Consider the following 69,321-nt stretch of genomic DNA (forward strand, 5'->3'; position numbering starts at 1 on the left):
GATCCCAGAGCTTTGGGAGGCTGAGACGGAAGGATTCCTTGAGCCCAGGAGTTTGAGATCAGCCTGGGCAACATAATGAAACCCTGTCTCTAAATGATAATAATAATAGTAATAATAATAATAAAAGAAGTTCCAGGGGCTAGCAACGTACATGGCAAAAATGGGCCCAAGTCTGGGGCTCATCAGCGCGTTTTCTTAGAACCCCTGGGAGGGATTTCAAAACCCAAGTCCCACATGATTCTGGATCATTAACTCAAGAAACAGCAGACATGCCTCTTTAAGGCAAAAGTTCTGTGTTCCATCAGTGAGCTTCTCAGACCACTGTGTCTCCTATGCTCTTCAGTAAAAGACTTTAATATCTAAAACTCCTGTAACCTCAAATCCTGTTATCCCCAAATAAGGCAATGACTTATTCCGTGAGATACGTGCACCATCCTGCTCAGTTCCTGAATGCATCCAGCTGCAAAATTCAAGAGATTACCTCCAGGCAGCTAGCGAACAACTCAGCACATAGCTGAAATGACGTCAGCCCGTGCTTTAGGGGGACTCAGCACATAACTGAAATGACATCAGCACGTGCTTTAGGGGGACTCAGCACATAGCTGAAATGACGTCAGCACGTGCTTTAGGGGAAGAAGACACAGACCTTGTACTCCTCACAATTCCTGCGTGCCTCCTGTACCAAATTTTCTTTTTTTTCTTTTTTTTTTTTGAGACAGAGTCTCACTCTGTCGCCTACACTAGAGTGCAGTGGCACGATCTTGGCTCACTGCCACCGGTCTTCCAGGTTCAAGCGATTCTCCTGCCTCAACCTCCCAAGTAGCTGGGATTACAGGCGTCCACCACCACGTCCAGCTAATTTTTGTATTTTTAGTAGAGATGGGGTTTCACCATGTTGGTCAGGCTGGTCTCAAACTCCTGACCTCAGGTGATCCACCCGCTTTGGCCTCCCAAAGTGCTGGGATTACAGGCATGAGTCACTTCGCCCAGCCAAAATTTCCCTTCTTAAACTCTTGCCTTCCCTCCAGAAAGTCGAAGTGGCTGCTTTTGATGTGAATCCAACCACTCCCCCATTGCTAGTTTTGGTAAATAAAGTCACTTTCTACCTAGTTATTGGGCTGGAGCTCTCCAAGTGGCATTGGCTGGACCTGCTTGGGTTACATGATCATAAAGTAACTTTGTATTGACTCCCGCACTCCTCACATGCTGATTCCATGCAGGGAGTTCTCTCTCGGCAACTCAGGTTTGCTCATCACGCTTAAGCCATCAGAAGTCCCATGGTCACTTGAGGTCACTGTGGTGGGTGCTGTGGTGTGGGTGCCAGCTGCAGCTGGCACGCGGTGATTTCCAACCTACAGTCAGTGGAATGATGGCAGCCAAGAGATATCAGAGTGCCCCTCTTTATGGGGAGGCACTCAAGGCCCCAGCTGCTGCGAGTGTCGTAAGTGTCTCTTCTGGAATTGACTTCTGTGCTTAGGAGCGGCCTAGCACCTGGTTGTGTCCCCTTCTGGGGACAGCCACATCCAGTGTGGGGGGACAAAGGCCAGGTTGTCTTGTCTGAATGCAGGACAACTCTGAGGCCCTTCCCCAGCCCCCAAGATACCCCATGCATTGCCTGAAGCCTTGAGACAACTGCGTCCCAGTTCAGTGTCTCTCTCTGTGCCCTACACTCCCTCCCGGGTGTGCTTCCTGAAACACCCTCCCCCATAAACCTCCCGTACTCCCTCCCAGGTGCGCTCCCTGAAACATCCTCTAAGAATCTGTTTCCATCTAAGAATCTGTTTCCAGGAAGCAGACATAAAACATTCATTCTCAATTCAGGAGTTGGAAAGTCGACTCCCACACAAAAGACTTGGTTTAATAAAGGGGAATCTTCACCCTTTTCTATGAGGGCTTAATGCAGGTGCAAGGCTTAGAGCTGTGGAAAGGAGGAGCCTGGCTTCTTTCTTTCCTATTCTGCCGGCTGCAGCTGGCATGTGGTGATTTCCACCCTACAGTAGGCGGAATAATGGCACCCAAGAGATATCAGGTCCTAATCCCCGGAACCTGTAAATTATCTCGCGTAGAAAGAGTCTGTGTGGCCGGGTGCGGTGGCTCACGTCTGTAATCCCAGCACTTTGGGAGGCTGAGGTGGGCAGATCACCTGAGGTTGGGGGTTCAAGGTCAGCTTGACTAACACGGAGAAACCCCATCTCTACTAAAAATACAAAATTAGCTGGGTGTGGTGGCAGGCACCTGTAATCTCAGCTACTCGGGAAGCTGAGGCAGGAGAATCGTTTGAACCCAGAAGGCAGAGGTTGCGGTGAGCCGAGATCGTGCCACTGCACTCCAGCCTGGGCGACAAGAGCAAAACTCCATCTGAAAAAAAAAAAAAGAAAGAAAAGAAAAAAAAAAGAGTCTTTGTTTGCAGAGGTGAATGAAGATCTTGGGATGGGCAGATTGTCCTGGACTATCTGGATGGGCTCCAAGTATCATCACAAGTGTCCTCATAAGGGAGAGGCAGAGGGAGATTTGACACACACAGAAGAAAAAGCTATGTGACCAGGGAGGCAGAGATTGACGTGAGGCAGCCACTAGCCGAGGAATGCTGGCAGAAGCTAGAAGAGAAATTCTCCTCCTAAAGCCTTTGGAGCTGGGATGGTCCTGCTGATACCTGAATTTCAGCCCAGCGAGACTGATTTTGATCTCCTAGTCTCTGGAACTGAGAGAGGGTCCATCTCTGTTGTTTTAAGTTATTTAGTTCTTGATGATTTGTAACAGCAGCTTCAGGAACCGCCTATGTGGTCTCTGGGGAAGAGAGAGGTGGGAGCAAGGCTAAAGGAACAGGGAAGTTTTGTTTGATGGGCATGACCAGGGGATGGCTCTGTGCTCTAGGGGGCTGGTAGCACTTTCTCTCCTCCAGAGACACCTCCCACCTGCAACCTGCACGTGGCTGGGGTAACATAGTGCATCTCCATGTCCCCTGATGTCAGGGGTGCCTTATCCACCAGCTTGTCTCTGAGTCCTTCCCCAGCCCTAGCAATGCAGCAAAATCTTCAGTTTTATCTGCTAAGTCCTGTTCGCTGCTCCAGGCAGCCCTATCTGCCAGGTTTGGGACTGAACTCATACCAGCTTCCTCCGTCCCTGGCCCCCTTCTGGTCCACAGAAACACTCACATCCTTTGCTCCAGTACATTTGGGGCTGGGGGAAGAGCTGACTTTCTTCAGAGCAGCGTGTTTTGACCCAGGTTTTATGGATCCCCTTCTCCTTAGCGGGCAGGGCAGAGGCTTTTCAAAAAAAAAAAAAAAAACAGAAAAAAACCCCAGTATTTATTTATTTATTTAGAGACAGAGTCTCACTTTATGCCCAGGCTGGAATGCAGTGGCACAATATTGGCTCACTGCAACCTCTGCCTCCTGGGTTCAAGTGATTCTCGTGCCTCAGCCTCCTGAGTAGCTGGGATTACAGGCAAGCGCCACCACACCCAGCTAATTTTTGTACTTTTAGTAGAAATGGGATTTCACCATGTTGGCCAGCCTGGTCTCAAACTCCTAACCTCTGGTGATCTGACTGCCTTGGCCTCCCAAAGTGCTGGGATTACAGGCGTGAGCCACTGCACCTGGCCCATTTTAACCATTTTTAAGTGTACAGTTCAACAGTGTTAAGTATATTTACGTTGTTGTGAAACAGATCTCCAGAACTTTCTCATCTTGCAAATCTGAAACTCTACACCCATTCAACAACTCCCCTCTTCTTGCTCCTCCAGTACCTGGCAACCACCATTCTACTTTTTTTTTTTTTTTTTTCAGACTGTCTTCCTTTATTGCCCAGGCTGGAGTGTAGTGGGGTGATCTTGGCTCACTGCAACCTCCACCTCCCAGGCTCAAGAGATTCATGTGTCTCAGCCTCCCGAGTAGCTGAGATTACAGGCATGTGTACCCCACACCCGGCTAATTTTTCATATTTTTAGTAGAGATGGGGTTTCACTATCTTGACAAGGCTGGTCTCAAACTCCTGGCCTCAAGTGATCCACCTGCCTCAGGTTCACAAAGTGCTGGGATTCCAGGTGTGAGTCACCTGGCCCAGCCTCTACTTTATGTTCCTGTGAATTTTTCTAGATAACTCATGTAAGTGGAATCATACAGGATTTCTCTTTTTGTAACTGACTATTTCCTGTAGCATAATGTGCTCAAAGCATATTCATGTTGTAACATTGACAAGATTTCCTTCCTTATTTTTGAGACTGGGTCTCCCTCATTCTGTCACCCAGGCTGGAGTGCAGTGGTACAATCACGGCTCACTGCAGCCTCGACCTCCCTAGGCTCAGGTGATCCTCCCACGTCTGACTCTCAAGTAGGTAGGACTATAGGTGAGCACCACCATGCCCAACTTTTTTTTTTTTTTTTTGTACTTTTTTGTAGAGATAAGGCTTTGCTGTGTTGCCCAGGCTGATCTCAAATTCCTGGGCTCAAGTGATTTGCCCACCTCGGCCTCCCCAAATGCTGGGGTTACAGGTGTGAGCCACCGTGCCTGGCCTTCCTTCCTTCCTTTTTAAGGCTGAATAATATTCATAGCCAGGGTGGGCAGATTGCTTGAGCCTAGACGTTTGAGATTAGCCTGGGCAACATGGTAAAACCCCCTGTCTTAAAAAAAAAAAAAGAAAAAAAGAAAAAAAGGAGATCTTGCTTTCAGATATCTACCCAGAAGTGGGATTGCTGGATCATATACCAGTTGTATTTCTAATTATTTTTAGGAACCTCTACACTTTTTTCCACAGCAGTTGCATCATTTCATTTTACAATCCCACCAATAGTGCACAAGAGTTCCAATTTCTCAATATCCTCACCAACACTTTTTTTTTTTGATAGTAGTCATTCTAATGGGTGCGAGGTCACTGCGGCTTTGATTTGCATTTCTCTGATGGTTAGTGATGGTAAGCATCTCTCCATGTGCTTGTTGGCCATTTGTACATCATCTTTGGAGAAATGTTATACTCAAGGGTTTACTTCCAGGCTTTCTATTCTATTCCATAGGTCTATTTGTCTTTATGACCATGCCGTACTGTTTTGATGACTATAGCTTGTAGTATGTTTTGAAATCAGAAAGTGTGAAGGCAGAGGTTTTTGATATTCATCTTTTCCACCATCATATGTTCTCCATGACCTACATGAAAATAACAGGATCCCTGGGTGTTCTCTGAACATCTCGGGCACTTTCAAGCCAATATCTGGTCTCAATTTTAATGATCTCAAGCCATCGAGTTTTATTTTCTACAGAGGAATCTAAGTCTTTATGTCAAAGCCATAAAAGGCAATATACAAAAAGAACACCAAGGAGATGAATTACTCCATTCCACAAAAATCCATCGCTGTCAGTACGTATGTGAATGCCCAGTTGTAGGTGAATTTAAAGAGGGATATGCCCAGACACTCAGTGGGGCTGACCCCTCCTCTGCTCCCTCCTCCTCTTCTTGGAAAGGTCCTGTGGGAAACTCAGAATGAACTAGGATCATGCAAACTTTTATAGCCCAAATACATGTCTGGGAGCAAAACACACACACAATAACATGACCTTCAGCGCAGCCTGTTATCACTTTTCAGTTTGTTTTGTAACAGTCAATTCAACCATGACAAATGAGTGAACGAATGAATGACACCAACAACATCTTGACCTCATGTACAAAGTGACTTAAAAAAACTTTATTGCAGCTTCTTAGAGCGGAACTGAGTGTGCAATGCTAGGACCATCTTGGGGTCTTCAGAGTGGGAAACTGGGACATAGAAGAAGCAAGCAAGCCAGGGCTGGGAGGGCTGGCTGCCCCCAGGGAGCCACAATATCCACAGGAGCTCTTGCTTGCCACACTGCAGAGGACCCAGCGACGTCTGGCCGGGAGGGAGAGCACGCCCGGGAAGATGGACTCAGGGCACCATGTTCCACCACTTGAAGGAGAAGGGCTTTCTGCGCACATTGGTGCCGCAGTGCACCTCCCCATGCCTGATGTGGTAGGTGTAGAAGTCATTGATGAAAGTGCAGTGCAGGCCCAGAGGCTCCAGCAGGGAACACACCTTCTCCTCCAGGCAGCAGCGGCCGTTGATGATGGGCCCGAAGGGCTTGGGGATGCCCAGGTGCTTCCCCAGCACCAGCATGTTCACCTGCAGAGAAATGAGGGCTCAGGTCACAGGCAGCAGCAGGCAGCCTGCAGCGCCATCTGAGCGGCCCCTCCCTTCTCTGACCTTTGGAAATAACAGCCCCTCCAGGCAGAGTGGCTCAGACCTGTAGTTCCAGCACGTTGGGAGGCTGAGGCAGGAGGATCATTTGAGCCTAAGAGTTTGAGACCAGCCTGGGCAACATGGCGAGACTCCATCTCTACAAAAAGTATTTTTAAAAATTAGCTGGGCATGGGGGTGCATGCCTGTGGTCCCAGCTACTTTGGAGACTGAGGCAGGAGGATCACTTGAGCCCAGGAGGTCAAGGCTGCAGTGAGCTGTGATTGTGCCACTGCACTCCAGCCTGGCAGCTTGGGCAACAGAGCGAGACTCTATCTCAAAAATAAAAATTGCCAGGTGTGGTGGCTCACGCCTATAATCCTAGCACTTTGGGAGGCCGAGGCGAGTGGATCACCTGAGGTCAGGAGTTCAAGACCGGCTTGGCCAACACGGCGAAACCCCGTCTCTACTAAAAATACAAAAATTAGCCAGGTGCGCCTGTAATCCCAGCTACTCAGGAGGCTGAGGCAGGAGAATCGCTTGAACCCAGGAGGTGGAGGTTTCGGTGAGCCAAGATCATTCCAATGTACTCCAGCCTGGGTGACAGAGTAAGACTCTGTCTCAAAAAATAAAACGAAATAAAAATAATATCCCCACTTTACAAGTGAGAAAACTGAGACCCAGATGTGGAAAATGGTTTGCCTAAAGCCAAGTCCTATTCTAGGACTACAGCTATTAGACTCCAAGTTCCATCCTCTTATTTATTTTAAATTTAAAAAATTTAGATTCGGGGGTACATATGCATATTTGTTACACGGGTATATTGCTTACTGGTGGGCACAGGGCTTCCAGTGTATCCATTACGCAAATAGTGAACATCGTACCCGAGAGGTAAGTTTCCAGCCCTCACCTCGCTCTCATTCTCTCCATTTTGGTGGTCCTCAGTGCCTATTATTTCCATCTCTGTGTCTATGCGTACCACTGTTTAGTTTCTATCTATACGTGAGAACATGCAGTATTTGATTTTCTGTTTTAGTTCACTTAGGATAATGCCTCCAGCTCCATCATGTTGCTGCAAAGGACATGATTTCATTTTTTTTTTGTTTTTCGAGTGAGACAGAGAGTCTCACTCTGTCACCCAGGCTAGAGTTCAGTGGTGCGATCTCAGCTCACTGCAATGTCCATCTCCTGGGCTCAAGCAATCCTCCTGCCTCAGCACATGCCACCATGCCTGGCTAACTTTTGTATTTTTTGTAGAGACAGAGTTTCTCCATGTTGCTCAGGCTGGTCTTGAACTCCCAGACTCAGGCAATCCTCCCGCCGAAGCCTCCCAAAGTGCGGGGATTACAGGTATGAGCCACCCCTCCTGGCTGATTTCATTCTTTCTGCTCTGTCCATGCTCTTAACACTACACTCTCCTCCCCTGCCTGCCCCCTTCTGGTAAACTCTTTCTGTTACTCAGGGCCCAACTCAAGTGGCAGCCCCTCTGTGAAACTGCTCATGAATCCCTGAGCCCTGGCAGTCACTCCTGCTCTGTGTTCCCATAACTCCCAGCACTGTGCCTTGCACATAGTAGGCACTCGATAAATATCTGTTGACTGGATGGATAAATGACTGCCTCTGTTATGGCACTTTCCATATGTAAATCATGTATGTAAATAACTCTGCTTCCTCCATTAGATTGGCAGGCGGCCCGGTGAGGTGGAAAGGTGAGGATTTTGGCTGTGGGCCTATGTGGGTTTGAATCCCAACTCTGCTATTCAATAGATGTGTAGCCTTAGGCCAGTCACATTACCCCTCTGAGCCTCATCAGCAAAATGAGCCCAACACACATTCCCGTTGCAATGACAGTTAGGTAAGAACACGTAGGCACAGCACTGTGCTGGCACATAGTAGGTGCACAGCCATTTTCCATGGGTCTTTAAGGGGGCGTCTCATTCTTTGCCACCGCCTAGACACAGCCTGTGTGTGCTAAGTGCCTCACACTGTTCATCTCTTTGCCTGTTCCACTCCCTCTTCCCTGCCTCCCACAGCCAGCTCCCAGGAGAGAGGTCTCATGCTCAGGCTCTCTCTGGAGACCTTGAACAGTGAAGGCGCACAGTCAGCTCTCAGCGTTGCTGACTGCCATAGCCATGGGCATCCACTTTCATTCCTGCACTGGGAAGCCTGGCTTGGCTAAACTGGAGGGAAACAAAATGTTTGGGGTCAATAGTTTAATCTCTTTTGGCCAAGGGACCCTTTATCTATACACAGTCTTTTGCAGAATGTCCATACAGAAACAGAAAATCTGAACCACTGGATTTGAGGCACTGCCTTCAAACTCGAGGGCCCTAGGGAACCCAGTTTGAAAACCACTGTGGTAGGGCCTGCTGGCTCCTCCCTGAACTGTAACCCCCAGCTCCGGAAGAAGGGGCTGGCTGGGGTTCCCCAGTAGAACTGGGTGAAGTCTCTGCCCGGGCCTCGGGTATGCTCTGAAGAGAGGGAGGAATGGGGCCAAGGAATGGCAAACACACAGTGGATGATATGAAGACAGCACTCGGGGGCCACAGTGAATGCTCAAGACAAAGGTGGGACCACCCTCAAGGGCAGCCTCCAGAAAGTGAATCCCACCCAGCCTAGGCAGTGCCAGTCCCACCTCCTCACAGGTGCCTTCCCGGACCCCCCAGTCTGAGGTGGTGCCCCCACATGTGTCCCTGTTATGGTGCATAAGGCGACCTGAGGGTGTCATTTGTTGCTTGACTCCCCATCCGTCCCTCCATCCCCTGCACCACCCCAAGCCCCAGGGAAGCTGCTAGGTGGGAAGGCAGCGTGGTGGTTCTGGTGTGGGGTCTGAAGTCAGAGCCCTGGCAGAGGCGGCGACAGACTCTGACTCCCGGAATTGTTGTGAGATACCAGAAGGTGCTCTGGAAGTGGTACAGGGCCACGTAAGCCTGTAGAGAGCACCCTCGGCATAAGTGACTCCATCTTAGAAAAAGACTCCATCTTACATTTCAAAAGGCATCAGGCTAACAGGAACCAGATGTCTGCCTAATCAACAGAGACTGCACCCAACCAGGCAGGGACGTAAGCAGGCACACACTATTACTATCAGTCCACACCAGAAGACTCCAGCTATAAAAAGATCAGGTCTTCACTCGCTCAAGATGACTGTCTTTTTTTTTTTTTTTTTTTTTTTTTTTCGAGACGGAGTCTCACTCTGTCGCCCAGGCTGGAGTGCAATAGTGCAATCTTGGCTCACTGCAACCTCTATCTCCCGGGTTCATGTGATTCTCCTGCCTCAGCCTCCCAAGTAGTCAGGATTACAGGCTCCTGCCACCACACCTGGCTAATTTTTGTATTTTTAGTAGAGATGAGGTGTCACCATGTTAGCCAGGCTGGTCTCGAACTCCTGACCTCAAGTGATCCACCCTCTTTGGCCTACTAAAGTGCTAGGATTACAAGTGTGAGCCACCACACCCGGCCTCAAGGTGACTGTCTTAACAGACACTGTCTTGCTATCACTAGTGATTAGCACCTGGCACCAGCTGTTGAAGGCTCTGCCAACATTACACTCTACCTTGCAAGACGTTGATGTCCATTTAGATCAGCCTAGGACCCTCTCCTTGTCCACATCACTCTCCTTGGACTGGTTCATTGACCCCTTTTCCTATCCCTTTCTCTCTTGATGTTAAATATTGCTTTGTTTGATGTGGAATGTTTCGTCTATAACATTTCTATGTTGATTAAGTACACTACTATGTATGGTTTGCAGTACTAACTGACTTGTGGAGTGGCTTGAGCCTGCATGCCCAGGGCTCTGCCCACCTGAGAACTGCCCCCGGGGAACTCCGTGTGGCTTGTGGATTTTATGATGGAAATAGCATCAGTAGAAGCCTGACCTCGTGGAAAGACACCAACGTGCATGGACCTGGTCACGTCTGACCTTGTACTACTCAGGACAAAGCTACAAGTGATTAAGGAGAGGAGCCAAGCCCTCTGAGACTGCCCAGGTGCCCCGCTGGCCTCTCGGGCTGAGCTACCTCCATGCCATCCCCCGGGGTCTTAAAGCCGCCACCTCCTTACCATGTTGGGGAAAAAGGCTTCGGCCTTGGAGAACTCTTTGAGCTTGAAGAGCTGCGGAATGTCGATGATGTCACTCTCAGCCAGGCCCAGCTCCCGCTTCAGCAGCTCGCGGTTCCAGTCGATGCATCTCTGAGGGGAGGGGCAGGGGCAGTGAGTGGGGGACTGCTGGCGGTGGGGTTGGTGGGGGACAGTGTGGAACTGAGGCCCCCTGGCTGAGGGAAGGACCTGGGACAGTGTCAGGAAGGCAGTGAGGGCAGCTACCCGGGTCCCCTGCACAGAGGGGCCTCTGGCCAGTACTCTCGGGGGACCCTGGGGCTTCCTGCTTCCTCTGCTCCCTCAGCCTCTCCCAGTCTCTGCCTCGCCCCTGCTTCTGTGTCTCTGTCTTCCAGCACATCCTGAGATCTTGAGGGAGACTCCTGCCATGTGCCTCTAATCATTGGGAAAGTGGATGGGGGTGGGGAGTGGGGGGCAGGAAGGGTGGGGTGCCAGGTCTGCTGGGGTGTGGGCACCCAGGCTCCTACCTCCACAAATGAATTATGTTCTCTCAATGTCGTGTTTGACAGAATGTTCTTTATTTTCTGCTGGTTTTTTTCTGTCATGGAGAAAAAGAAAAAGAAAAAAAAAAGAGAAAAAGAAAAAGAAAAAAAGAGAAAAAAAGGCAAATGAATTCAGAGGTCGATTTCCCTCTTCCCAGCCAGGAGGACTCAGTATTCCCACCTATAAAATGGAGGCAGTAATAATTCTTACCGTACAGGTTTGCTGTGAGCATCTGTGAGTCAAATGCCTTTAATACAATATTTTAGCAGTATAAGTTCTCATTAAAAATGTTCTCACCTCATTTAAATTCTATTTTTTAAATATATTTTTATAGTTTAATTTAATTAATTTATTTATTTGAGAGGGAACCTTGCTCTGTCGCCCAGGCTGGAGTGCAATGGCGCGATCTTGGCTCACTGCGACCTCCACCTCCCAGGTTCAAGCGATTCTCCTGCCTCAGCCTCCCCAGCAGCTGGGATTACAGGCACGCACCACCGTGCCCACCTAACTTTTGTACTTTTAGTAGAGACAGGGTTTCACCATGTTGCCAGGCTGGTCTCGAACTCCTGACCTCAAGTGATCCACCTGCCTCAGCCTCCCAAAGTGCTGGGATTACAGGCGTGAGCCACCGCGCCTGTCCTAGTTTAATGTATTTTGATAGCACACTTATAGGAACAGCACAGAAAACAGACAACATTAAAAATATCTATTTGCATGCAGGACAGACAGCTCAGAAAAGTATAGCAAATGGATGGAATCTACTGTGTGATAAAAATGCTACAAATACCATTTAGTTGCCGTCAATAAGAAATTTCCTTGTTTTAAGCTGGGCTCGGTGGCTCACGCCTATAATCCCAGCACTTTGGGAGGCCGAGGCGGGCGGATCACCAAGTCAGGAGTTCGGGACCAACCTGGCCAGCCTGACAAAACCCTATCTCTACTAAAAATACAAAAAATTAGCCGAGCATAGTGGTGCACGCCTGTAATCCCAGCTGCTTGGGAGGCTGGGGTAGGAGAATCACTTGAACCCAGGAGGTGGAGGCTGCAGAGAGCTGAGATGGTGCCACTGCACTCCAGCCTGGGCAATAGAGGAAAACTTTGTCTCAAAAAAAAAAAAAAAAAAAAAAAGTCCAGAAAAATTTAACAGGTTTACTTATAATTATTAAAAAGTTGAGCCACTGAAACTCGTTCACTAAAATATTTTGTCTTGCATTAATGCTAAATTCTCTTGTCTCCAAAGAGATCCCATCGAGAGAGGAAGAAACAGGTCCGCCCTCACCTGATGCCACACGACATACTGAGACCTGAGGTGGAGCTCTCAGCCACAGAGGCTTCTCAGCCCGTGGGCCTGGCCCGTGTTTGTGAGCTCTGCTGAAAGAGTAATATTTCTTCTGTGCTCCAGCCAGACCGAACCTCCCCCGGGTCCTCACACACATCACACTTTCTCCCGCCTCTGAGCCTTCACACGCCCTGTCCCTCTGCCTGCGGTCTCTCTCTTCCTGTCATTTCCCTGCCCTGTTTGCCCAGCCAAGTCCTACTTGCATGCTCCTACTTGGCCTTTGCCTCCTCTAAGAAGGCTTCCCTGAGCTCCGTCCACTCAGACACCCCTCAAAGCCCCTGTGTTGGAGCTGTTCTGTTGACTCACTTCCCCTGGCCTGTGAGCCCACTGGGTAGCGAGCTGCTCTGCCCTGTCCACGCAGTCTCCCCAGTGTTTGGCACAGTTCCTGGCACACAGCAGGTGCTCAGTTGCTACCCTGTTGCCTGGATGATTCCCTCCAGGCAACAGCAGACCACGGGAAGCAGGAAGGTGCACGGATGGGAGAACAAGGCAGGGCCGACTTACTCTTGATCCCTTGGAACAGCAGGGCATCCCCGTGGCCCTCATTCTGCTGCTCCTGGAACAGTTTGTAGCAGGACCTGGGGCTGGCCAGGAGCAGCCGGAAGCCCTGGAGGCGGAAATACTGGGGTTAGAAGTCAGCTTTGCCCCTGGGGTTCCCAAGGAGGGTGGATCTGCTGAGGGTGGGAGGAGTGTGGACTTGGACCCAAGCTGACCACCTCCTCTACTCCCATCCTAAGGGTGAAGGAAAAATAGACTCAGACAAGTAACGTTGCTCCCACCCCAGGCAGAGGGTCTACTCAGGAAGGAGGCATGGTTTCCTGAGGCAGCCCCCAAGACTGTACCTTCCTGTCGGGTGCAGGCACAAAGCTCAGGAACTCGTCCACGTGGCCCACGGTCAGCCAATCAGAATAGAGCTTCACAGGGGCCTGCACCTGCTGGGCGCTGAGGAAGTCCTGCAGGGCCTGGTGCATCTCCCGGCTGTCACTGCTATCATGGCGGGGTTAAAGGGGTATTATTGGCAGCAAGGACTACAGGGAAGTCTCTGAAGGACAACGGGCCTGGCAAAAAGGTCAGGGTTCTCCTTCAGCTGAGAAAAGGATGCAGGAGGCTGGAATACCTTTATTTTATCCCCTAACATTTGAGAAATTAAGGAATTGTCATTCTAGTTTCATTGGGGGAAACTGAGGCACAGAGTCACTAAGGTAAGTAGGACAAAGCTTGGCCTCAGAAAGCACTGCCTCTTGAATTAGACGAGATGCTGGTGTTCTGGGTACACATGGGGTTTAGAGCCAGACTGACCTAAGTTGGTGATCTCTTGTTAGCCATGTGGCCTTGGGGACATTCCTTCACCTGTTTGAGCCTCAGTTTTCTCCTAAAAAAACCATTAGGGTTCCATTGCCTTGCTCTTACTCTTTTTTTTTTTTTTTTTTTTTGAGACAAAGTCTTCCTCTGTTGCCGAGGATGGTGCAATCTCGGCTCACTGCAACCTCTGCCTCCCAGGATCAAGTGATTCTCCTGCCTCAGCCTCCCTGGGATTACAGGCATGTGCCACCACGCCCAGCTAATTTTTGTATTTTTGGTAGAGACAGGGTTTCCTCATGTTAGTCACGCTGGTCTTGAACTCCTGACCTCAGGTAATCCACCCACCTCAGCCTCCCGAAGTGCTGGGATTACAGGCGTGAGCCACTGTGCCCAGCCTCTTCTTCTTTTTCAATTAGTTCTGGCCATCCTGGCCTTGCACACAGGAGCTCATTCCTGCCTCAGGGCCTTTGCACACGCACTTTCATCTGCCTGGAACTCTCTGTCCCAGATCTCCATGTGGCCCTGTCCCTTCTGTCATTAGGCCTCAGTTCAAAAGGCCCTTCCCCAAAGAGGCCCTTCTGGTCACCCTAACATTTCCTCTTCCTCCTGTGCCCCTTTCTTTTGTTTTTGTCACTATTTGAAATTATCTTGTCTACTTTTCTATCATCTATTTCCCCACTAGAGTAGTGGTAAGGACTTGTCTTTCACGTCCACGGCTGCATTCCCAGCTCCCAGAACATTCTGGATGCTCAGTAAATATTCACTGACTGAAAGAGGGTAAGTGGCAGAGCTGGAATTGAACTTGGGTCTATGGGCTCCAAAGCCTGCATTCCTCACCTTGCACTTGGATTCCCCTCACATTGCCTCAAGCCTGTTGCGCCCTCTAGGGTCGGAAGCAGGTAGACGAGGCTTCCACTCTGGCCTCCGCTTTTCCACGGCCTCCCTGGGTCCTGGCCGCCCCCTCCTGTTACTCCGCTCCTTACCTGGGATAACAGCTGTCCCCGAAGAGAATCCTGCCCAACGGGTATTCCTTGCCCCCGACTGTGACCGGAGGGCTCACTTCCAGGTTCCCAAAGGAGTCCAGCCCACTGACACCCCCTGTTTGGGGCCCTCGAGTTACGTAGCCAAAATCTGGACCCTGAGATACGAGAAGGGAGTGCCAAGAGTTAGAGGAATGAGGTCCCTGGTGAAGGGTGTGGGGGTCCAAGTTTAGAGATGAAGTTTAGAGATGAACTTGGGCACAGGAAGTAACTCAGTACCGTCTGCAGCTGGTACATAGCAGGTGCTGTTATCACGTGTGAAATGTTAAAGGAATGTTGAGTTTATTCAGTGGACAAGAAAAGGGACTAGCTAACGCATGCCAGCTGCTTAGGAAACCTTAACTTTGACATAAAACGAATCTGCAAAACATCATTTTTCCCCACCTTAAGACAGAGTCTCACTCTGTTGCCCAGGCTGGAGTGCAGTGGCACGATCTCAGCTCACTGCAACCTCCGCCTCTGGGTTCAAGCAATACTCCTCAGCCTCCTGAGTAGTGGAGACTACAGGCATGCCCCACCACGCCCAGCTAATTTTTGTGTGTGTGTGTATATATATATATATATATATAAATCTAGTTTTTTATTATACTTTAAGTTCTAGGGTACATGTGCACAACGTGCAGGTTTGTTACACATGGATACATGTGCCATGCTGGTGTGCTGCACCCATTAACTCATCATTTGCATTAGGTATATCTCCTAGTGCTATCCCTCCCCCATCTTTTTTTTTTTTTTTTTTTTTTTTTAAGTAGAGATGGGGTTTCACCATGTTGGCCAGGCTAGTCTCAGATTCCTGACCTCAAGTGATCTGCCTGCCTCAACTTCCCAAAGTGCTAGGATTACAGGCATGAGCCACCACGCCCAGCCACATTTATCCTCTTAAAGTTCTGGAGGCCAGAAGTGTGAAATCAGTTTCACTGGGCTTAAGTTCAGGGATGGCAGAGCTAGTTCCTCCTGGAGGCCCTGAGGAAAGAATCTATTATATTTCCTTGTCTTATTCAGCTTCTAACAGCCGCCTTGGCTGGCAGCCCCTTCTTCCACCTTCAAAGATCTCTAGTCTCTGCTTCCATCACCAAAGGCCCTCCCCCATTCCAGGATAAACCAGGATAATCACCCCATCGCAAGATCCCTAACATAATCACGTTCAGCGAAGTCCCTTTTACCATATAAGGAAACATCAGATTCGGGGGGATTAGGATGTACAGGGGCCATTATTCAGTCCACCGCCCATCTCCCCTGCCTCCCAGGAGAGGGTACATCTAGCCTTCTATACATAGATGGTCCATTCCCTGAGGCTTCATGGGGGCCATGAACTTCCTGAGAGTAGACTCCAAATTGTGTGCCCAGGTGTGAGTTTCTGGGAAGATGAGTAGGTCTCAAGAAGGTCTGTGATCTCCAAATTTACTTCTTCACTGCAGTTTTGACCTCCTGGGCTCAAACGATCCTCCTGCCTCAGCCGCCCGAGTAGCTGGGACCACAGGTGCATGCCATCACAACCTGGCTAATTTTTAAAGTTGTTTTTTTTTCCCTGTAGAGATGGGGTCTCACTATGTTGCCCAGGCTGGTCTCAAACTCATGGGCTCAATCTTCCTGCCTCGGCTCCCAGAGTGTTGGGATTATAAGTGTGAGCTACTGCACCCAGCCTGATTCCACAAATTTGAAAACCACACTTCCAGTTCCTCTCTCCGCTTCTCTCTAAAACCCAGACCAACCCGCCTTCCCCTGCTCATCAAAGCTTTCCTTGTCCAGGTCTGCAGGAACACACAGCCAAACCCCAAAGGCAATGCCTGGCCCGCACCTTCCCCCTCAGAAGCCCCTGAAACAGCCGGTCATGCCTGCATTCTCGGCACACTGTCTGGGGGATCCTGGTTCACCTCCAACCTCACTTGCCCCTTCAGTGGTCCTGCCGAGTCTCATGGAATTCCATTCCTGAGCCGACAACCCTCGTGTTCGCATCTCTGGGCATCCTTTCCCTCCCAAACATCAGATGTGTACTGGGGTTCACCTGACTTCCCATTTGGATGTTGACCAACTATCTCCCACTTACCCTGAACAGAACTTTGGGCCCCCTCTTCCCACCTCCTCATTCTCCATCAACCTGTTCCTCCTCCCACAGTCCTCCCCTTCCAGGGGATGGTGCCTGCCACCCACAGAGGTCACAGCCTTGCTGTCAGCTTTGGCTTGCCTCTCTCATAGTGGGGGTCCGAATGTCCTGCTGGCTCCGCCTTCTAGACATAGCTGGAATCTTACAGCTTCTCGCCTCCTCCGGCCACGCCCTGCCTGCACTCCCAGCATCCTTCACCCGCCCTCTCCCCTCCCCCTTGCCTCTGCTCTCTTTACACAACACGTAGCAGGGCTTGTTCTCTTTCTAACAAACCAGATCATAATCCTCCTCTGTTTAAGACCCTGTGATGATTCTCAGTTTCTAAACAATGGCCTTACCAGTAGCCAACAAGCCCAATCCCATCCTGTCATCCCGTCCCTTCCCCATCACCTCTGACCACAGCCTCTCCCACCTCCCATCTCCTCCCTGGCCACCCCTCCTACAACCTCCCATCTCCTCCCTGGCCACCCCTCCTACAACCTCCCATCTCCTCCCTGACCGCCCCTCCTACAACCTCCCATCTCCTCCCTGACCACCCCTCCTACAACCTCCCATCTCCTCCCTGACCACCCCTCCTACAACCTCCCATCTCCTCCCTGACTGCCTCTCCTACAACCTCCCATCTCCTCCCTGGCCACCCCTCCTACAACCTCCCATCTCCTCCCTGGCCACCCCTCCTACAACCTCCCATCTCCTCCCTGACCGCCCCTCCTACAACCTCCCATCTCCTCCCTGACCGCCCCTCCTACAACCTCCCATCTCCTCCCTGACCACCCCTCCTACAACCTCCCATCTCCTCCCTGACTGCCTCTCCTACAACCTCCCATCTCCTCCCTGACTGCCTCTCCTACAACCTCCCATCTCCTCCCTGACCACCCCTCCTACAACCTCCCATCTCCTCCCTGACTGCCTCTCCTACAACCTCCCATCTCCTCCCTGACTGCCTCTCCTAAGGCCTCCCATCACCTCTCTGACCACAGTCTCTCCTACCACCTCCCATCATCTCCTATCTCCTCCCTGACTGCCTCTTCTCCCACCTCCCATTACCTCTCTGACTACTTCTCCTACCGCCTCCCATCACCTCCCATCACCTCCCATCACCTCCTATCACCTCCCTGACCGCCTCTCCTCCCGCCTCCCATCACCTCCCATCACCTCCCTGACCACCACTCCTACCATCTCCCATCACCTCTGGCTGCCTCTCCTACCACCTCCTATCTCCTCTCTGACCGCCTCTCCTACCACCTCCTATCTCCTCTCTGACCACCTCTCCTCCCACTCTTCTGGTTGCTCTGCTCCACCCCTCCAGGCCCTCTTGCTGTTCTTGAACACTCAAGGGAGGCTTCTGCCCCAGGGCCTTTGCACTGGCTATTTCACTGCCTACAACACTCTTCACCCAGACACCGATTCACATGGCCAACTTGCTCACCTCCCTCAAGCGTTTGCTGTAAGGTCAGCTTCTCTGTGAGGCCCACCCTGACCATCCTATTTAAGAATGCAATCTTTTTTTTTTTTTTTTTTTGAGACCAGGTCTCAATCCTATTGCCCACGCTGGAATGCAGTGGTGTGATCATGGCTCACTGCAGCCTCACCCTTCAGGGTTCAAGGATCCTCCCACCTCAGCCTCCTAAGTAGCTGGAATGATAGGCATGTACCACCATATTTTTATTAAAAAATTTTTTTTTTGTAGAGACAGGGTTTCACTCTGGTGCCTAGGCTGGTCTCAAACTCCTAGGCTCAAGTAATCCACCAGCCTTGGCCTCCCAAAGTGCTGGGATTACTGGAATGAGCCACCAGACTCGGCTTTAAGAATGTAACCTAATCCACCTTCCCTACCACACTGGCACCTGTGAGCCCCTCCATTCCGCTCTACTCTCTTTTCCTGCAGCTCTTTCCCCCACCCCCCACCCCGAGACAAGGTCTCATCTGTCACCCAGACTGGAGTGCAGTGGTGCAATCATGACTCACTGCAGCCTTGACCTCCTGGGCTCAAGCGATCCTCCCGCCTCAGCCTCTCTAGTACTTGGGACTACAGGCATGCGTTACCATGCCTAGCTAATTAAAACAATTTTTTTTTTTTTTTGGTAGGGACAAGGTCTCCTTATGTTGCCCAGTCTGGTCTCAAACTCCTGGGCTCAAACAGTTCTCACGCCTTGGCCTTCCAAAGTGCTAGGATTACAGGCATAAGCCACCACACCCCGCACCTGCAGCTCTTGACATCACCTTTTAAGGAACTGTATAACTGCTTTGTTCCATTCATTGTCTGCTGTCTGTCTCTCTGGGCCAGAATGTCCCCTCCGTGAGGTCAGGGACCTTGGCGTTGCTCCCTGTCATATCCCAAGTGCCCAGAACAAGGCCTGGCTGAGTATGTGTTCAAACAGTGATGAATGAATGTAAATTCATCCACATCACTGCCCCGGCTGCTGCTGTGAGAGGGGGTAAGTTATACAGCTTTTAGGCTTGGATTACTACAGGCAAAAGAAGGGGTGTCCAGAGTCTGCAGAAGTGGCCCCCTAAGAGTGGGCTGTGCGGGGGATGCTCACGGGTGCCAGGGGATGCAGCCTGAGGCACACACAACGTTGGAAAGCTGTTGCCCTTATCATTTTCCTCCCGTCTTTTCTGGCTTCCTCAAAAATTCAAGTTTCAGTGATGCAAACACATCCCTGACACCAGCTCATCTCTCATTTTAACAACCAGAGAGCTGACCTCCAGCTCCGAGATGCTGCAGTCACTTGTAACGAGCTGGCTTTGGTAGCAGGATCTTGTTTCAGTTCTGTTTAACTTCACAGTTGCCTTCTATCTGTAGGAAGTGCTGCTGGTTTCCCATTGATGGCAGTGATAGGAAATTGACTGACGATGCTTACGGGAAGAACCACCACTGTGTGAAGCTTCGTGCCAGCTGCCTGATAAGCGTTAAGGCATAACAGCCTCAGGCCCAGCAGCATGGGCAACAAAAAATAGATGAAGGAGTCCATGATTTTAACAAAATACACTGAAGAAGTCAACAGGGGGCTGTAGTGGAGAAGGCTAGGAGTTGGGGTGGGAGTAGGGATCCCTCCTTCAGCATCAGGGAAGGCCTCACTGAGTAGGGAATCGAAGCTGAAACCTGAAGGCTGAGAAGCAGCCAGCCCCGTGAACAGCGAACAGCATTGCAGGCAGAGGGAATGGCATATGCAAAGACCATGAGGTGGGGAAACGTTAGGCAAGTTTGAAGAATAGGACGGAGGCCAGTGGAGGTGGGGCTGGGTAAGGGACAGCGAGAGTGGCCCACAATGGTGCTGGAGAGGCAGGTGGGGCCAAAGCCTGGTGCCGAGTGTGACTTTTTCTCCAATTCTTTTCATTCTGAGTGATTTGGGTGGGTTTTTTTGTTTTTGTTTTTTCTTTAGACACAGTCTTGCTCTGTCACCCAGGCTGGAGTGCAATGGTGCAGTCTCAGCTCACTGCAACCTCTGCCTCCTGGGTTCAAGGGATTCTCCTGCCTCAGTCTCTTGAGTAGATGGGATTACAGGCACACGCCACCATGCCCAGCTAATTTTTGTATTTGTAGAGATTTTTAGAGATGGGATTTCGTCATCTTGGCCAGGTTGGTCTTGAACTTCTGACCTCAGGTGATCCGCCCTCCTTGGCCTCCCAAAGTGCTGGGATTACAGGTATGAGCCACCGCGCCCGGCCTCATTCTGAGTGATCTGAGTCGGAATACGCAGATGTGCTTAGCTGAGGGACCAGTGCCGCCTGCCTTCATCCAAAGTTGTCTGTGGGAAAGGGGATGACAACGGTGCTGAGGTGTCCGTCTGTCTGTCCAGCAGGACTCATGGCATCAGAAAATCTGACCTTTGTTATACTTGGAGCATCAAAGTAGGAGACACAGCCACTGAACCAGGCACGACTGAAAGCAGCGGAAAGAGGGCAAAGTCAGGGTAGCAGCTAGCTGGTTTGCCCCAACGCTGCTGAAACGGGATGGACTCGACCCCATGGCTGAGTACACACTGTGAATCCAACAGCATCTCTGCGTCTCCACTGCTCGGCACACAGCTTGGCCAGGAGGAAGCAAGCCTCGGGGCAAGTCGTTGAGTTTGACTGAAGTTTCATTCTGAAGCCTTCTGTCCGGGCAGGGCCACTGTCCCTTCCCTTGGGGCACAGTACAGATGCTTGTTGGAAAGCCATTTGTCCTAGCAAACCCTGGACCCCACACTCCTTCCGTCGTTTTCCCTGGGCACCTTGAGCCAAGGGGCTGCCAGGGCTCAGAGTGCAGGCCTGGAGTCTTCCTGGGAAAGCAGGGAGAGGGAGGCAGGGCGGGGAAGAGCATGCTCACCAAGCCGGACTGGCCGGGTTTGAATTCCAACTTCACTCTGAGCCTCAGTTTCTTCTTCTATAAAATGGGCCTATTGGTAGCATCTCCATAAAAGTTTATCAAATTAAATGAGTCAGTGCAGGTAAAGAATGCAGCACTGGCTAACACATGACTCATGCTCAATAAATGCAACTATTATTATTATTATTCTGTGCTGAGTTTGCATCAACCTGCCAGGCTAGTCAAGCATGAGTCAGCAATATGTCACTTCTCACCCCCACATGGACAGCCTCTGGCTGGTAGAGTCACACCCAGGAAATGACCACTGATACACTGATCCCCAAATCCCCCACATCCCAGATGGAGCCCCTGAAGGCCAAACCCCACCCATAAGACGGAGCCTCCAGCTGGGCGTTGGGAAAGATTCCAGCCCTGGCCCCACCTCCGCCATGCAGCAAGAGCTTCTTTAAGAGCACAGGGAGGTCCAAGCCTGAGCCACCTCCTCGGCAGGGTTCCCTGGAGACCAAGCTGAGCTCACAGGCCACAAGGGCTTTGGGAAATGAAGAGCCAGATCTTATCTTGGTAATAACAAAAATAACAAGCCCCGCCTACACAAGCCCACTTTGGTAGGAATTCCACCTGCTTGCCCCAGGTTACTCAGCCACAGACGCAGGCTGGGAAGCCAGGCTAAAAGGAGGGAGTTTCAAGACAAGAGGGTTTCGGCAGCCGTGCCCTCTCCCCACCCCAGACAGGTACCATCACACGTTTGACGGGAAACTCCTTCAGGCCTCTGTTCCTTGGAGAGTCAAATACCACGGGCAGCGTTTTGTGTGGGGCTTGGATGTAGCCAATCTCCATTTCATCCTGTGGGAGTGAGTGGAGAGGAGGCTGTTGTGCGTGCTACCCGGGTCTTGGTGCCCAACGCCAGGATGGGGGCATGAAACCATCCATGCACTCTCACCCTGCAGTCAAGGGCACATTCCCATGAGATGTTTGATCTCAGAGAAGGGGCTCAGAAAGCAGAGCTTATTGCCCCATATTTGCCCAGTGCGTGAGAGGCCATGAGCCTGCAGGAGCACCCTTCCCTCCCACTCCTGGTGGTGCCTGGGCTGGTGCTGGTGACCCCTGGTGAGCAAAACTCAGACCCCTCCTCAAGGTGAGAAAACCGGGAGCCAGGCAGTGGGCACCAGGGTTAGGAGGTGATGAGGGGGTGAGGGGTTGAAGGGTCTGTGGGGACACGGAGGAGGGGCTCCCGATGCAGCTAGGATGGGCCAGAGAAGGCCTCTTGGTACCAGGGCTCCCGGCCTCCTCCCCAAAGGAAGGCAGATAAGACCCAGCCTGGGCCACTGCAGCGGGCAGGAGGAGCACGGGGAGGTTTTAGAAATGAATCTGCTGCAAATTCCGCCTCCGCAGGCTTGTATTCTAGCAGGCAGATGTGATGTTGGACATAATCACTACTATAAGTTACTATTAGGATGAACCAGACAAAAGTTCCACCTTGCGAATCAAAAATGGCACCTATCAGCAATTTCACACAAGTCAACCTGGTATCAAAAAAATGGAAGGGCGGCCAGGTGCAGTAAGTCACTCCTGCAAGCCCAGCACTCTGGGAGGCTGAGGTGGGTGGATCACCTGAGGTCAGGAGTTCAAGACCAGCCTGACCAACAAGGAGAAATGCCATCTCTATTAAAATACAAAATTGGCCAGGCGTGGTGGCGCATGCCCGTAATCCCAGCTACTCGGGAGGCTGAGGCAGGAAAATCACTTGAACCTGGGAAGCGGAGGTTGTGGTGAGCTGAGATTGCGCCATTGCACTCTAGCCTGGGCAATGAGAGCGAAACTCCGTCTCAAAAAAAAAAAAAAAAGACGGAATGGCAAGAAAGGAAGAGAGGATGTTGTGTGAGGGTGAAAAGAAAGAGGGTTGAATTCCTGCTGGGGGTGATGGGGGAAATTTATGGATGAGGAATTCACGCTGGGATTCACAGGTATGAATTGGAGATGGGTGATGGGAATGGGGAGGTGGGTCCAAGAGGTAGCACCACAGGGGTGCGGCATGGAAGGGCAGGGTCCCAAGGCAAAGGAAGGCAGTGCTGGGGAGGGTCAGTGCCACCCACCAAATGCCCACTGGCACTGCCCAGTGCCAGGCATTGGGGTGCTGGACTGGATGAGGCCTAGTCTCAGTCCTTGGGGTACTCCTGGCATGATGGGGGAGTGGCACGGAAACAGAGAATGGTAATTGGGTGTTTCCAAGCACAGTGGCAGGCTGGCCTCAGGGGAGGGAGCCAGGCAGGCTGAGAGGGCCCTGGAAACAGACTGAGCAGGAGGAGATGGGAGCCATGGAAAGTGCTAGAGCGCTTCCTCTGAAGCCACGGCCTGAGCTCTACATCAGCTCCTTTTAGCCACGGCTGGAGCAGCTGGGATGCAGGGCACCAAGTCCCTAGGCTGCATGTAGCATGGGGACCCTGGGCCTGGCCCACGAAACCATTTTCTCCTAGGCCTCTGGGCCTGTGACGGGAGGGGTTGCCGTGAAGACCTCTGACATGCCCTGGAGACATTTTCCCCATTGCCTTGGGGCTTAACAGTGACCTGGTTTGGTAGCTGAGCCCAAGATGGACAGCCTGGAGGGAGGACCACTTGAGGGGCTGGTTGAGCATCAATCTCCTGAGCTTCAAGTCACTTCCCGAGGCCACCCTGGTGTTTTCAAGCAGGAAGGTGGCTTTCATCTTGGTGACCGCAGTGGCCTGCAGTGGCCCACAGCAAACGTCAGACAAATCACTTGCTCGAGCCTCCCGTCCCAAGACCTCTCAGGTTCCTACCTCCCTGTCCATCTAAGGAAGGGTGGCCAGTGAGGCACAAGGCTGAACCCCAGGAGCCTGGGTACCCCAAGTGTCTCTTGGCCCTTAGGGACATTCACCCTGCCTGCCCCACAGGGCACATACCTGCATCCACTGGTCATCCATGTTCTCCTCCTGAGGGCAGATGGTCAGCTTACATCTGGCTTTCATGGCCAGAGCAGTCACTGACTTCAGGAAGTCCTCATTTTCAAAAATACTAGAGAGAGCAGAAAAACAGCTGCTTAGTGCTCTGGATTTTGAAGCTCGGCCTGGAACAATGGGAAGGGACACACAGGTGCTCAGGGGTCACCTGTGGCCTGAACAGAGGCTCCTGGCATGTCCAGTCCATCTGTTCTTAGCAGGCATTAGCTCATAGAATCCGTCTAACAAGCTATGAGGCAGGAACTAGTGGGTACCCCTTCCATTCATGTATTAGTCCATTTTCACGCTGCTGATAAAGACATACCTGAGACTGGGAAGAAAAAGAGGTTTAATTAGACTTACAGTTCCACATGGCTGGGGAGGCCATGGCGGGAAGTGAAAGGCACTTCTTACATGGTGGTGGCAAGAGAAAATGAGGAAGAAGCAAAAGCAGAAACCCCTGATAAAACCATCAGATCTCATGAGACTTATTCACTATCATGAGAACAGTATGGGAGAAACTGCCTCCATGATTCAAATTATCTCCCACTGGGTCCCTCCCACAACACATGGGAATTATGGGAGTACATTTCAAGATGAGATTTGGGTGGGGACGCAGAGCCAAACCATATCATCCTGCCCCTGCCCCCTCCAAATATCATGTCCTCACATTTCAAAACCAATCATCCATTCCCAACAGTCCCCCAAAATCTTAACTCATTTCAGCATTAACCCAAAAGTTCACAATCCAAAGTCTCATCTGAGACAGAGCAAGTCTCTTCCTCCTATGAGCTATAAAATCAAAAGCAAGTTAGTTACTTCCTAGATACAATGGGGCTACAGGTGTTGGGTAAATACAGCCATTCCAAATGGGAGAAATTGGTCAAAACAAGGGGGTTACAGGGCCAACGCAAGTCCAAAATCCAGCAGGGCAGTCAAATTTTAAAGCTCTAAAATGATCTTTGACTCCAGGTCTCACATCCAGGTCATGCTGACACAAGAGGTGGGTTCTCACGGTCTTGGACAGCTCCGCCCCTGTGGCTTTACAGGATATAGCCTCCCTCCTGGGAGACTGGTTTCACAGGCTAATGTTGAGCGTCTGTGACTTTTCCAGCCACATGGTGCAAGCTGTCAGTGGATCTACCCTTCTGGGGTCTCGAGGACAGTGGCCCTCTTCTCACAGCTCCATTACGTGGTATCCCAGCAGGGACTCTGTGTGGGGACTCCAACCCAACATTTCCCTTCTGCATTGCCATAGCAGAGGTTCTCCATGAGAACCCCATCCCTGCAGCAAACTTCTGCCAGGGCATCCAGGCATTTCCACACATCTTTGGAAATCAAGGCAGAGGTTCCCAAACCCCAGTTCTTGACTTCTGTGCACTTGCAGGCTCAACACCATGTGGAAGCTGCCAAGGCTTGGGGCTTGTACCCTCTGAAGCTATGGCCTGAGCTCTATGTTGGCCCCTTTTTGTCATGGCTAGAGCAGCTGGGATGCAGAGCACCAAGTCCCTAGGCTGCATATAGCATGGGGACCCTGAGCCTGGCCCACAAAACCATTTTCTCCTAGGCCTCTGGGCCTGTGATGGGAGGGGCCACTGTGAAGACCTCTGACATGCCCTGGAGACATTTTCCCCATTGCCTTGGGGCTTAACATTAAGCTCTTTGTTACTTATGCAAATTTCTGCAGTTGGCTTGAATTTATCCTCAGAAAATGAGATTTTCTTTTCTATTGCATTGTCAGGCTGCAACTTTTCTGAACCTTTATGCTCTGCTTCCCTTTTAAAACTGGATGCCTTTAACAGCACCCAAGTCACATCTTGAATGGCTTGCTGCTTAGAAATTTCTTCTGCCAGACACCCTAAATCATTTCTCTCAACTTCAAAGTTCCACAAATCTCTAGGGCAGGGACAAAATGCCACCAGTCCCTTTGCAAAACATAACAAAAGTCACCTTTGCTCCACTTCCCAACAAGTTCCTCATCTCCATCTGAGACCATCTCAGTCTGGATTTCATTGTTCATATCATTATCAGTATTTTTGTCAAAGCCATTCAACAAGTCTCTAGAAAGTTCCAAACTTTCCCACATTTTCCTGTCTTCTTCTGAGCCCTTCAAACTGTTCCAACCTCTGTCTGTTACCCAGTTCCAAAGTTACTTCCACATTTTGGGTATCTTTTCAGTAAGGCCCCCCCTCTACTGGTAGCAATTTACTGTATTAGTCCATTTTCACACTGCTGATAAAAACATACCTGAGACTAGGAAGGAAAAGAGGTTTAATAGGACTTATACTCCCACGTGGCTGGAGACACCATGGCGGGAGGCGAAAGGCACTTTTTACACGGCGGCGGCAAGAGAAAATGAGGAAGATGCAAAAGCGGAAACCCCTGATAAAACCATCAGATCTCCTGAGACTTATTTACTACCATGAGAACAGTATGGGTGGAACCACCTCCATGATTCAAATTATCTCCCACCAGGTCCCTCCCAGAACATGTGGGAATTATGGGAGTACAATTCAAGATGAGATTTGGGTGGGGACGCAGAGCCAAACCATATCAATCTGGGAGAAGACAGAATATGAGTTCACTGTTCAAGGTCACACCACCTGGAACAGTGCTGGGACTGGAATACAGTCCTTACTGGATTCCGGCCTGCGTCCTGTCCACCAGGTTACCCTCTTACTCTTCTGCCCCTGAAGCAATCAGAAGAGGGGAGGAGAAGGTCTCCTGAGACCCCAGCACACTTGTCAGGAGCTCTCAGACTGCAGGAAGATTGCCTGGACCTCCCCAAAACGCAGATTGGCCCTTCCCCAGGGATAAGACCCAGCAGCTCACAGGCAGCCAGAAAGGTGCATTTTATTTAATTTTAATTGAATTCAATTTTTAATTTTTATTATTTTTATTTTTCTTGAGACAGAGTCTTGCTCTGTCACCCAGGCTAGAGTGCAATGGTGTGATCTTGGCTCACTGCAACGTCGGCCTCCTGGGTTCAAGCGATTCTCCTGCCTCAGCCTCCCGAGTAGCTGGGATTACAGGTGCCTGCCCGCCACCACAGCCGGCTAATTTTTTGTATTTTTGGTAGAGACGAGGTTTCACCATGTTGACCAGGCTGGTTATTTCATTTTTGAGATGGAGTCTCGCTCTGTTGCCCAGGCTGGAGTGCAGTGGCACAATTTCAGCTCACCGCAACCTCCGCCTCCAGCGTTCAAGCAATTCTTGTACCTTGGCCTCCTGAGTAGCTGGGATTACAGGCATGTGCCACCACACCCGACTAGTTGTATTTTTTAGTAGAGACAGGGTTTCACTATGTTGGCTAGGCTGGTCTCAAACTTCTGACCTCAAGTGATCCACCTGCCTTGGCCTCCCAAATTGCTGGGGTTACAGGCATGAGCCACTGTGCCTAGTCCAGAAAGGTACACTTTAAAAGAGTTCCCAGGAGTTTCTGGTGCACAAGGTCCATGGGCCACACTCTACAGGCCCCTGGGAGCTAACGTAGCCTCAGCTGCATCAAGGCAGGACTAAGGCAATGACAACAACAGTAAGGAACCTCCCCACCTTTTTAGAGCCCCCAAGAAGCGGCAAAGCTCTCAGTGGGCAAGGAGGGGTGACTGCTTTTCCATCACACACTGAGTGCTGCAGATGGAACTCGGGCTCTTTGTTGCTGGCCCAGGGCTCCTCCCGAGGTGTCTGGGCCCACCCCAGCACCCCCGGGCCTCTCACCTGCACACGTACACCTCCTGCGGGGGCTGGGTGTTAGGGGTCATGATCCAGGGCGCCACGCGGAAGACCACGCTGTCTTGGAACACCACAGCCTCGGGGAGCTCCTGCAGGGGGTGGGGGGTGGGGAGGCAGGGGCTGTCACCACCACCAGGGCCCAGCACCTACCACTTCTGGTCGTTGTTTGGAGTCCCCCTTCCCCAGCCACGCCACTGCCTGGAAGGTCAGGCCCCCGATGCAGGGCTGCCTTCTCGGCCTACCAGTTTGGACGTGTCCAACATGGAGACGGTGAGGGTAATGAGCCCTGGGAAGTTGGTGTCTGGGAAAGCGAGGGCCTCCACGTAGAAGTCCATGTTGTGTTTTCCGCCTGGGACCATCAGGTAGTGAGAGGGCTGCTTGGGACCCAGGACTACCCTGCACCTGGAGGACAGTCTGCCCCCTAGGAGAGAGGCAGGGGAGACTCGGGTCTGCGTCCCCACTTCTGAAGACCTTTCCTCCTCTCCCCAGTGCTCCCCAGAAGCCTTTCCCAGGGTCACCACGTGCCACCATTAGAGAACCCCTTGCAGCCAAATCTGGTCAGTCCCCTTAGGAGAAAAGGACCAAAGTCTCAGCTGGGACACTGCTCCCTGGCTGAAGTCCCGGAAGGGTGTGTCAGGGGTGCCTGAGCCATTCCAAACTTTACAGGAAGTCCAGTATACACCATTCCTTCACTAATTCCTGAGCATCTGCTCTAGCCAGATGTCAGCGGGGGACAGGGACACAGCAGGGGACCAGGGAGACAGAGTCACTGTCCTCCTATCCTTACCCCCAGAGAGTGCACAGTTCTTAAGGGTGAGTAGGGAGGAGCAGAGATCATAAAAATAGCAGACAGCTGTGATAGAGGAAATCCCTGAGGACTTCCTGGAGAAAGTGATGCCTGGGTAGAGGCAATAAGTCGACCTGTCAGCAAATCAATGTCAGTTTAATCACTTTAAGAATGACACAGGCCGGGTGCAGTGGTTCATGCCTGTAATCCCAGTACTTTGGGAGGCTGAGGCAGGAGGATCACAAGGTCAGGAGATCGAGACCAGCATGGCCAACATGGTGAAACCCTATCTCTACTAAAAATACAAAAAATTAGCTGGGCGTGGTGACGCAAGCCTGTAATCCCAGCTACTCGGGAGGCTGAGGCAGGAGAATGGCTTGAACCTGGGAGGTGGAGGTTGCAGTGAGTCGAGATTGCGCCACTGCATTCCAGTCTGGTGACAGAGACAGACTCTGTTTCAAAAAAAAAAAAAAAAGAAAGAAAAGAAAAGAAAAAAGAAAAAGAAACAGAGGCTGGGTGTGGTGCCTATAATCCTAGTGCTTGGGGAGGCTGAGGCAAGTGGATCATTTGAGGTCAGGAGTTCAAGACCAGTCTGGCCAGCCTGGTGAAATCCCGTCTCTACTAAAAATACAAAAATTAGCTGGATGTGATGGCACATGCTTGTAACCTTAGCTACTGGGGAGGCTGAGGCAGGAGAATCGCTGGAACCCAGGAGGTGGAGGCTGCAGTGAGCCGAGATAGCACCACTGCACTCCAGCCTGGGCAACAGGGTGAGACTCTCCAAAAAAAAAAAAAAAAAACCATGGAGTCGATTAGGCAGAATGATCAGGATCAGAATGATTGTCAGGCCCTGCAGGAAAAACCCTCCCATGGCCTTCTCCATCTCCTTCCACCCAGAAGCCAAAGTCAACATACACCTACCTGACCTCACCCGTCCCCTCTGCCCTGTCTCTTCCACCCTCGTCCACCGCTTTAACCCTTGCACATTCCGCCGCAGCTGCACTGGCCTCCCTGCATTCCTCCAAACCACAGGCACCATCTCACCTCAGGCAGGGTCCACGCACTTGCCGTTCCCTCTGCCTGGAACGCCCTTCCCCTAGGTGTCTGCCTGGCTGTTCCTGTACCTCCCTCTGCTCAAATGGCACCTCATGGGGGACACCTTCCCTGGCCACCCTCTCTCCACACACCCCCACTTCCAGTCCTCACTCCACATCTCCTTCCCTGCCGCATTCTTCTACATAGCAGGTCACAGCGTTGGACACACTAGGTGTTTTATGTAATTATTTTCCCTATAGTTCTCCCAGCCACTAAGATGAAAGCAACGTGAAGGCAGGGACTTGGTCATAGTCATGGCTCTGTGCCTCATGCCTAGGACCAAGTCTGGCACCTACTTAGTTCCAGGTGCTCGTGGGCCACTGAGAAGTTCCTGATGTCTCTGATTAGCAGGATGTTGCCGAACAAATGATCACATGCCACATACCATCAGCTTGCACTCAAAGTCTATAACCAGGAGTGGTGTGTGTGTGCATGTGTGTGTGTGTGTGTGTGAGAGAGAGAGATAGAGAGAGAGAGAAGCAGGGAGCAATAACGAGTCATTTTGTCTGTGTCCTCCATCTAGAAGGTAATAGATGAGATGTTGTCTGTCTTGCCTACTGCTGTGTCTGCTGTTCTTAGAACTCGGCACATAGTAGGTGCTCAGGATTTATCTGCCACACAGCTGTGTGACAGAATTGTGCCCCATTGGCCAGGGCAGGGAGGGAACACAGATGGGGATGACTTACGTGTGGCCTGAAACACCCTCACTTTGTCCATCTCAGACCTGGCCACGTGGAGCACCAGTGTATGCTTAGTGAAGAAGTCCTGGGGGGTCTTCGTGCTCAGGGTCATCAGGGACATGTCCTTCAGGTCTGGGATGAGAAGGGCATTGTCTGAGTCACAGGCCCCTGAGACCACTGCTGGTTTCCCATAGCCACCTGCTGGAGGAGCCTCGCACCCCACCGCTCCCCTGAGACCTCCCTTTACCATGTTGCCTGGTTTTCTTTTCTTTATGCTATTTTGAGTATTTTCATGATGGTTTTCATTTTGGAATGAGAACTCATTAAGGTTTTGGTCTCCTCCCACTAGGATGAGCTGAGGATGTAACCTCAGCAAAGCGGGGACCACATTTATTAATATTTTGTTCCTTGCAATGTTCCCTGAATCTTGAACCTAGAAAGCCGAGAACTCGCTAGAACGATGACCAGCACATGGCAGGAGCTCAGCTGAGATTTGTGCAATGAACGAATGAGAGGTTTCTGTGCTGGTCCTAAGCGAGAAGTGAAGTTTGTGAACCAACTTGAACAATAGCCAAGAAGTGGTAGAGGGTGGGGAGAGTCAAGAGATGCCTTCCGAGGGGACTGACTGATAGCCAAGGGCTTAAAGGCTTTGGGGTCAATTTGATTTGAATCTGGGATCTGTGTGGGCGTAGGAAAGTGATTTCAGCTCTCTCTGCCTGTTTCCTCATCACTAAGACAGGGGCAAGAGTTGCACCCAGCACAGAGCTGTCGTGAAGATAAAGTGAGGTGATACACAGTGCTTATAACAGCTCCTGGCACCCCAGGAGTGCCCACAAAGGGTAGCTGTTGTGATTATTACTGCATGCCAGGTACTGTACAGAGACTGTCCCCTGGCATCGGGCCAGGCCAACTATATGCAACTTGAAAATACATCCATTTCTATGTTATTCTAAGAGCTCCCCAGGAAGGCCTGCCAGCCGGAGCCCCTCAGCACCTTCCTCTAGCGCAGGTGGATAATGTATCCTCCCTTCAACCCCAGATCCACCCTCAGCAGCCCAGAGGTTTGCCTGCAGAGGTCTTGCATCCCCCACCATCCTCATGCCCCTAAACCCGCTCTGGTGTTGGGACGTCTGGTGTTCAAACCCCGAGTCTGCTACGTATCAATGCTGTGACCTTGGGCAAATTGCTTAAGTTCCCCAGTGTCTTGGTTTTCCCATTTATAAAGCTTTGTGTTGGAAGATCAGATGAGTTAATCATTCCAAAGTGCTCAGGGTGGTGCCCGGCCTATGGCAGAGGTCTCAGGGGCTGCTCTGATGTGAGTCTGGGAATGAGAAGCTTTCCTTTCGAATGATTTCAGGCTCCAGGTTTGACCCAAGAGGATTTAGGTTGGGCAGCGGGGTGAGGCATGGAAACTGGGGCCCGTAGGAGGCATCAGGAGGCAGCACTGGCCTCAGCTCTTCCCTGACCGCTGTGTTAGCTTGGAGAGGTCACTTGCCCCCCGCAAGGGCCTTTGTCCATTGCTTCACCTATAAAACGGATGTGCCAACAAGAACATGCTTTCAATAACCCTTATTTAAAAGGACCATCACCAGGTTCAGGCCATGTGGGCAAAAGGGCTTTGTAAAAAACCCTTCCTGTTAGCTAGCTAATGCTCTTTACCTTTGCTGTCAAGCACTTCGTCATCCTCGCAGTCCATGGCAGAAGATTCAGGATTGTCTCTGTCACAGTTCACCAGCAGGATGGCACCCTGTCCACAAGGGCCCCAGGTCCAGGTCCTCTGGACACCAGCAGAGAAGAGTCATGCTTAGAAACTAGCGTAGAGCCCTCCAACTCTTGCAAGAGGCATAGCAACTTCCCATCACCTTTTTTTTTTTCTTTTTGAGACGGAGTCTTGCTCCCTCACCAAGCTGGAGTGCAGTGGTGTGATCTCAGCTCACTGAAACCTTCACCTCCCGGGTTCAAGTGATTCTCTTGCCTCAGCCTCCTGAGTAGCCGGGACTACAGGCGCGTGCCACCGTGCCCAGCTAATTTTTGTATTTTTAGCAGAGACAGGGTTTCACCATGATGGCCAGGATGGTCTCAATCTCTTGACCTCATGATCTGCCCGCCTCAGCCTCCCAAAGTGCTGGGATTACGGGCGTGAGCCACCACGCCCTGCCCCCATCACCTCTTTAGCCCAGTGCCGTTTACACATCTTGCTCCCATATCAATTAATTCTTTGATCTCAAGAGTGGATTTTTGCCTTTTACTGCGAAAGTCACAACTAAATTCACCCAAAACACAATTCATCCATTTAAAAAAAGGACAGTCACATAGATTTTAATAGCTTTCAAGACATGTTAGCCAGGAGGGGTGGGTCACACCTGTAATCCCAGCACTTTGGGAGGCCAAGGCAGGCAGATCACCTGAGGTCAGGAGTTCAAGACCAGCCTTGCCAACATGGCGAAACCCTGTCTCTACTAAAAATATGAAAATTAGCTGGGCGTGGAGGCGCACAACTATAATCTCAGCTACTCAGGAGGCTGAGGTAGGAGAATCGCTTGAACCCCGGAGGCGGAAGTTGCAGTGAACCGAGATGGTGCCACTGCACTCTAGCCTGGGAGACAGAGCGTGACTCCATTTCAAAAATAAATAAATAAATAAATAAAACGTTGAGCTTGACAAACCAAATGCAGCTAAATATGTATGTCAAGATTCTAATCTAAATAGTTACTATTATGTGAACTCTTAATTACTCATTCAGCAAAGTGTGGTACTATTCTTAGAAGCCAGTTAATATCTGTCCAAAGATTAAAGCACATTAAGCAGCCCCACCCTACAGGGATCTAATAGCGATGGCTCCTCCCTTCGCGGGAGAGCGTTTGCCCGCAGGAAATGACTGCGTGTCGGGATGGTTACAGGGATAGGTTCTACTGCTAGAGTTGTAATTTTTCTTCCCACTCTTGCTGACCCCACAAAGGATCTTCATCTTTTTACAGGTCACAGCCCCCAGTGCACACCAGCATAAAATGGTGCAGGCAGCGCTGGGGTTTCAGGTTTACCTGAAGACTCTGGTTTAAGACAGCGTTCACGTGTCCCTTCTGCACATACCACCATCTTGTCTTTCCACAACACACCCTCCGTCTCCCCACCTGGCTCCTTCCCGCCTCTCCCCCTGCCATTTCTTCCTTTCTCTGTTATTGCCCCACGTAGGCAGCTCTGCAGAAATCTCTCCCATCAGTCATAGAACATGGAGTAGGGAGTTTTTGAGCCAGAGTCGAGACCTGCCCACGAATTTCCTCTCTGCTGTGTATTAACTGGGTGACTCAGTAGCGTTTCCAGTTTGTAGGATAACACATTTTCTGAACCCACAATTGGTGAAAATCCGATTTTGTAAAATAGATGGGAAATACATAAACCAAAATATTAATGGCGATGCTAATTTTCTCCGCCCCCCCCCCCTTTTTTTTTTTAACAGTTAACATGGGATGCGTGAGACAGACCAGCATTTACCCCATCACCACAAGGGGGCGCCCGGGGAGAATCCAGCAGAACTAGGAAAGGAGCGTTTGGGTGAGCGGTACCTTGTCTTCCACAGCTCTGGTTGGCTTCACTTTGCCGGTGCGGGTGATGTCTGCGCACAGGGAGATTTCTGAAATTCCACCAAGTAAGAGGAGAGGGTTGGTGAGGGTCCGGGGTTGGGGCAACCAGCCTGGCCCCAAATGGGCAGGTCCTTTCCCCAGGGGACTGTGTGCACCCATAGTGAGAGCCCCTCTTCCTGCCCTTCAGAGGAGACACAGGTTCAAGACATCCCTCCCCCATGGCCCCCAGGAAGTCTGGCTACAGTTCGGACAGCAGAGTTGGGGCCTCTGACCATACCTGTTCCCCTTCAGCGGGGCCTCAACTGTGATGCCCACCAGACCCTGCGCGTCTGGCCACCCCCAGGGATTTTGGAAAGAATTCCCAGCCACCGCAAAGAGAGGTTCGATGTGAAGCCTCTGCAGGCACACCCTGCCAGGCTCTCAAAAGACTGTGGCCCCAGCCCTCAGTGACCTTGGGGTGGGGGACCCAGTGGTGACACCAGCCCCACCGGCTCTTCTTGACATGTGTTGTAACTCTATCTGGGGACAAATTGCAACCCTGAACATGCCCCTACTCTGTCCAAATGGCTTGGCTGAGAAAGCAAACATTTGTTTGTAAATCCTTCCTCCTTCATCCGAATATATGACCACAAGGTCATTCCAATAAAATAGATCTGTGTGCCCCACAGCATGATATGGTGACCCTTGTCCCACGTGAGACTGACCCAGATGACCTTCTAAACATATTCCTAGCCATGTCTTAGGGCCAGGGAAGCATTGTCCTTTTGTAGTCTGGACTTCCCGACACCTTTACTAACTAATTGGGTGACCTTGGACAAGTCTGTTTAACTCTGTGCCTCAGTTTCCTCATCTGTAAAATGGGATAGTAATAATACCAATTTCACTGGACTGCTGTAAGGATTAAATGTAAAGTCTTAGCACAATGCCTGGCAATTAAGTCCTGTATTAGTATTATTTAAATATGTATTAATGAATGAAATGCATTAATGAAATGAAACCTGAAGATTCTATATGCTACATATTATACATATATGTGTGTGTGTGTGTATATATATATTTTTTAGTTTTTGAAACTGGGTCTCACTCTTGTCACCCAGGCTGGAGTGCAGTGGCACAATCATGGCTCACTGCAGTCTTGACCTTCTGGGCTGAAGCAATCCTCACACATCAGCCTCTTGGGTAGCTGGTACTACAGGCACATGCCACCATGCTCAGCTAATTTTCTAAAATCTTTTGTAGAGACAGGATTGTCTCAAACTCCTGGGCTCAAGCGATCCTCCTGTCTCCACCTTCCAAAGTGCTGGGATTGCAGGTATGAGCCACCATGTCTGGCTGCTACTTATATATTTAATACACATAATGATACTAATCATGATATTATTGTTCAAAATGAGGTCAAGTTAAAGAATGGATTTTACTTAAAGAGGAACATTACATAAATATGTGTATAGGTGGATCATTGATATGGCAGAAATGGTGAAGATGAGATATAAATAATGGAATTTGGGGAACACTGTCTATATTATTGTATAAGACAGTGTCATCATCCACTTTTTGTTACAGATATTTGAGGTATCAAAAAGGAATAGAGGGCTGGGCTCAGTGGTTCACGCCTGTAATCTCAGCACTTTGGGAGAGCAAGGAGGACAGATCACCTGAGGTCAGGAGTTTGAGACCAGCCTGGCCAACATGGTGAAACCCCGTTACTACTAAAAATACAAAAATTAGTCGGGCGTGGTGGTGTGTACCTGTAGTCCCAGCTACTAGGGACATTGAGGCAGGAGGATCGCTTGAACCCAGGAGGCGCAAGTTGCAGTGAGCCGAGATTGTGCCACTGCACTCCAGCCTGGGTGACAGAGTAAGACTCTGTCTCAAAAAAAAGGAATGGAGATGCATGTATTGAAAATCCATGTACCTACTTCCTAACTTGAAAAGTAAAATGTTAAGATGTAATTAAAGTTCCCCACACCACCACACCCACATTGTATTTCTTTGTGGTTCACTGACTAGGGATGGAATATTTCTGAACTCCCAGATGTCTGACTGGCTAGAAACCATGCTTTTCCTCTGCTTAGTATAAAATAAGCTCCAGGTATAGTTTCTCCTACAGAGACATCCTGCAGGGATTAGGAGGTGAGTAGGGGATGAGACGGCACTCTAGGATCCTGGTTGTCACTTACCCACCCCGGTGAGATAGAGTACAGCTTTGACTGGTGGAGTCTTGGGTCCATGGTATAAAATCTGAACCTATGGGAGAGCAGATCACTAATGACTTCTCTCAGTCATTCAACAAACACCCACTGGACCCCTGCTATGTGCCAGCTCAGGGTAGGGCACTGGGGAGACAAAGATGGGCTCCTAGCCTGTAAGGAGTGGCCCCATCCGATGGAAATGTAGGGAAAGCAAAAAGCTTGAATGACTGGTGCTACAGAAGAGCGTCCTATGGGGTCCCAGCAATGGAGACACTCTGCCTGGCAGGGTGGTTTGTGAAGGAGTGAGCTTTGAGGTAGATCTTGGAACGGGAGTAGGGGCCCAGCAGCTGGAGAAGGGGCAGAAGAGGCAGTAGAAGGAGAGAGCTAATCATAAGCCACAGAGCTGACTCTGGCAAGCAGAAGGGATCAAGGAAAGACCTGAAGAATCAGATCGTGGAAAGGCCGGGTCCTGGGGTATCGGGGCAGGAGCTTTGAGTGGGTGGAGGTCTCTTCAGGAAGAAATGAGAAAATACCAATCCCCTGTGCCCAAGGTTCAGAAATCCTAGGAGAACACTTCTGATTGGCCAGAAGAGGGTGGAGCATCTGGGTTGACACATCCAAGCAAAATGGTGGTGGGGAGTTTCCCAAAGCAGAGCCAAAGAGCTGCCACCAGAGGAAAAGGAGCTCCTGAGGGGACACACTGAGGTGTTCAGACCTGCCCTGTAGACAGTGGAAATCCAGGAAAATGCCACGGCCATCACTGCCTCTGCCTGGACCATGGTGTCAGCCTTCTGTCTGGTCTCCCTGCTTCCCATTCACTCCCTAGTTCCTGTCTACTTGTTAGGCCACAGTCAGTGGGATCTTTCTTTCTTTCTTATTCTTTTTTTTTTTTTTTGAGATGGAGTCTTGCTCTGTCGCCCAGGCTGGAGTGTAGTGGTGCAATCTCCGCTCATTGCAAGCTCTGCCTCCCGGGTTCACGCCATTCTCCTGCCTCAGCCTCCCGAGTAGCTGGGACTACAGGCGCCCGCCACCACGCCCGGCTAATTTTTTTGTATTTTCAGTAGAGACGGGGTTTCACCATGTTAGCCAGGATGGTCTCGATCTCATGACCTCATGATCCACCCGTCTTGGCCTCCCAAAGTGCTGGGATTACAGGTGTGAGCCACTACGCCCGGCCGGGATCTTTCTAAATTATAAATGCTGTCTTGCTATCTGCTGGCTGAAAACTTTTTGTTGGCTTCCTGTTGTTCACAGAAAATGAGGTCCCTGATACCAAACTCTTCAAACTGACTCCCTCACTCCCTCTCCATCTTCCTTTCTTGCCATACAGAACTTCCTCATTTTCCCCAACACGTGTCTCACCCTTTTCTCATCCAGAGAGTGCACACAGGCTGCCCTTCTGCGTCAAGCTCTCTCCTGTCTCCTGCTCTTAGGTGGGTAGTTTGTGTCATCCTTCAGCTTGCTGCTTCTTTCAGGAAGCCTTCCCTGACCACCCCCTCCCCAGCCTGCCTGGATAGTCAAGCTCTGTGTTCCCCCAGGGAGAAGCCTGCTTGGCTGGTTCTGCTGGGAACAAGTGGCCCAGAGATCTATGGGAACCCCAGAGGGTCCTGTTGAGCCCATCTACAGGCAAAGGGGGTATGGTAGGTGGAATGGTGGTCCCCCAAAAAGATACATCCACATCCTAATCCCTGGAACTTGTGGATGTGATTTCATTTGGAAAAAAAAATCTTGCAGATGTAAGTTAAGGATCTTGAGACCAGACGTGGTGGCTCATGCCTGTAATCCCAGCACTTTGGGAGGCCAAGGTGAGCGGATCACTTGAGGTCAGGAGTTTGAGACCAGCCTGACCAACATGGCGAAACCCCGTTACTACTAAAAAAAATACAAAAATTAGCTGGGTGTGGTGGCGGTTGCCTGTAATCCCAGCTATTTGGGAGGCTGAGGCAGGAGAATCATTTGAACCCAGGAGGCGGAGGTTGCAGTGAGCCGAGATTGTGCCACTGCACTCCAGCCTGTGCAACACAGCAAGACTCTGTCTCAATTAAAAAAAAAAAAAAAAAAAAAAAAAGGGATCTTGAGATGAGGAGATCACCCTGGACTATCCAGTTGGGCCCTAAATCCCATGGCAAGTGCTCTTATGAGAGAGGCAGAGGGGGATTCCACAGAGACGGGGCAGAGGCAGTGTGACCATGGAAGCAGACTAGAGTGATAGAGCCACAAGTCAGACAGCCCCCAGGAGCTGGAAGAGGCAAATAATTACTCTCTCCTGGAGCCTCCAGAAAAATCTGGCCCTGCTGGCACCTTGACCTCAGACTTCTGAACCCCAGAACAGTGACAGGATACGTTTCTGTTGTTTTAAGCAAACCATGGTGATTTTCTTTCTTTTTTTTTTTTGAGATGGAGTTTCGCTCTTTCACCCAGGCTGGAGTGCAGTGGTGCGATCTTGGCTCACTGCAACCTCTCCCTCCCAGGTTCAAGCGATTCTCCTGCCTCAGCCTCCTGAGTCGCTGGGATTATAGGCACTCGCCACTACGCTTGGCTAATTTTTGTATTTTTAGTAGAGATGGGGTTTCACCATGTTGGCCAGGCTGGTCTCAAACTCCTGACCTCAGGTGATCCACCCGCCTCGGCCTCCCAAAGTGCTGGGATTACAGGTATGAGCCACTGTGCCCAGCCACCATGGTGATCTTCTACACCAGACACAGGAAACCGATTCAGGAGCATGGACCAGCGTTTCATGGGGCTACCTGTCTGTGGCCTCCACAGAACTCAGCATCATTTGCAATTGTTTGTTTACCAGTAGATTCTCTGACACCACCACTCACAGGTTATATGAGCCCATGAGGGCTGCACCCTCAGCTGTCTTGTTCATTTCTGGATTCCCAGTGCCTGGCAGTGTCTAGCAGCGTCTGGCACATGCTAGGTACTGACTAAAGATTTGCTGAATAGAGTTTAATCTAAACCCTGACCTCCATGAACCCCCAGCAGCCGTATATTATTGTCCTCGGGGACACTATGGCTGGAAGAAGCCATCATGAGCTTTTGCACAGGGAAAGAGGCTCTGCCAGGTTGGTGCTGTGGATTACGGCAGGACAGAGTGCGAGTGGCTGCCCTGCTGAAATCCATCCACACTGCCATCCCACAGCTATGACACTCACCTTCTGGTCGCCTGTGCTACCACTGGCTGCTTTCATCGTCAGGGTCACCTCTACCTCAGGGTCCAGGGGCCATGTGGAGGAACCTGTGGACTTCTTCTTGGCTGGAGGGCTGTGGGCAATATTCACGCCCACCCCTGGAGAGGCGTTGATGCTGAAGGACGTGCAGTCCTCAGGGGCAGAGCTGTGGATAAGACAGATGGAGAAGCAGAGGATGCGGTGAGGAGGGGCTGGGCCCGCCATGGCTCTCCCAGCATTTCTCCTTGTGATGGTTAATATTAGGTGTGCACTTGATTGGACTGAAGGACACAAAGTATTGTTTCTGGGTATATCTATGAGGGTGTTGCCAGAGGAGGTTGGCATTTGAATCAGTGGACCAGGAGAGGAAGACCCACCCTCAGTGCCAGCATGACTACAACAAAAGCAGGTGGAAGAGGTGGGATCCCCTTTCTCGCTGGGGCTTCTGGCCGCTTTCTTTCTCCCGTGCTGGATGCTTCCTCCCGCTCCTCCTGCCCTTAGACACTAGACTCCAGGTTCATTGGCCTTTGGACTCTGGGACTTGCACCAGCGGCTTGCCAGGGGCTCTCGGGCCTTTGGCCACAGACTGAAGGCTGCATTGTCAGCTTCCTTGGTTTGAGGCTTTCAAATTCAGACTGAGCCACTGCCAGCTTCTCTCTTCCCCAGCTTGCAGATTGTGGGACTTTGCCTTGTGATCGTATGAGCCAGTTCTCCCTAATAAACACACACACACACACGTACACACACCGTATTATTCTGTCCCTCTGGAGAACCCTGACTAACACTCCTTTTCCCAATAGGTAAAAAAACCAGACAGCAGCCAGTGCTTACTCTGACCGTGGGGAGTAAGTACTGTAAGGTTGTCAGGAGGGAATGAGAGTGACAGAAAGCGAATCCCCTGACCTGAAGGATTTGCATTTCAGCTAGAAAACTAGCAGAGGGATGTGCACACTAACGGCTCCCACATACGGATGTAGGCATGGAGGGATGTGTGCACCCAGAGGTTTCCACCATGCCACTGTGCATACGCAGGACTGTGCACGTACAAAGCATCATAGACTTCTGCTTCTGGAATTGTGGCAGACCAGGTACTCTGAAGGATCTTCCTCTTAAGAAACAACAGGATCGTGGAAAAAATATACGTTTTAAAGCATTGCTGAGCTCATGAGAAATAAGGTAGATCTTCAAGGATTAGCCCTCTCCACATGCACATAAACACACACACATGCACATACACAGTAGTCAAAGTGAAGAATATCAAAGACAGAGAGGATCTTAAAGGCATTCAGAAAGGAAAGTCAGATTATCTAGGAGGAGATAATTCGATTGGAAGCAGACTTGTCAACAACAGTGACATCCAAAAAACAGTTGTGTCATCTCTTTATAGTATTTTGGGAAATAGTTCACCCTTGAACAACACAGGTTTGAACTGTGTGGGTCCACTTCTACTCTGATTTCCTTCCTGCTCTGCCACCCCGGAGACAGCAAGACCAACCCCTCTTCCTCCTCAGCCTACTCAACATGAAGACAAGGCTAAAGACCCTTATGATGATCCACTTCCACTTAATGAACAGTAAATATCTTTTCTCTTCCTTATGATTTTCTTTTCTTTCGCTTACTTTGTGGTAAGACCACAGTGTATAATACATGTAACATACAAAATATCTGTCAATCAACTGTTTATGTTACTGGTAAGCCTCCCGCCAACAGTAGTCTATTAGTAGTTACTTTTTGGAGAGTCAAAGTTATACGCAGATTTTCAACTCCATTGGGGGTCAGCGGTCCTATCCGCAATGTTATTCAAGGGTCAATTTTAACTGTTAACCTAGAATTGTTCACTCGTCCAAAAAATATCTTAATAAAGATATTTTTGGATGAACAAAAACAGATATTTTAAAATCCGACTTTCACCAAGGCGATTTCTAAAGGCATAGTTTAGGAAGGAGGTATCTGATGTCGTAAGAACGATCTGAAGTGCAAGAAAGAATGGTGAACAAATAAAATGGTAAATATTTTAGTAAATCTAAACCAACATTGTATACAAAAAAGTCATAAAATAACTGTGGGATAAAAAAGGCAGAATATAATTTGGCAGGAGGATGAGAGAGGTGAAGTATTTTGAGATCCCTGATTAAAAGGGGAATTAAGATATTGTTTAACTCTAGATTTTTTACACTTATTTATTTATTTTTTCTTCGAGACAGGGTCTCCCTCTGTCACCCAGGGTAGAGTACAGTGACGTGATCACAGCTCACTGCAGCTTTGACCTCCTATGCTCAAGTAGTCCTCCTGTCTCAGCCTCCCAAGTGGCAGGGACTACAGGTGAATGCCACCACACCCAGCTACTTTTCAAAGTTTTTTGTAGAGACAGAGTCTTGCTACGTTACCCAGGCTGGTCTCAAACTCCTGACCTCAAGCGATCCTTCTGCCTCAGTCTTCCAAAGTGCTGGGATTACAGGCATGAGCCACTGTGCCTGGCCTAAACTTTTATGTGCCTGGTCTATACTTTTAAAAGTATTTGGCTGAGCATGGTGGCTCATGACTATAATCTCAGCTCTTTGGGAGGCCAAGGCAGGAGGATCGTTTGCACCCAGGAATTTAAGACCAGCTTGGGCAGCATAGGGAGATCTTGTCTCTACAAAAAATAAAACAATTAGCGGGCATGGTGGCTTGTGCCTGTAGTCATGGATACTCAAAATGCTAAGGAAGGAGGATGACTTGAGTCCAGGAGGTCAAGGATGCAGTGAGCCACGATTCTGTGCTCCACAACATCTGCACTCCATCCTGGGCAACAGAGTGAGAACCTGTCTTTAAAAAAAAAAATAAATAGGCCAGGCGCGGTGGCTCATGCCTGTAATCCTAGCACTTTGGGAGGCCGAGGCGGGCGGGTCACGAGGTCAGGAGATCGAGACCATCCTGGCTAAGATGGTGAAACCCCATCTCTACTAAAAATACAAAAACTTAGCCGGGTGTGCTGGCGGGCACCTGTAGTCCCAGCTACTCGGGAGGCTGAGGCAGGAGAATGGCGTGAACCCAGGAGGTGGAGCTTGCAGTGAGCGGAGGTTACGCCACTGTACTCTAGCCTGGGCCATAGGCGAGACTCTGTCTCAAAAAAATAAAAAAAAATAAAAAATAAAAACAAAAGGTATTCACCAAAAGAATAGAAATAGCATTTATAAATTTCTACACTTGGGAAAAATGCAATAATAAGAACATAAATAGGAGAACTCCATTCCAAAAAAGCGAGGAAAGAGTAAAAGTCCACATAGGGAGAAACTGGACAAATAGAAATAAAAGATTAGTAAGAACAAATTCAAATATGTAAATAATCTCCTGTAATCCCAGCACTTTGGGAGGCTGAGGCAAGAAGATCACTTGAAGTTAGGAGTTTGAGACCAGCCTGGCCAACATGGTGAAATCCGGTCTCTACTAAAAAAAAAATACAAAAATTAGCTGGGCATGGTGGTACGTGCCTATAATCTCAGCCACTTGGGAGGCTGAGGCAGGAGAATTGCTTGAATCCAAGAGGCAGAGGTTGTAGTAAGCTAAGATCACACCACTGTACTCCAGCCTGGGCGACAAAGCAAGACTTCGTCTCAAAAAGAAAAAAAAAAGTAAATAATAAAAGTAAGTGTAACAGGATTAGTATTGCCAGTTAAAAGAGAGTTTTCATTAAATAAACAAAATCCAGTAATATACTCTTTACAAGACACGCATCTAAAATATAAAGACCCAGAAAAGTTGAAAATTTTTAGCAAATGCTAACCCAAAGAGAGCTGGGATGGATATATTAATATCAAAAGAATAGATTATTAGACAAAACAGATTGTTATCAATAGAGAGGATTACAACCTAATGATATACAGTTTAACTTACCTAGAAGATATTCTAAACTTGTATGTATCTAATAACAGCCTCAACATATGTAAAGCAAGGCTGGGCGTGGTGGCTCATGCTTGTAATACCAACACGTTGGGAGGCCGAGGTGGGCGGATTGCCTGAGCCCAGGAGTTAAAGACCAGCCTGAGCAATATGGTAAAACTCCATCTCTACAAAAAATACGAAAGAATTAGCAAGGCATTGTGGCATGCACCTGTAGTCCCAGCTACTCAGGAGGCAGAGATGGGAAGATCACTTGAGCCTGGGAGGCAGAGGTTGCAGTGAGCTGATATTGCACCACTGTACCCCAGCCTGGGTGACAGGGTGAGACTGTGTTTCCAAAAAAAAAAAAAAAAAAAGCGTATAAAGCAAACATTAATAGAAATAATTGATAGGGAAAAGAAGTTGACAAAACCACCATCAGAGTTGAAGATTTCAACTCTTCTTTCTCAATTAACAATAGATTAAGCAGATAAAAATTTAGTAATGATACAGATTTTGCTAACATACTCGATTTAGTGGATATATATAGAATTGTGTATCCCACAACTAGCAAATATACATTTTCGCAAGCACAGCACACATGGGTCACGGATCATTTAAAAAAGTGACTATGTAATTGACCGTAAAGTAAGTTTCAACAAACATTAAAGGATAGGTAATATATGGGTAATAGCATATTCTTTGATCATTAGGTAACTAATTAGAAGTCACTAGCATAAAGTATGTTTTTAAAAGCCCCATACATTTGGAAATTTAAAACCAGACATCTCAATAACTCACAAGTCAAAGGACAATTAAAAATGGAAATTAAGTAATAATACTTAGTACTGCGCAATAACTAAAATACCATTTTCAAAATTTTTGGGGAGATGTAAAAGTGAGACTTTATGCCTTAAATGTTTATATTTCTAAAAAAGAAAGTAAAAGTTGAAAATTAATAGAAAAAGAAAGTGTAATGTAATCTCCCAAAATAAAATAAAGTTGGAAGAAATCTGTGAAATAATAAAACAAATCAATAAAGCCAAAAGTTGGTTCTTAGAATAGACCAATAAAACTGACAAATCTCTGGCAACACTGATCAAGAGAAAAAAATATTAGGAAAGCAAATTACTGAAGATAAGGCAGATTTTTTTTTTTTTTTTTTCCCTGTAGAGAGTTGATACAAGGTTAACAAAAGACCCACAGAAAACATCCTGTTTAACAGGGAAAATATGAAAACCTTCCCTTTAAAGTCAGAAACATGGGGCTGGGCGCAGTGGCTCATGCCTGTAATCCTAGAACTTTGGGAAGCTGAGGTGGGCAGATCACATGAGGTCAGGAGTTGGAGACCAGCCTGGCCAACATGGTGAAACCCTGTCTTTACTAAAAATACAAAAATTAACTGGGTAGTGCACGTCTGTAATCTCAGCTACTGGGGAGGCTGAGGCATGAGAACCATTTGAATCCGGGAGGCAGAGGTTGCAGTGAGCCAAGATTGTGCCATTGCACTCCAGCCTGGGTAACAGAGTGAGACTCTGTTTTTAAAAAATAAATAAATTAAATAAATAAATAAATAAATAAATAAACAAACAATCAGGAACGTGGTAAGGATACCCACCCTCACATCTTTTTGACCTTGTGTGGATGATTCTAACCACTGCAGCAAGAGAAAAAAAGACATAAAGTAAAAGATATAAAGAGTGAAAAGTAAGAAAAAAACTTCCAATATTGACAGAAAATACAGTTGTCTGCAAACCCCAGAAGAGTGAATTAAACTTTTTTGAAAATTAAAAATAAATAAAAAGACAAAAGTTTAATAAGGTGACTAATAAAGAGGAAAAAATAAATTACATTTCTATACATCAGCAATAAATAGGAAACAAATATTTTTCTTTTTTCTAGCAAACCATTTCTTCAAGAAGAAAACAATTTTTAAAAAACAGATATAATTTACAAAAGGAAAAAATACTGTAAAGTACCTAAGATAAATCTAGCAAAACATGTATAAGATTTTTATGAAGAAAATATTCAAACCTTATTGAAAGCCATTAGAGAAGATCCAAATAAATAGAAATACTATGTATATGGTTAAGAAGGCTTATTGCCATAAAGGTATGAATTCTCTCCAGTGGATTTATATATTCAGTGGAATTTTAGGGTTTCTCATGGAACTTGATCAGTTGATTTTTAAATCTACATGAGAAATCCAGGAACTAAGTTGGTCAAGGTACTTGTAAAGAAAAGTAGTAAAAAGTGAGGCACTTTCTCAACCAGGTATAAGACTTCCTATAAAGCCATGGAACTTAAGATGGGGTTTTAACAACTCAGGCCAAGACAAAGGAAGGATAAAACTTAAAGGAGATAGGACTTGATCTATGACAGAAATAGGCTTGCAGATGGCTGGAGATAGTAGAGACTATACCATAAATGTTGCTGGAGCAATTGCTCATTCATATAGAAAATACTAAATTGGAAAAATAATTAAATTGATCCCAGCCTCACACCACACACAGAAACCAGCAGGAGACAGATAAAGACTTAAATGTGAAAGTCAGAACTTTGAATCTCTAAAAGAAGATACAGGATAACATATTTATGCTTTCTCTGAAACAAGACACAAAACCAGTAAACATGAAGGAAAAGATCAAAAAATTAAACTAGATGTAAATAAATAGGCCAGGTTCAGTGGCTCACGCCTGTAATCCCAGTGCTTTGGGAGGCCAAGGTGGGAAGATCACTTGAGCCAGGAGTTCAAGACCAGTTGGGACAACATAGTAAGACCCTGTATCTAGTTTTTAAAAAATTAAAATCAATTTAAAAATTAAAAAAGAAAATAAATTCTGTTAATTGAAAGACAATATAAAGTAAAAATACAAGCACAATCTAAGGAGAATATATTTACAACATAAAACCAACATGGCTTAGCATGCAGACTATTTAAAGAACTTAGGCAAATCAATATGAAAACATGAAGAGGCACTTCACCTTACTAACAAGAGAATGAAAAGGTCAAGACCATAAAGAAATAGGATTTTATACCCACTCAATTGGTGAAAAATAACACTATAGATGGTACAATTCAACAGAAACTCTTAACGTACTGCTTACTGGAGTGTGAAGTTAACCATTTTTGCCCAAAAAAACCCAACTTGGTGTTATTAGCCAACCCCAAACCCAGCAATTCAATTCCTAGGCAGACACTCTGGAGAATCTCTTTCATGTGTTCATTAGGAGACATGTTCAAGAAAGTTCAGAATAACCCTTTCTGTAATGTGAACAATGAAACATGGTCTAAATACCCACAAAAGAATAGCTAATAAATCTTAGTGGATTCACAGTGGAGACTCCCTAGAGAGGCAGAACTCCTTCCATATAAGGTCACAGAAACACTTAGGATTATGTGTGGTTTTTGGGTTTTTGTTGTTTGTTTGTTTGTTTGTTTTGAGGTGAGGTCTCATTCTGTTGCCCAGGCTGGAGTGCAGTGGTGTGATCTCAGCTCACTGCAACCTCTGCCTCCTGGGCTTAAGCTATCCTCTCATCTCAGCCTCCCAAGTAGCCAGGACTACAGGCGTACACCACCACACCCAGCTAATTTTTGTATTTTTGTACAAATGGGGTTTGCCAGGTCATGCAGGCTAGTCTTGAACCCCTAGACTCAAGTGATCCGCCACCTTGGCCTCCCAAAGTGCTGGATTACAGGCATGAGTCACAGTACCTGGCCTAGGATTACATTTTCTATTTTTATCTTTGTATTGAATATTTGTCTTTATATTAAGAGTTATATGTATTCATTATAAAGAATTAGGAAAATACAGGAGAAATATATAGTAGACAGACTTCTCAGATGGTCCCCAATAATTCCCATCTCTGCTGTTCACGCCCTTGTGTAATTCTCTCCCCTTGACTATGGGCTGGACCTACTGACTTCCTTCTAACCAATGGAAAATGGTAAGAGTGCTGGAATATCACTTCTGTCATAAGGTTACAATAGAATTCTCTCTGTCTCTCTCTCTGCCTGTCTCTTGCCTTCTTAGCTTGCTCACCTTGATGAAGCAAGCTGCCATTTTGTGGCATGGAGAGGCCAACATGTCAGGAAACTGAGGGAGGCTTCCAGCCAACAGCCATGGAGGAACTGAGGTTCTAACACCCTACAAGGCCCTGAATCCTACCAACAGCCATTTGAGTGGGCTTGGAAGTGGCACCTTCCCTGGTCGAGCCTTAGCATGACTATGGCTCTATCAATACCCTGATTATGAGAAACCTTGGAGCAGAGAACCCAGCTAAGCCATACTGGATTGCTGACCTATAGAAATTATGATATAATAAATGTTATCATTTTGAGCCACTAAGTTTTGGGACAATTTGTTACACAGCATAGTTAGCTAATACAGTATACCAGAAGAAAGAAGGAGTGGGAGGGGAAGAAGGGGAGAAGGAGAGAAAAAGAGAAAGAAGAAGGAAAGAAAGAAGGAAGGGAGGCAGGGAGGAAGAAGACATAAATTGCCTAGAAGAAAATGAATCTTACCACTTAGAGACTGTGAAAGGAAAATACATCTTGGGACCACAAACTCACTAAACCAAAGGGAAGAGTCCTGGGAACTGGGTCCCTCAAACCTGCCTCTCATGATTCATAAATAAAATAACTATAAAGATAAAAATCTACATACTTCCCTCACAATTGGCCCATAAGGAAATTTCTTGTGGGCCCCAAAGATCTTTACCCTAAAACAGTTCTGTTGAATGTCTCCCTAGCAATGTAAATTTATAGCTTATCTTCTTTTTTCTTTCTTTTTTTTTTTTTTGAGATGGAGTCTCACTCTGTTGCCCAGGCTGGAGTGCAGTGGCGCGATCTCAGCTCACTGCAATGTCCACCTCCCAGGTTCAAGCAATTCTCCCGTCTCAGCTTCCCAAGTAGCTGGGACTACAGGCACATGCCACCATGCCCAGTTAATTTTTTTGTAGTTTTAGTAGAGATAGGGTTCCATATTGGTCAGCCTGGTCTCAAACTCCTGACCTCAGGTGATCCACCCACCTTGGCCTCCCAAAGTGTTGGGATTACAGGTATGAGCCACCACCCCTGGCTGATAGCTTATCTTTACAGGTACAGGACAAAGGACAGAACTCAAAGTCATCCCTCTGCTCCCCTGAGACAAATGCATATCTAAGTGCTCCCTCTCCACTATGTTTATGTTATCTTATGTAAAAATGCAGATTCACTGAGTGAGATGAACACATAAGTGACTGTTCCTCTATGTTGCCTCACAAGAAAATTGTGTTTTCAGTGAAAGGCTGATCAAAGACTCAAAAGGATGCAACTATTTGTCTCTTATCCGCCCACACATTAAAAACGTTTCTTCCTCTTCCTCCAATATCCACCCTTTCTCCTTTAAATATCCAAGGCCTCAAAATCATCTTTGGAGAAGGGCAAAGACCTGCCTCCCAGACACATGTCCTTAACTTTGGCAAATAAACCTCCTAAAATGATTGAGACTTGTCTTGGTCATTTTCATTGATTTACAAGACAATGACTAACATTCTGATGTTGATCCTTCAGGAGATGGAATTTGACATAGCCTTTGAAGAACCTGAGAGGTCTGAAGTACACAGAAGAGGAGATTTCATTCCATCTCCTGCCCACCCGGGCTTGGGCTCTCATTCTACTCTCACGAAGTCAATTTCACATTCTTTTTTTTTGAGACGGAGTCTTGCTCTGTCACCCAGGCTGGAGTGCAGGGGCTCGATCTCGGCTCACTGCAAGCTCCGCCTTCTGGGTTCACGCCATTCTCCTGCCTTAGCCTCCCGAGTAGCTGGGACTACAAGCGTCCGCAACCACGCCCAGCTAAGTTTTGTATTTTTAGTAGAGACGGGGTTTCACCGTGTTAGCCAGGATGGTCTTGATCTCCTGACCTCATGATCCACCCGCCTCGGCCTCCCAAAGTGCTGGGATCAATTTCATATTCTTAAATGAAAGCAATTACTTACAGGCAATTTACTCTGCTCCAGGCACTGTTCACATTCTTTCCACACATTAACTAATTTGGTTCTCACCACCAGCTTGTAAGGCGGGTACTATTCATTTTACAGATGAGGAAGCTGAGGTACGGAGAGGTGAAGTCACTTTCCCAAACTCAGGGTTAGGCATATTGGATCTCTGCTTCGTAAAGAGAGTGGGAGTGGGCCCTGGCCTGGCCCCTAGTGGTCCCCCTTGCTGCTCTCCCTGTGCTATGGTCAGACTGAATGGCCCACAGTTCCCTGCACCTGCCCCCTACTTTCCCATTTCCCAGGCTTTCCATATCACCTGTCCCTCATCTGGAGGGCTCTCCCCTCCCACATCCTTCTTGCAGAATCCAATCCAGCCCCGAAGGCCCATCTCAGTGGGTCTTCTGCCATTGAATCCTCCCTTTATCACTCCAACCAAAAGGAATTTCTTCCTTAAAATGAGATCAACCCTCTGTGGTAGGCAGAACAATGGTCTCCCAAAGATGACCCCAAAGATGACCTCAAAGATGACTAGTCCCCGAAACCTGTGAATATGTTGCTTTACACAGAAAAGGAGACTTGCAAATGTGATTAAGTTAATGATCTTGAGATGGGGGGATTATGCTAGATTAGCCAGATGGGCCCAATGTAACCACAAGTGTCAGAGGCATTTGAACAAGAGCAACTCCATCTTGAATAGGGGCTGCGTAAAATAAGGCTGAGATCTGCTGGGCTGTATTCCCAGTAAGTTAGGCATTCTAAGTTACAGGATGAGATAGGAGGTCAGTACAAGATACAGGTCATAAAGACCTTGCTGATAAAACAGTTGGCAGTAAAGAAGCCGGTCAAACCGCGTCAAAACCAAGATGATGACAAGAGAAGACTGCTCATTATACACTAATTATAATACATTAGCATGCTAAAAGACACTCCCACCAGCATCATGACAGTTTACGGATGCCATGGTAATGCCTGGAAGTAACCCTATATGGTCTAAAAAGGGGAGGAACCCTCAGTTTAGGGAATTGCCCACCCTTTACTCCAAAAACTCATGAATAATCCACCCCTTGTTTAGCATATAATAAAGAAATAACCATAAAAATGGGCAACCAGCAGCCTTTGGGACTGCTCTGCCTATGGAGTAGCCATTCTTTTATTCCTTTGCTTTCTTAATAAACTTGCTTTCACTTTATGGATCACCTTGAATTCTTTCTTGGGCAAAATCCAAGAACCCTGTCTTGGGGTCTGGATTGGGACCACTTTCCGGTAATATAAAGTTCTTTATAAGAAGGAGGCAAGAGGGTCTGAGTCAGGGAAACTGTGGTGATGGCAGCAGAGATCACAGTGATGCTGTTGCTGGAAGGGGCCACAAGCCAAGGAATGTGGGCCCCTCTAGAAGATGCAAGGAATGAGTTCTCCTCTGGAGCCTCCAGAAGGAACGCAGCCCTGCCGACACCTTGATTTTAGCCAAGTAAGATTCATTTTTTGGACAACTCATCTTGCAAACTGGAAGGTAATAAATTTGTGCTGTTTGAAGTCACTAAGTTTGTGGTGATTTGTTACAGCAGCAATGTGTTATATTAAGTTTACCCCACAGCTGCCTCCTTGCGTATTTTAAGTTCGGCTGAAAGGTTTCTTTGTACATAGTAAGCTATAACCTAACTGGAGGTGTAAACAACCCGTGACCTACTTTTATACCAACCACTGTTTTGGCCGATCTCAGGCAGCCAACTGTTCAAACCATGTTCAAATGAGGCAGATGCCGAGCTGTCGTCAATCCAGCTGTTTCTGAGCCTCGCTTCTGTGTTCTGTGGGTCAGTTTCCTTTTTCTGTTCATAAATATTGTTCAACCATGTGGCAGCTCCTGAGTCTTTCTGAACCTATTCTGGTTTGGGTAGGGGGGGCTGCCTGATTCACTAATTTTGTTCTTTGCTCTACTAAACTGTTAAATTTAATTTGTCTTGTGTTTCTTTTAACAAACAGGAAACTAATACACCCTCTGTCTTTGAATGTCTCTCTCTCTCTTTTCTTAAGCGATGGGATCTCATTCTCTCACCCAGGCTAGAGTGCAGTGGCGCAATCACAGCTCACTGCAATTCAGCCTCCCAGGCTGAAGTGACCCTTCCACCTCAGCCTCATGAGTAGCTGAGTAGCTGGGACCACAGGTACATGCTGTCACCCCTGGCTAATTTTTAAAAAATTATTGTTTGTAGAGATGGAGTCTCCTTATCTCCAGGCTGGTCTCGAACTCCTGGGCTCAAGGGATCCTCCCATCTTGGCATCCCAAAGTACTGGGATTACAGACATGAGCCACCACGCCACGCCTCTGTTTGTCTCTCTCTTGATCCTAGGTAAAACCCTGTACTCTTGAGTGTGATATGATGGCTGAGGTCTGGAAAAGTGGCAGGCAATCAAAAAAACACTTGAACCAAAATCAGCATCTTCATAAGAAAAAAGAAAAAGCAAGGGGCATGTGGTAGTAGATTTTTTAAAAAGTTAGCGTGAACGCCGGGTGCGGTGGCTCACGCCTGTAATCCCAGCACTTTGGGAGGCCGAGACGGGCGGATCACGATGTCAGGAGATCGAGATCATCCTGGCTAACACGGTGAAACCCTGTCTCTACTAAAAATACAAAAAATTAGCCGGGCGTGGTGGTGGGCGCCTGTAGTCCCAGCTACTGGGAGGCTGAGGCAGGAGAATGGCGTGAACCCGGGAGGCAGAGCTTGCAGTGAGCCGAGATGCCCCACTGCACTCCAGCCTGGGCGACAAAGCAAGACTCTGTCTCAAAAAAAAAAAAAAAAAGTTAGCGTGCTGGCCAGGCACAATGGCTCACGCTGTAATCCCAGCATTTTGGGAGGCTGAGGTGGGAGGACTGCTTTCGACCAGCCTGGGCAAAATAGCGAGATCCTGTCTCCACAGAAAAGAAAAAAAAAGTCTGGGTGCGGTGGCTCACGCCTGTAATCCCAGCACTTTGGGAGACTGAGGCGGGCGGATCACGAGGTCAGGAGATCAAGACCATCCTGGCTAACACTGTGAAACCCCGTCTCTACTAAAAATACAAAATATTAGCCAGACATTGTGGCGGGCACCTGTAGTCCCAGCCACTCAGGAGGCTGAGGCAGGAGAATGGCGTAAACCCAGGAGGCGGAGCTTGCAGTGAGCCGAGATCGCGCCACTGCACTCCAGCCTGGGTGATAGAGCGAGACTATGTCTCAAAAAAAAAAAAAAAAGAAAGAAAAAGAAAAAAAAAAGCATACCAATTTTTGCCTTGTGTGCATATGAACGGCAAAAGGTGAAAATATAAAAATGTTTATATACAGCTCAAAGTCACGGGAAGTCTGATCAAGACATTCAGTCACACTCAGCAGTCAGGTTAGTCTCCCCGCCTCCGTTTGGGAGTTTGAGGTTTAGAATTTCTGTCATCCTCAGTGACATTTCGGTCTTGGCACCTTCTCCCGTCCTGACACTGTTGCCTGAGTTGGCGTTCACATACCTGCAGCAGATGACAAGCTAGTCACCTTTCTCTGTGTGACCATTAACCTTTGTTTTCACAATCATCCTATGAGTGAACCATTGTTATTCTTTTACAGATGAGAAAACAGGTTCAGAGAGGCAAAGTGACGTGTCTGGGTGCCGGCTGATAATGGCAGGTCTGGGTCCTCTTGCAGCCCAGCCTGGTGCCATTCCTACCACATCATGACTGCCTCTTTCTCTGCGTTGGTGCCACCCTGCTGTGCCCAGCATCCAGCACTTCCTAAAGACCAGTGCTTCCCAAAGTGTGATCTTCAGAACAGCAGCATCTGCCTCACTGGGGAATGTGTTAAAAATGCAGATTCTTGGGCTCTGCTCAGACCTACTGAGTTGGAAACTCTAGGAGTGGGGCCCAGAAATGTGTGTTTTTTGTTTGTTTTGGTTTTTTGGAGAGGGGTTCTTGCTGGAGTACAGAGGCACAATCATAGCTCACGGCAGACTTGAACTCCTGGGCTCAAGTAATCCTCCTGCCTCAGCCTCCTTAGTAGCTGGGACTACAGGCACACACTACCACATCCGGCTAATTAAAAAAATTTTTTATAGAGATGAGAGTCTCAGTATGTTACCCAGGCTGGTCTCGAACTCCTGGCCTCAAGTGATCCTCCTGCCTTAGCCTCCCAAAGTGCTGGGATTACAGGCATAAATCACAGTGCCCAGCGGCAATCTGTTTTAACAGACTCTCCAGATGCTTCTGATACACACTCAAGTGTGAGAACCACTGCCAAAGAAGATGCTAATACAAGTTTGTTGAATTACCCTGATTTCTGAGTGGAATCTGAGGGAACTATGCTATGATGCACAGGACAGAATAAATAAAGCATTATGATGGCCAGGCACGGTGGCTCACGCCTGTAATCCCAGCACTTTGGGAGGCCGAGGAGGGTAGATTACCTGAGGTCAGGAGTTCGAGACCAGCCTGGCCAACATGGTGAAACCCCGTCTCTACTAAACTTACAAAAAAATTAGCCAGGTGTGGTGGCGGGTGTCTGTAATCCCAGCTACTCAGGAGGCTGAGGCAGGAGAATCGCTTGAACCTGGGAGGTGGAGATTGCAGTGAGCCAAGATCTCAACATAGAACTCCAGCCTAGGCGACAAGAGCAAGACTCTATCTCAAAAAAAAAAAAAAAAAAGCATTATGTCTGTGGCACGCATTGTTATTGCTACTTTCTTATGCAGAAAAGCCATACACACAGCCAGGCATGGTGGCTTATGCCTGTAACCCTAGCACTTTGGGAAGCTGAGGCAGGTGGATTGCTTGAGTCCAGAAGTTTGAGACCAGCCTGGGCAACATGGCTAAACCCTGTCTCTACAGGCATCTCCATGACAACTCTATGACATAGGTACTATTGGAGTTCCCCTTCTACAAATGAAGAAGAAACTGAGGCTGGAGAGAATGCATACGCTGGTATTTGTTGAGAGCTACTGTGAGCCTGGCGTTCTACACCCATTGTCTCATCAGCTGAACATTCACAGCAGCACTGTGAGGTCCTGCTACTGTGAGGCCGGCATCCCTCTTCCCATTTTACAGATGAGCACACTGAGGCTCTGCCCCAGTCATGCAGTCCCACAGCTTCTGCTGAATGCCCGGCTGAAATGCAGCCACAGGCAGAAGCTGGGGGCAGGGCCGGGGAGACGGGGTGGGTGTTACTGGGTAGGGGGGTTATTTTATTTATTTATTTATTTATTTATTTATTTTTGAGACAGAGTCTTGCTCTGTCACCCAGGCTGGAGTGCAGTGGGCAGTTTCCAGCCAGGAGATGCCCCAGTGGCACTGGTGCCTTTCTGCTCAGGTGCCTCCATTTATGATACACCTACCTGGCCGAACCAAAACTTAACCAAGGCTCTTGTTTCTCTGCCAAAGCCCGGAGGCTCATTCTCTTGGTTCTATGTGCTGTTGTTTTTCTTCATTCTCTGAAAGCCTCAGTGATAAGCCAGGCCTTCCAACTGCCTGGGCACTGTGGTCAGAGGATGGGGACAGGAGAGGGACATGCCATGTGTCTGGCCCACCAAGAAAATGAATAAAGGGCTCAAAAGACAATGGAGACTGAGGGGCGCACGGCAGGTGGACTGAGGGACTAGGTCCGCCTCAGCCCACTCTGTCCTATGTGACTTCCTCAAGAGGGGAACAAACAGGTGGGTCTGGCACAAATGGGTGGGTCTGGCACCTTTATAACCACTCTCTCTGCTAGATGGGGAAACTGAGGCTCAGAGAGGTAAGGGCCAGCTGGGAACTGGGCCACTGGGATTTGACTCTAAGATGTGTGTGCTTCCTCTGTGTGTGTTCCAGATGCTCTCAGTTCCTAAACAAGGAACTTTCATAAACATCTGGGGGTTCACACCAGGCGTGTGCATGCCCTCATGCTTGTGACCCATGTGTGTTATCATAAGACCATCCAGAGCTGAATCTTCTTGTAACTTCCAATACCCTCCGTACAGCCAGCACTGGGAGCTTGAGCCCCAGACAGCGACATCATTCCTCCAACTCCAGCATCTGCCAACTCCTGACCAACCACCCCCATGAGGGCGGCACTCAGTGTCTGCCACCCTCACACACGGAGACTCATGCAGTCCTCACTACTGCCAAAGGAAAATAAATCTCAGGACCCCAAACTCACTAAGCCAAAGGGAAAAGTCAAGCTGGGAACTGGGTCATGCAAACCTGCCTCCCATTTTATTTTTCTTTCTTTCTTTCTTTTTCTTTTCTTTTCTTTTTTTGAGACAGGGTCTCGCGCTGTCACCAGCCTCCGCCTCCAGGGTTCAAGCAATTCCTGTGCCACAGCCTCCTGAGTAGCTGGGATTACAGGCACACACCACCATGCCTGGCTGTATTTTTAGTAGAGATGGGGTTTCACCATGTTGCCCAGGCTGGTCTCGAACTCCTGACCTCAAGTGATCCGCCCGCTTGGGTTTTCCAAAGTGCTGGAATTACAGGCATAAGCCAACATACTTGGCCCGATTTTCTTTCTTACTTTTTATTTTTATTTATTTATTTATTTATTTATTTATTTATTTATTTATTTTGAGACAGAGTCTCGCTCTGTCGCCCAGGCTGGAGTGCAGTGGCAAGATCTCTGCTCACTGCAACCTCCACCTCCCTGGTTGAAGCAATTCTCCTGCCTCACCCTGCTGGGACTACAGGCATGTGCCACTACACCCAGCTAATTTTTGTATTTTTAGTAGAAACAGGGTTTCACCATGTTGGCCAGGATGGTCTCAATCTGCTGACCTTGTGATCCGCTCACCTCAGCCTCCCAAAGTGTTGGGATTACAGGTGTGAGCCACTGCGCCCAGTCCCATTTTGTTTCTAAATGAGATGGCTACAAAGATTAAAAAAAAAAAAAAAAAAAAAAAAGGCTACATACCTCCCTCACAATTTGCCCACAAGGAAATTCCTTGTGAGCCCTGAGATCTTTCTCCTGAACCAGTTCTGTTGAATTTCACCCTGACAATGTCGGTGAATAGCTTATCTTCACAGGCATGGAACAAAGGACAGAAATCAAAGTCATACCTCTGCTCACCTGCAACAAATGCATATCTGATTTCTTCCTTTGCTCTATGTTTATCTTATGTGACAATATAGATTCACTGAGCTCAAGGGATAAGTGGCTATTCCTCTCCCCGCCTCACACGGAGAATGTATTCAGTGAAAGTGATGAAAGACTCAAAAGAATGCAACCACTTGCCTCTTATCTACCCACCTTTTTTGTCTTTCTTCCTTTTTCCCCCAATACCCACTCTTTGTTTTTGTTTGTTTGTTTGTTTGTTTGTTTTTGAGACGGAGTTTCGCTGTTGTTGCCCAGGTTGGAGTATAATGGTGCGATCTCAGCTCACTGTAACCTCCGCCTCCCAGGTTCAAGTGATTCTCTTGCCTCAGCCTCCCAAGTAGCTGGGATTACAGGTGCCCGCCACCACGCCCGGCTATTTTTTGTATTTTTAGTAGAGATGCGGTTTCACCATGTTGTCCAGGTTGGTCTCAAACTCTTGACCTCAGGTGATCCTCCCTCCTCGGCCTCCCAAAGTACTGGGATTACAGGCGTGAGCCACCACACCTGGCCCAATACCCACTCTTTTCCCTTTAAATATTGAAGTCCCCAGACCCATTTAGGAAAAAGCACAGACCACAGAATTTTTCTGTTTCTGTATTCTTTTCCAACCTTGGAAATAAACCTCTGAAAAGGATTGACATTTACCTTAGTCATTTTCTTTGATTTGCATTGGAAAGGGGCCCCTCTGCCAGACACTTGGTGTGCATTATATAATTTAATCTTTGCCATAACCCAGCAAGGGGTGTTAATTTTCCCATTTTACAGATGGGTAAACCGAGGCTCAGAGCCACAAACAGACTTGTCCAGGCTCCCCACTGTCATATCAAGTGGTCTCCTATTCAGAAGGAGACCCTGGGAGGAAGAAGAGAGACCATGGATGGCAGCTTCTGAATGCCCACTGCCCTTTGCAGTTGGCACCTGCTGGACCCCCATTCCTTCTAGGCCTTTACCAAATCCTTTGGAAGCTGAATGAGCTCTGCCCACAGGGAGCAGTGCCCAGGGGGTCCACTCCACAGCATTTGAGGGCAGGGTGTGCTGGGAAGCAGGGTGGGTTTAGGGTCAGACAGTCCTGGCTTTGCCACCTTTAACTTTTTTTTTTTTTTCTTTTTGAGACAGAGTCTCACTCTGTTGCCCTTGCTGGAGTGCAGTGGTGCCATCTTCCCTCACTGCAACCTCCACCTCCCAGGTTCAAGCGACTCTTGTGCCTCAGTCTCCTGAGTAGCTGGGATTACAGGCATGTGCCACTACTCCCATCTAATTTTTTTTTTTTTTTTTTTTTTTTGAGACAGAGTCTCTGTCACCCAGGCTGGAGTTCAGTGGCATGATCTCGGCTCACTGCAGCCTCTGCCTCCTGGGTTCAAGCAATTCTCCTATCTCAGCCTCCCAAGTAGCTGGGACTACAGCTGCGCACCACCATGCCCAGCTAATTTTTGTATTTTTAGTCGAGACAGGGTTTCACCATGTTGGCCAGGATGGTCTTGATCTCCTGACCTTGTGATCTGCCCACCTCTGCCTCCGAAAGTGCTGGGATTACAGGCATGAGCCACTGTGCCTGGCCATCATAATGGTTTATTTATTCTGTCCTGTGCATCATGGTATGGTTCCTAATTTTTTTGTATTTTTAGTAGGGAAGGGGTTTCCCCATGTTGGCCAGGCTGGTCTCGAAATTCTGGCCTCAAGTGATCTGCCCGTCTTGGCCTCTCAAAGTGCTGTGATTACAGGCATGCGCCACCACACCCGGCTTGCCACGTTTAATTTATGTGACCCTCGGGTAGGTATTTTTGTCTCTTGTTTTTGAGACAGAGTCTCACTCTGTCGCCCAGGCTGGAGTGCAGTAGCCCAATCTTGGCTTACTGCAACCTCTGCCTCCCGGGTTCCTGACTTTGGGGACAGAAAGAATGGCTTGAGGGAAGGTATGGAGGTATGCATATGTGGGTGGAGGTGAGGGGGGAGTGGCCCTCCCACCTATGTGGTTCAGGAAGAGGCTGATGGCTGCTCAGGAGATGGGAGGGAGGTACTATCTGGGGCTATGTTAGGAACAGATAAGAAGCGACAGGAAGGGCTGGACTGGGGACCCATGGGGAGAGAGAAGGGTCCTAGAGTCATGCTGCCTGGGTTGAGTCCTGTCTCCCCTACTTACTAGCTGTGTGGCTTGAGGTGGGTTACTTAACTTCTTGGAGCCTCCGTTTCCTCTTCTATAAAATGGGAATAACAATATTAACTGCCTCCCAAGGCCGTTGAATGAGTCGAATGTAGGAAGTGTGATGTAAATATTAGCCATTGTTATGTGAGATGTTCAGGGGGTAGAGTGACAGGGCTCGGTGTGTGGTTGAAGGAGGAGAAAAGAAGGATTTCGAGGCACCTGGGAACTCCAGAGTCCCCATCATTTCTGGGAGAAATGAGCAGTGCCTTCCTCTCTGCCCAACCCTGACCAGCTGTCCACCCACCTCTCCAGGGCCAGAGGAAGCACCTGTGATCTTGATCACTACTCCTGGGCGCTGGGTAGAGGGTTAGCCTGCGCGTGCTGGGAGAGGCCGCTGGGTAGAGGGTTAGCCTGCGCGTGCTGGGAGAGGCCGCTGGGTAGAGGGTTAGCCTGCACGTGCTGGGAGAGGCCCTGTCATTTCCTCCACACTCATCCTCGGAGGAGTTGCAGGTGCCTCAAATGATGTCAGGTGATTTTCTTTTTCCTTTTCTCCCCAACTTCTTGGTCTCCTGCCTCCCCCATGTGGCCCTGGGAGACCGTCCGATATTTACTGCTGTTATCTGGCAGCTGGGCCTCAGGCAGCAAGTGACACTTTCAAGGAAATGTCCCTGACACTCCTATGGGCACCATTCTAGGGCCACCGATGCCCAGCCTGGGATGGGGAAGCCAGGGGCAACCACTCCTATTCCTGACAACAGCAATCGTTGCAGGATAATTCAGGAATCAGAGAGACCGAGGGGTGGAGGAGGATTTATTATTTAGGTGCACTGGCTCAGTCGGATTCACATTTAAAAAGACCGAGCCCTGAACAAAGAGTTAAGTTATATTTTAAGCATTTCACAGGGTGGGGGGAGATCTGTGCAGGTGGAAAGAAATAAAGACAGTTATTTAATTGAGACATGCATTATATTATTTTTTACTTTTTTTTTTTTTTTTTGAGACGGAGTCTCGCTCTGCCGCCCAGGCTGGAGTGCAGTGGCCAGATCTCGGCTCACTGCAAACTCCGCCTCCCGGGTTCACGCCATTCTCCTGCCTCAGCCTCCTGAGTAGCTGGGACTACAGGCGCCCGCCACCTCGCCCGGCTAGATTTTTGTATGTTTTTTTAGTAGAGACGGGGTTTCACCATGTCAGCCAGAATGGTCTCGATCTCCTGACCTCGTGATCCGCCCGTCTCGGCCTCCCAAAGTGCTGGGATTACAGGCTTGAGCCACCGCGCCCGGCCTATTTTTTACTTTTTAAGGAAAAACATGTTTTATGGCTTGAGTGTATCTGTCTAGTGGCCTTGCAGCTGCACAGCTAGAGAAACGGGGTCTTCACCGTGCCTGGGAAAGGAGGCGCAACAAGGCTCCCTAGCCACAAAAAACAAACAGGCAGTTAATTTTCAAGGGACTGTAGCTTTTTTTTTTTTTTTTTTTCAGGGAAAATTGTTTTTTGTTTGTTTGTTTGTTTGAACACAGAGCTGAGTTTCTGCTTACACATTTTTAAATTCCTTTTAATTCCTGTTCTACAATAATAACAATGACCCTGCACACTCCCTGAGAGCGTTCCTCAACTCTCTTGTTTAACCCAGACCCTGCCACAGGGCATATGGCAAACAACGTTTGTTAAATGAGTGAATAAAAACTACCAGGGATGGGCCCACCACTGTGCTAAGTACTCAACTGACATTTGCACATTTTTTCACATTGAATTCCTATAACCAGCCCGTGATGTGAGTATTATCCCCATTTCACAGATGAGGAAACTGAGGCTCAGTTGCCCAAGGCCTCTCAGCTAGCCAGCAGCAGGTCCAGGCTTCCTACCTCAGTCTCTGCCACGCCAGAGAGCTCCGTTTCACCATCCCCACCCACACTATTACACACCCACAGAGAGCCTTAGCTAAGAGATGTGGGGTAACAAACTGTGCTGTGAACCAGGAGGCCCAGGGGCTAAACTTACTTCCAGGGCACACTTGCTGTGTGACCTTGAGCAAATCACAGACCCTCTGTAATACAGTTTCTGTTGCCTCGATGAAGACAGGAAGATGGCTGGCCTAGTTTGCCCCACAATAATTTATCTGTGGTGTGGTCCTGGGGAATTTGCACTTGTACATGGCAAAAAACCCACAGCCATGAGACTGGCACTTCCCACGGCTGCTGGGATCTTCTCTCTCCAGCTGCTCCCCTGGCAGTGGCTGCAGAGCCTGGAGCCTGGAGCCTGGGGCCTGGGCCAAACACATGCTCTGCGTCAGTAGAACTGGCTCATCCAGCATCTCCTGACCTGCCCCCAAAACCCCAGAAGGTCCCCCTCTCACCTGCAGACGTCAAGCTGAGTCAAGGTGCCCAGCACACACACGGCATGGGTGGGCTGCTCTGGGGTCACACGGATCAATGTCCCCTGGGCCATTGTCTGGTTAGCTCGTCCCTCTGGCTGTAGGAAGCCCCTGGGCTGGTTCCTTTATACCGCCCAGCGGAGGCCATGAGTCAGCACCTGCGGTCTGTGGCCCAGAGGCTCAACCCCTCCCCACTCAGGTCAGGGGTGTGGGCTCTCAAAATCTCCTCTGCCCTGGGGCTGCCCCTTGGACCTCCAGGTGGGTGTCCATGCTGGTACCAGTGGCAGGGTAGCTCTGTCAGTTTCCTGAGAAGGATGGATGGCTCAGAAAGCGTGGGGTGGAGAGTGGGGCCTAGGGGTTGGGTCCCAGTCCTACGTGCCCATAGCCCCATCCCTGCCTGCAGGCCCTGAACACCTTGATCTATCCAATCTCACCTATGTCAAACAGGGGTATCAGAAAGGAGAAGGTGGGAAAAGCGGGGATATTTTAGGTAAGCGATCATAGGCCAGGCTACACGTTCAAAGAGCAACCAGGCTTGGGACAAGTCTCTCCACCTGGGCCACCCACACGACAGCTCACATTCTTGGTATTTTCTCTACGCCAGGCATGTTTTCCTGCACCACATGGAATAGCTCAGTAAGACAAACTTGTGAACTAGGTAGTACCATTATCCCCTTATTTCACCCTCATAGTAGCCCTCTGAGGTTGGTGCCATTGTTGTTGTACTCATTTTACGGAGGAGAAAACGGAGGTTCAGAGCACTTCCACGGCTCGAGAGTGGTAGGGCCAGAATTGGAACCAAAGGTGTCCAGTTCCAGAGTGTGACATTCATTCGCTGCCTCTCTGTATGACACGTGCTTTCCAGACTGTATCACAGCTACATCTCGCTACAAGACAAGATGTAGATGGGCTTATTATTACAATCCATTTTACAGAAGGAAAATTGAGGCTCAGAGAGTAAAAGTGACTAGCTCTTGCCCAAAGTGCCAGAGCTAGCATGCAGTAGAGCTGGGAGGAGATGAGCTTCCTGGCGTGGAAGTTGATGTTCTCTGCATGCTCCAGGATACCTGCCTCTTGCCAGGGCCTCTGGCTGTCAGACCAGACAGTGCAGGTGTGGGCCACACCTGCCAGGGGGACGCCCATGTGGCCACGGAGCTGCGGTTGCCCCTGGGCTGTTGGTACCAGGCGCTACGTTTAATAAGGCAATTGGCAGGTGGCAGGTGGGTCCCAACAAGGAGCACTCAGAGGGTGCACGCATGGGGGTCTGGCGTGAACACAGAGTGTTTGGCAGGTTGGATATTTTGTGTTCATTTCTGTTTGCTTGCTTTGGCTTTGAAGCAAAGAATTTGCCTCATTAATTCGGAGCCAGGCTGTGGAATCAAGCAGGCTTTAGTTCAAATCCTGCCCTATGTCAACATCCCCGTGGAGTGGGTCCTATCAGGATGCCCATGTGTAGATGGGCCACAAAGACTTAGAGAGATTGAGTGAGACCCCCAAAGTGTCACGAGCCCTACAGTGGGTGTCTGAATTCAGACCACCTTCTCTAGGCTCAAAAGCTTATCTTCTGTACCAGCAGATGATGACATGGCCAGGTCTGACGTTCTGACGCATCTACGTCACTGCCTGCACACAGTAAGTCTTAATAAACCCGATTTCTCTGGCTGACCACATGATTAGAACTAGTTTGCGTTTCTACTGGAAAGTGGCAGGAGGGAGCTGTCCATTGTTAGAGTTGGGAGGGCCCTTAGAGAACACCCAATCCAGTCCTTGTTCTGCAGAAGGGGAGACTGAGGCACAGAGAGGGGGTGGGACCTGCCCACAGTCACGCAGCCCATCAGTGAGAGGGCTGGCCTCTACCCCAAGTGTTAGGTCTCCTGAGGTTGTTTCTTCTGTTTCTTCTTTGCTTTCTTATTTTCTTCAGCAGTTTGGGGTTTAAATTTGCTGTGAATGAGCCACAGAGGACAAGCCCCAAAGCAGTTTTGTTAATTCAACAAATACTTATTGAGTGCCTGCTGATGGCCAGATACTGTTCCAGGCACTGTGGATACGCTGTGAACAAAACGGACAAAAATCCTGCCTTCATAGAGCCTTTTTGTTTGTTTTTGTTGGGAGAGACACAGCCAGTAAGCAATAAATACAGTAAGTGAATTCTATTGTATGTTAGTGGGGTAGAAAAAGGAACAATGACAGAATAAGGGCCACTAGGAAAACAGGGCAAGGGGCTAATTGCAATTTCAAGTAGGGGGCCAGAGAAGGTGACATTTGAGCCAAGACTTGAGTGCCAATGTGGAAAACTGGAGGGAGAATGTTCCAGGTCAAGAGAACAGCCAGTGCAGTCGGTGCAAAGGCCCTGAGGCAGGGACGTGCCTGGCGGGTTCAAGAAAGAGTAAAGAGGCCAGTGTGGCTGAAATGCAGTGAGGGAGGCAGGAGAGCAGCCTGGGGCGGGAATGTGATCATAAGGGCCTTTCAGGCATCCTAAGAACTTTGGCCTCTGCTCCAAGTAACGTGGGGAGCCTGGAGTCATTTTGAGCAGAGGAGGAGGACTGCGAACCGACTTGCTTGAACGTGATCACTCTGGCTGTGATGTGAGAACAGACTGTAGGCGATCCGCGAAGAGGCCAGGAGACCTGTGAAGTGGCCACTGCAGACAGGCCGGTGACAGACGGTGGGGCTCAGGCCAGGGTGGTTGCAGTGGAGGAGGGGAGGATGGGTCAGGTTCCGAACATTTTGTGATGCAATGCAGCCAACAGGAGGTGCAGATGGACTGGATGAGGGGTGTTAAGAAAGGGAGAGGGATGGAGGCCGCTGCCGCAGTTTGGAGCCTGAGGCCCTGGAGGGATGGGGCTGCTCGCGGCTGGGTAGGGAAGGCTGAGGGAGGAGTGGGGGTGGGCACAGTGGAGATCAGGAGTTTGATCCTGGCTTTGCCAAGTGTGATTTGGTGTGATGATGCCCTGTAGGACGTTTGAACACATGATTCTGGAGCTTAAGAGACAGGACCAGGCTGGAAAGCATACAACTGTGAGATGTCAACATCTCCAGCTCCCCTAGGGAGTAAGTGTGGATGGGGAAGAGAGAAGGCTGAGGGATGAGCCCTGGGGTCCTCCACCAGAGACCCAGGGGAGTGATAAGAGAGAGGAGAAGCAAACGAGAGTACACGTTATTTGCAATTACACAGGGAGCAACGCAAAACTAGGTTTGTAACACACACACGCACACACTCTCACTCAGGGAAAATGGCTGCACTTTGGAAGCAAAGCCTCTTTGTAGAAACACACTTGGTCGCTCACAGCAGAACAAGGGCCATGGGCTCTGTGATAGGCAGGGCTGAGGGCAGTGGAATAAGAGGCCAACAGACATGGGGCTGGTGCATGCCCCACCTGTGCCTGCAGCTCTGGCTGCATCCTGACATGGCTGCTCGCCTACTGATGGGCATGGGGGTTGTTTGCACGTTTTCAGTGTCATAAACCACGTAGCCATGCATCCCTTGTGCCCGTGTCTGTGGTTATTTGCACGGATGTTGTAGATTCATCTTTGCCCCTCTTTAGCTTTTTAGCAGGATGCTTCATTCTTTTTCTGAGATTTGCCACACCTTGTGTTTAAATGCCCGTCTCCCAACTAGCCTGAGAGCAAGGCCAGTGCCTAGACTTGTCACTCAACACTGGTGGCTTAACACCATGGTTGTTTGTGCTCCCAGCACCCAGCCCAGCACTTGACCCAGACAGGATCCTGTGAAGATCCCTGAGAACCCGGCCTGGCTGTTTCTTTTGCCGATGGCATTAACCCTTTCAGAGCCCAAAGGGGACCTCTGGGGTTAGGGAGTGAACTCTCTTGCACATGGTGACTGGCTCAGAACCCAGGCCAGAAACCTGGGAGGAAGAGGCCTCTCTTCCTGTTGAAAGGCAGAATCACCAGCCCAACTCACAGAGAGGAAGCAAAGGTGTTCTGGGAGTTGCCCAACACCCTCTAGGCATTTGGGGCCCAGATGGCTGTGGCCACCTGAGCTCCTGTCCCAGAGACAGGTTGGCTAGCCTGCTCCAGGTGATTGCAATGACATCATTTTGGGGAAAAGAATTTGGGTCCGGGGACTCTCCCAGTGGCTCTGAGTCTGGGTATAGTGCAGTGTATTTCTTGCAGCAGATGGCCTAGCTCTTTTGCATTATTCATTCATAAGTACAGTTCATTCCCAGCACTGAGCTATTCATTCAACAAATATTTATCAAATGCCTCCTAAGTGTCTGGCCCTCGCTTAGAAGCTAACTTAGGCTTTAACATAAACGTAGAAGCACACGGGGTGGTAACAGACCACCATCTATTAACGCCTGCCATGTGTTTACCTGTCACCAGGTCCTTGGGCTCTATTATTTCTAATTCTCACCATTAAGTGGGGCAACAGGTACAATCTCATCTCTACAGAAGAGTGAAGTACCAGCCTCAAGGTCACATGACCTCTAGGAGGGTTTCATATTTGGCTTTATCCAACATGCTATGCCCTGGTGTATCTCTGACCGATGCCAGGCCCTAACATGCATCATCTTTAATCCTCACAGCAACCTTAACATCTCTCTCCATTGTCCAGATGAGGAAACCGAGTCTCAGAGGAGTTAGGTAACCACTCACAGTTACACAGAAGTGGTGACACTTGCATTTAATTTTGCAGTCTGACTCCCGAGCCCCTGCATCCTTGTCCACTCTGAGGGCTGCACAGCTGCCCCCAGGCCAGGTCATTTGGCTGATGAGTTCTGAAGTTCCTTCCAACACAAAGAACCCTGGTCTCTTGGCTTCTCTGAATTCATGACTTCCAGCAGAACACTGGAGCAAGTCTAGATCATCCAGGCTGGCTGAAACTAGAAAATCCCTCCTCCTGTGGATCACCTGAAGTCAGGAGTTCGAGACCAGCCTGACCAACATAGTGAAACCCCATCTCTATTAAAAATACAAAAATTAGCTGGGCATGGTGGCGGGCACCTGCAATCCCAGCTACTCGGGAGGCTGAGGCAGGAGAATCACTTGAACCCAGGAGGCAGAGGTTGCAGTGAGCTGAGATCGTTCCATTGCACTCCAGCCTGGCCAACAGAGCAAGACTCCATCTCAAAATTTAAAAAAAATTAAAAAAAAAAATCCCTGCTCCTGTGAAGTGTTCATCCAGAGCCCCCTGCCTGCTGTGTATATTGCAGGGGCAGTCTTTTCTCCTCTGTTCACAAAGCTCTTCCCTGCCCCCAGCATCTCTCCTTTCTCTCCCTTGCAGAATCCTCCTAGGTTCTGGAAGGATTCATGGGCACACAAGGGCAAAATCACGACTCTAACATGTGCCAGGCCCTGCACTGGAGCCCATTCATGTGAACAATACACTAACCCAATGAATGTCATTGACAGATGAGCAGCACATTAGGGGCATAGACAGGAGTGGAGCCCAAATCTGCATCGAAAGCCTGCAACCTTCCACTCTGCCACCTTTGAGAAAAGGAAGGGGACCAGTCAGATGAAGGCAAATGTCTCTGCATTCCCTTTCTGGAACTGGCTCCTACCCAACCCTTGACGCCAGGTGCTTATGTGTCTTCTCTGGTACCCAGGATTTCTCCTGAGGACCATGACCCTGAGAATGTGAGTGACATGAGAGCATGGTCTTTGCTGTGCTATCTCCCTAGTGCTTAGGAGAGGGCCTGGCACAGAGTAGGTAAACAAGAAATACTGTATTTTACTGAATTTACGACACTATTTAAAGATACATTCTTTGCTATAGCATCTGTTGAAAAAGTCTTTTGCATCTTTGTCAAAATTGAATTGTAATTGAATTGCTTTTGCATCTTTGTCAAAAATTGTACATGTTGGGTATACATGTGTGGGGCTATTTCCAGGTTCTATATTCAGTTCCATTGATCGGTGCCTGTTCCTCCAACAATGACACTATCTTGATTACTGTAGGTGTATGATAAATCTTAAAATTGGGTAGTATATTAGGCTCTTCCTGCCTTGCTGAAAAGAAATACCTGAGACTGGGTAATTTATAAAGGAAAGTTTCATTGGCTCATGGTTCTGCAGGCTTTACAGGAAACATGGTGCTGGCATCCGCTTGGCTTCCAGTGAAGCCTCAGGGAGCTTTCAGTCATGGTGGAAGGTCAATCTGAGAGCAGACACACTTCACATGATGAAAGCAGGAGCAAGAGAGCGAGCGAGCCTGGGGAGGTGCCACACACTTTTAAATGACCAGATCTCATGAGAACTCACTATCACAAAGACAGCACCAAGCCATGTGTTGGGGTGATCAGACCCAACACCAGGTCGTGGGGGCGACGAAGTCTGGCAGAGTCAAAGGAATGAGAAAAAGACAGGTTTTTTTTTTGTTTGTTTGTTTTTTTGAGAGTGTCTTGCTCTATCGCCCAGGCTGGAGTGCAATGGCGCGATCTCCACTCACTGCAAGCTCCGACTCCCGGGTTCACACCATTCTCCTGCCTCAGCCTGCTGTGTAGCCACTGCACCCGGCTAATTTTTTTTGTATTTTTGGTAGACATGAGGTTTCACTGTGTTAGCCAGGGTAGTCTTGATCTCCTGACCTCGTGATCCACCCGTCTCGGCCTCCCAAAGTGCTGGGATTACAGGCGTGAGCCACTGTGCCTGGCCGAAAAAGACAGTTTTTGAGAAAGTGGGACCAGGGGGCTGTTCCGAGTGTGGAGGCTGTGTAGGCACCCTCCCCCCACCAGCTCTGGGAACCCACGCTATTTATTGGTGCTCAAACAGGTGGTGAGAATGTGGGGGTTCAAAGGAAACAGTGTATCAAGTGAATGAGAAACATATGGCTGCTTGAGATAATGGGAGTGCTAGAAGCAAGGAGCCAGCAAGTCTAGCAGACAAGCAAGACCTGCCTCAGCTTCTCTCCCAACACTCAGCTTTTCTCCCAACATGCCCTCCTTCTGGTTTGTAAAAACCACCACAGCTATCATTATTATTAGCATAAGGTGGTCTCTCTTTTTTAAATTAATTAAGGCACTTGCAGGCTGTACAGCCCTTAATTGCCGGTTGGTGATCCAGCTTCATTTTTCTTAGCCCTTATTCAAAATGGAGTCACTCTGGTTTGAATGCTTCCCACGTATCTCCCCTTTCCCTTTTACAAGAGGACCCTTAATCCTAGGGGTTGCAGAAGGTTGAAGGTCCATCTTCTGTAACTTCTTCATGCTGAATAGGGGTGATGATACTCCTGCCTACCTATTAGTGTCCCTTGTATTCAGGGTAGAAAGGAGTTCAGTCAGAAAGCATCGGTCCATTAAGCATCTATAGGTAAAACCTTGGCGCTCCAGCAGTTTCTCAGCATGGCTCGTACTGAGGGAACCCGGTCTATGGTTGGGATCCATGGGCCCTTCCAGTCTCCTGTTCCATGGTTGTACACATCTTGAGGGCACCTACATGGTTTCTCTCCTGCAAAAACACAAGCATACCCTCACCCCCACGTTAGTAAATCTACTGAAACGAACCAAAAACTTTTGTGGCTGTAGCCAGGAGATATGCCATTGCTGAAGCATTTGTAACTCAGCTTCCGCCTCTTTGGTTAATTACCTCGGGGTAAAACTTACCATTGATAACAAGAAGCAGGCCCCTTCTAACAGAAGGCACAGAGAAAGCAAATTGAGGCTTAAAAGCAATCCTTAAACCTTCAATTTGCACTGTACAGGTGGGTCCACTAGATACTGTGGTTCATGATAGATCTTCAGATGTTTGGTGGACACCCACACAGGCACCTACCTGATTGTCACCTGGAGACACAAGCAAATCCTCTTCCCCATAATATTATCTTTCCTGTGTTCCAGCTTTTTGTATGTGCATCCCTCCACCGTGTATCTTGTCCAGCCTTTTTATTTTCCTTTGTCAGCGGCCATTGCTCTACCCAAACCAGTTTGGCAGTTAGCCAAACAAGAGGAACAGGAGCTCGACGCTCAACAATGGCCGCTCCTAAAAATGACACCCCAATCGGGTCCAATCTGTTTGCCCTTGTAATTCTAAAGGTTCTCATTGGCCATTTTTATCTTTTCCTAGTCCTTTTCCTGAGCAATGTCCCATATTTCTCATCATTTGTCTACTATTATTACTATATTGATCCATAGGAATAGATCAGCATCCCATTGTTGCAGTTAAGTCTCTACCCCATAAATTGACAGGAACAGATGTAATGATAGGCTGAAATGTCCCTTCCTGACCATCTGGTCCTTGACATGGTAAAATCAAGGAACTCTGAAAAACTTGAGGCAGCGCCTACTCCAACAATACCAATGGATGCCTTTTGCTTAGGCCAGTGCCGGGGCCATTGATTTATAGCAATAATAGAGACATCAGCTCCAGTATCCACTAGTCCTTCAAAATCTTTTCCCTGAATAGTAACTGTGCAAATAGGTCTTTTGTCAGACACTTGATTAACCCAATACACAGCTTTTCCTGCTGGATTAGTATTACCAAAGGCTCTTGTTCTTTTCACTGTGCTGCTTCCTAGTTTTATGTAAGGTAACAGCAACTGAGCAATTCTTTCTCCTGGGGAGGCAGAACACGGAGTCAAGGAATTAATATCTAATTGAATCTTTCCAGTATAACCAGAGTCAATTATTCCCGTTTGTACAGTAACATCTTTTAAATTTAGACTAGACCTTCCAAGTAACAGACCCACTGTTCCTGAGGGTAAGGGTCCCCTAACTCCCATGGGGACCTTCTTTGGTGGCTCCCCAGGAAGTATGAACTAAAAGATGAGTTACATAGATGCTTACAAAACACAACTGGACATTTTCCATTATTTTGGGATAAACCAAAATAAATTTTAAAGTTTCATTTGGAGATTT

The 69,321-nt window shown here is 48.7% G+C and overlaps 1 protein-coding gene across 1 annotated transcript; it reads right to left on the bottom strand.

The window, feature by feature from the left end:
* Positions 1–5,651: 5,651 nt before the first annotated feature.
* Positions 5,652–60,605, bottom strand: PADI4 (peptidyl arginine deiminase 4). The gene is made up of 16 exons (XM_007980316.3): positions 60,488–60,605; positions 39,061–39,241; positions 35,891–35,957; positions 33,693–33,760; positions 31,789–31,906; positions 30,136–30,261; positions 27,810–27,988; positions 27,553–27,656; positions 23,800–23,911; positions 21,617–21,724; positions 14,409–14,563; positions 12,966–13,110; positions 12,628–12,730; positions 10,769–10,839; positions 10,248–10,376; positions 5,652–6,131 (listed from the first exon to the last, which is right to left on the bottom strand). Exons 1-16 carry the CDS (start codon positions 60,577–60,579, stop codon positions 5,898–5,900), a joined length of 1,992 nt encoding a protein of 663 aa, XP_007978507.3. The 5' UTR covers positions 60,580–60,605; the 3' UTR covers positions 5,652–5,897.
* Between the last annotated feature and the right edge of the window lie 8,716 nt (positions 60,606–69,321).

Source organism: Chlorocebus sabaeus, chromosome 20 (genome assembly GCF_047675955.1).
Source record: "Chlorocebus sabaeus isolate Y175 chromosome 20, mChlSab1.0.hap1, whole genome shotgun sequence".
Lineage (NCBI taxonomy): Eukaryota > Metazoa > Chordata > Mammalia > Primates > Cercopithecidae > Chlorocebus > Chlorocebus sabaeus.

What these genes read in the sequence shown, in the direction of transcription:
- PADI4 (XM_007980316.3), bottom strand. Translation starts at nt 60,579, where the DNA reads ATGGCCCAGGGGACATTGATCCGTGTGACCCCAGAGCAGCCCACCCAT. An exon ending in ACTCTATCTCACCGGGGTGG is followed by an intron (nt 33,761 to 35,890) that starts GTAAGTGACAAC and finishes GTGGAATTTCAG; the next exon opens with AAATCTCCCTGTGCGCAGAC. An exon ending in TGTTGGACACGTCCAAACTG is followed by an intron (nt 27,657 to 27,809) that starts GTAGGCCGAGAA and finishes CACCCCCTGCAG; the next exon opens with GAGCTCCCCGAGGCTGTGGT.